Source organism: Leopardus geoffroyi, chromosome C2, assembly GCF_018350155.1.
Source record: "Leopardus geoffroyi isolate Oge1 chromosome C2, O.geoffroyi_Oge1_pat1.0, whole genome shotgun sequence".
Taxonomy (NCBI): domain Eukaryota; kingdom Metazoa; phylum Chordata; class Mammalia; order Carnivora; family Felidae; genus Leopardus; species Leopardus geoffroyi.
Window position 1 is genome coordinate 59567964 of NC_059333.1, and position 72089 is coordinate 59640052.

General features: G+C 39.4%; 2 protein-coding genes and 2 long non-coding RNA genes across 6 annotated transcripts; 3 read left to right on the forward strand and 1 right to left on the reverse strand.

The window, feature by feature from the left end:
* The first annotated feature begins 7209 nt into the window (after positions 1-7209).
* Positions 7210-25149, forward strand: GTPBP8 (GTP binding protein 8 (putative)). Of its 2 annotated transcripts, XM_045502058.1 has the most exons (6): positions 7210-7601; positions 9699-9797; positions 12591-12721; positions 13699-13798; positions 15974-16092; positions 20891-25149. In XM_045502058.1, exons 1-6 carry the CDS (start codon positions 7266-7268, stop codon positions 20961-20963), a joined length of 858 nt encoding a protein of 285 aa, XP_045358014.1. In that variant the 5' UTR covers positions 7210-7265; the 3' UTR covers positions 20964-25149. The 2 variants fall into 2 exon arrangements, with proteins under 2 accessions (XP_045358014.1, XP_045358015.1); XM_045502059.1 differs by lacking the exon at positions 9699-9797 and having other exon boundaries at positions 20891-21066.
* A 746-nt stretch (positions 25150-25895) lies between these two features.
* Positions 25896-40247, reverse strand: NEPRO (nucleolus and neural progenitor protein). Of its 2 annotated transcripts, none has more exons than XM_045502056.1 (9): positions 39887-40247; positions 37640-37794; positions 33788-33867; positions 33272-33403; positions 32561-32638; positions 31536-31897; positions 31330-31391; positions 29015-29268; positions 25896-26525 (listed from the first exon to the last, which is right to left on the reverse strand). In XM_045502056.1, exons 1-9 carry the CDS (start codon positions 39987-39989, stop codon positions 26063-26065), a joined length of 1689 nt encoding a protein of 562 aa, XP_045358012.1. In that variant the 5' UTR covers positions 39990-40247; the 3' UTR covers positions 25896-26062. The 2 variants fall into 2 exon arrangements, with proteins under 2 accessions (XP_045358012.1, XP_045358013.1); XM_045502057.1 differs by lacking the exon at positions 39887-40247 and adding an exon at positions 39654-39867.
* Positions 36881-37600, forward strand: LOC123610880. Its single transcript, XR_006718324.1, has 2 exons — positions 36881-37211; positions 37451-37600. It is a non-coding gene; the product is annotated as an uncharacterized LOC123610880 (long non-coding RNA).
* LOC123610881 lies at positions 39950-44718 on the forward strand. Its single transcript, XR_006718325.1, has 2 exons — positions 39950-40061; positions 44388-44718. It is a non-coding gene; the product is annotated as an uncharacterized LOC123610881 (long non-coding RNA).
* Positions 44719-72089: the final 27371 nt, after the last annotated feature.

Here is a 72089-nt window from a genome sequence, read left to right on the forward strand (position 1 = left end):
TATGGTGGGTAATCCAACTTAATAAGTTCATATTTATTATTTTTTTCCCTATGAAGTTTTAGAGTTTATCAGTATCTAAATCTGTCTATCAAAAAACCAAGACAAATCTCTAAACTCACTCTATTGTCCTTATGGTTTTATATACAACCATCCACACTCATCCTATGCTAATATCATCCAGAGCAGTGCTACTGAAAATGTGGTCCATGAACCAGCACTGGTCCACAAACTGATATCAGTTTGTGATTAAAAAAAAAAAAAAAAAAAAAGCTTCGAGTGATGTAAATCAACTGTATTACCAAGCATATAATTTAGCCTTGCTGACTTTTGTTTTTTTCTTAACAAGATTTTCTCAATAAAAGAAACAGCATATTGATTTACATTCCTGCCTAAGCCCCTTATCTCATCCAGATGGATAACAAACTATTCTTGGATTGACCCTTTAAGTAGCGTTGGTCTAGACTAGAGTTTTAGTTCTGGATTTTAGAATATGTTTTTGGATGTCACTGCTTAGTCAATGAAATTTACTAAGTTTGATTTTCGTTTTCTTCAACACTTTAAAAATGCTACTTAGTCTTTTCTTGCATCCAGTGTTGCTACTCAGAAAGTTCAGGCTGACTTTTGTTGCTTAGTAGTTGACCTGTATTTATCCTCTAGAAACTTTTAAGTTGCTTTTTGACTTTGGTGCTCTGAAGTGTCAATTTTAATATATCTAGGTATAAAGTTTTCTCATCTATTCTGTTGTATGAGCTCTTATTTCTTAAGTTTATTTATTTATTTTGAGAGAGACACAGAGACAGTGCGAGTGGGAGAGGGGCAGAGAGAGAGAGGGAGACAGAGAATCCAAGCAGGCTCCGCACTGTCAGCATGGAGCCCAATGAGGGACTCCAACTTACAAAACCATGAGATCATGGCCTGAGCCGAAACCGAATCAGATGCTTAACCGATTGAGCCAGCCATCCAGGGGCCCCTGTACAGAGCCAGCCACCTAGGGGCCCCTGTATGAACCATTTCAAACCAAGGTTCTTACATCTTCCATTCCAGAAATTTTCAATAATTATTTTTCAAATACTAACATCCCTCCATTTATTTTACAGTGACTCCAATCATACCAATATTAACATTTCCTCTCCTATCCCCAGCAGTTCTTAGCTTTTTTATTTTTTTATCTTATTACTGCTTCCTAATTTTATCTCTTCCTTAAAAGATTCTCCAATGTGATTGTCCACCAAGTTTGCTCTTTAGCTGTATTCATTCTGCTATCCGATAATTAAACCCATCCACTTGTATCTTTACTTCAACAATAATATATTGGTATCCAGTATCTCTAATTGGTTCTTCTTTGAAGTTTTCTGTTTCATATTTCCTATATTCTCCCATATCTCTCAGAGGATATTTACTGCTTTTATTTTAAATTCTTTGTGCACCAGTTCTGTGCACTCTACTACTTCTAGAATGATTTTTTTTTTCCTTCTGTGTTCATAAAGTGAGTCTGTGAGTTCATATGATAGGGGTAAAATCAGTTAGCTACCCTAGCAAATAACAAATATCTGGGGAGAAGAGTAAAAGTCTGGGCCCTGGTTTGTACTGGTTTAGGCAATAGAAGGGTACATCACAGCATGAAGACTATCTAGCATTACATTCTATGCTTAACCACTCCTTCTTTGCCCTCCACCCATGAGACCCTGCCTATCAGGTAACTAACTGCGTGGTATCTCTACCCTAGGTGTTACTGTTTTCTAAAAGTAATCATAAAAAATCTTTTATAATGTATTATCCAACCCATGAAGGGGGTGAGTAAGCAGATTGGAGGGAATGTTCAAGGACCTAGGTGCACTCAACTCCAGCTAAATACACCAGGAAATACCTAGTCAACCTAGGATCTGCTGTTCCTACCAAGTCAACCACCAATGTTTAGTGCAAGCTGCTGTTTAGAGGTCCCACACTTCATTACAGGGAGCTGATGCAACTACCTCCCACAAAGCTCTAGTTTTTCCATGTTCCACTAAAAAGACTAGAGCAGGTTTGTCTCACTTTTCTCGAAAATTTCCAGAGAAATCATTTGTATTTAGAGCAGAACCCGGAATATAACTTACCCTGCGAGTAAACAGTCTCATCGTTAAGTGTAGATGAGAAACTTCTCGTTTTTAAATTGTTTACCTTTTAATCTACGTACGGAAAAGAGTTAACATAGCAGGCTTGTGACTGTAGTCCCCAGAAAGGCTTGTTTACAGATTGGTGCTTGGCCAGTGTCTGGGAACATGATTAGAAAATTTTCCCTAAGTGATAACAGTGGCTCACTATACCTCTGCTGTTTGTACAAACAATAAGGTTTATGCCGTGCACCGGCTTTCCTTCTGAGAATCTGGAATTTCAGTGAGTACAGTCAGTTTCACAGGCACTGTGTGCCTACATGACCAGCCTGTGATACAAATGCTGGAGTCTAGGCTCAAGCAAGCATTCCTGGTAGACATTTCACACAATACTGGAAGAACCAGGTGGATCCTATGCAACTCACTGGGAGAGGACTCATAGAAGTTTGTGGCTCATTTCTTCCAGACTTTACCTTGAGTACCTTTCCCTTGAACAGTTTTGCTTTGTATACTTTCACTATGACGAGTCATAGCCACAAGAACAATCTCATGCTGAGTCCTGGGAGTCCTCCTAGTGAATCACCAAATCTGGGGAGTAGTAGTCTTGAGGACCCCTAACAAAATCTATCTGTAAGTGGATTAAACAGTCTGAATGCATGTCAACATCTCTGCCTCTGGAAAGCCATCTCATCTACCCAGGGTGCCAGAGGACAAACCATTCATTCACAATAAAGCAATGAAGATATAGATTAGAGATATACTATAAGGTAAATTTACCCATTAAAATAACCTTGTCTCTTAGGCAATAAAAATTTAAATGTTAAGGAAGTTATCCGTGAGAACAGGAAAATCCATGTTTTTGTTTTTTTTTTCTGGCAAAAAAAACCCAAAAAAAAACAAAACACCCTGAATAATATAAAAACACAAGTTGAAAACTGTTCAAAAATATTTTAATAGCAGTAATATGGCAGGAAGATCAAACACACAATTACCAATGAGAAAAATTGACTACCTAAAACAATTTTTTTCTATTGAGAAAAACAACCCTGAAGGAAGTGAAGCTCTACACTACCCTTCCTCCAAACCCAAATCATTCTAAGAACTCACCTCCTACACATGAGCACTGTCTGCTATTTAATCTCCACATCACTTTAAAGAAATCTGGTGGTACAGCAGGCACAACCTTAAAAGAAAGCTCAAAAGGCTTCTCTGAAGGAAATACCCTTTCTGAAGTTAGAGATATTCTCTAAAGATACATTAATGAAATATAAAGTGAAACTAAATTATTTGTTGAGTTCCCAAAGAAGAGGATCACAGGAAATACATCTCTGCTGTTTTTTGAGTAATGGCAAAATAATAAATTTCAAGAATAATAATTTATAATCTAGTCAGAAAATTAAAGAAATAAGTCATACATCATGTTGCATGTGTGCACCATAAATTTGGGTCAGCATGTTAAGGGACATCTAATGTACATTTTTTTTTTAAATGAAATGAGCTGTTGCACAGAAAACTTGAGAAAAACATAATTAAATGAATTTTAAATTTATGGCATTCAGGGTGCCTGGGTGGCTCAGTCGGTCGAGTGTTCAACTTCAGCTCGGGTCATGATCTTGTGGTTCATGGGTTCGAGCCCTGCATTGGGCTCTGTGTTGACAACTCGAAGCCTGGAACCTGCTTTGTCTTCCTCTTTCCTCTGTGTCTTCCTCTTTCTCTGCCCCTTTCCTGCTCATGCTTTGTCTCTTTGTCCCTCAAAAATAAAAAAAAATGTAAAAAAAATTTTTTTTAATTTATAGCATTCATTCAGATGGTAGTTATTACAATTTAAGCAACTTAAGTTACAGATAAGTTCTCTCATGTTACTCTCATTCATTTAATGCCTCTTCTTTCTTCCTTCCCCCCAGTATTTTCCTCCTAATACAAGAGTTTGAGTCCCAATTAGGTTGTGCCCATGTTGTTCTTATATTTTATTCCTGGCACCTAGATCAATTCTGGGTATTCTGGGTAAATGCATAGCAGGCACTTAATACATGTTAATTACTGTTGTTAAAGCAAGGGGAGAGTATGGTAGGAAAATGTATTGTGTAAACCGGACACTGAGACCTAATATATTACCTAGATTAACTGTATCTATTACCTAGAATATTGCATCTAGAAGTCAGTTTTCCTAGAATCCCTGCCTTGGCTTCTGTCAGAGCACACAAATCATTTTTAGTCCAAGATAAGAGTTAATCTATGTGTATGACTTGCTGACTCCCCGATGTCATTGATTCTATTTAGGCATACAATGTTTGCCTTCTTGGCATCTTAGATGAATTCCCTAAACTTGACACCTATAGAATTTGAACATAAATTGAGATCACTCTGGAATTAATGGCCAATCATTATAGAGACAGATGTCACTGATGGAACACTTGAGATAACCCTGTCCTAACGATAAGATCTTGCCACTGTTCCACTTCTGTTCCTCTCATCCTCATTAGATGAACATGGCAGAGTAACAGTATGGCATTTAGGCCGGATGGACTGTAGCAATAAAAGCTGATGCTAAGGAATGTATGCAAAGTATGTAATACCTCTTCAAGTCATACTAAATAGTAAAATCTTGTCAACTTTGCGGTAACTATCTCCTAAGCTGTCAAACAGAAGGTAGTTTTTCTCAGGAGGATAACTCAGTTAATTTTTACAGGGTACTTGATTACTGATGTTTACCGAAGATCATAAATACCCACTGAATGAGGAAATATCCTAAGTGGAAGGGAGACTTGAACTCCCTGAAGCCCAGCCATTACATTAGGGAGAGTAACATTTGTTTTTAAGTTTATTTGTTTATTTTGAGAAAGAGGAGGGGGGGGAGCAGAGAAAGAATCCCAAGCAGACTCTGCACTGTTAGCACAGCACCTGACTCAGGGCCCGATCCCAAGAACCATGAGATCATGACCCCAGAGGAGATCAAGAGTCGGATGCTTAACCAACTGAGCCACCCAGGAACCCCAGGAAAATAACACTTTGGCCTGCTGAACCAGCAGCCCTAAAGCTTTACCATGTCTCCTCTTTAATAGGGTCGAAATTTACATAGGACCGTCCAACTATCCCACATTGTAGTCTGATGGCTGTGGATTTACATGAGGAACCACACAGCATTTTATAATACTGTATTCATCAGGAGTCTTGGTTGCAGTCAAATCCATGTCAAATCAGGTCCAGTAAAAGCAAGGAGAGGAACATATTGACTTGTGTGATTGAAGAGCTGAGGGACAGAACATGATATTCAACATAGTTCATCAGGAGTCACGCTGCCTCTCAATATTGTTTTTCTTTGTATGTTTGTGTCATTGTCTCTTAAAGCACTGTGGGTGTCCTCCACATAGCTAGGGAGAATGGCCATCATGAGTGCTGGACTCACATTTCAGCTCTGACTCAATGGCAGAGCCAGCTGCCCATCCAACTTCAACATAATGACTGGTTTGGTTGGGGTCACTTGCACATTACTCACATAGTCATTATTCTCATAATACATACAATATATGGCCAAACCCGATCTCCTGTAATCAGGAGGAGTTCTATTATCGATAGTCCCAACAGAACTACATAGAGTGGGAGCAGATGGTTCCTCTATGTGCAAGGGATGCCGAACAGTGAAAAACAACATAATTCACTTCAAATGTTTATATACAGATTAATTTGATAGGAATAGCTAGAGTCACTGCCAACATCCATCCTCGTTTACTCCATTCTGGCCACATTGGCCTCCTTGCTGTTCTTCAAATAAGCCATACACACTCTTGCCTCTGAGCCTTTGCATTTACATCTGGAATGCTTCTCTCATCTCCATCAGTCTGCACTCAAATATTACCTGTTCAGTGAGGATCACACTAAAATGCAACACCCTGACAACTCTACACACACACACACACACACACACACACACACCCATGTGACTCAGCTTTAGCTATTTCCTAAGTATTTGTTATCTAATATAGTCTTTTACTTATTTATTGTAAATTAATTAGTATTTATCATATTATTATCAAGACAATAACATGAGGACAGAAACTCTTTTTATTTACTCACTGATAATGTCTCCAGCACCTAGTGCAGTGCCTGGCATATAATAAGTGCTCATTACATATTTGATGAATTAACAAATGATGGAATCTAGCAGGGATGCCTTATCATCTATTGGATAACATACACTACAGTATTATACAGGAGGGTAGATAATAGTACAGTATATGAATACAGTCCTCATTTATCGGCCTCCCCTGGCTTCTACAGTTTAGCAAAATACATCCTAACCTCCTTGCTGTGCAACTAGACCAAGGGTGGGATTTCCACAGTTCTCTGGGAGGAGCGATGCCCTTGGATCAATTCAAGTCCTGTCTCACTTCCATGTTCTGTTTGCGCAATCTGCAAGACTAAGTAGCTGCTTGGTTCCCCAATCCATATTCCTTTTCCCCACTGGGATTTAAATCCTATTCTGAATCTAAACCCTGACACCCTGCCTAGCAGGAAGCTAGATCCTTTGGAGAGGATGCTACTTCACCCAGATCACCTGGAAACATGATGTCAGTCAGAATATTACAAGAACACAGAAAGTACTATTGCAACATCCCATCCACCGGACTGAATCCCCTTTAGTACTGATTTGGCGGATTTTCCTGGACTTTGACAGTTCCCTCTTGGACTCTATATATAATTTCCATTACAGCTCTACAAGGGAATTAGTTTTGCCTGGTGATGTGTACATCAACATCAACGCCAATGATCCGTGAGACTACCAGATACCGCGAGGAGTAAATGGGCCCGGAATCCACCAGAGCTTCACACGTTTGCTCCTTCGTTTGACACTCAAGGGCCACACAGCCCAGGTATCTTTTCACCTCTGTAAACCGTTAAACGGCCTCCCCACAGTGATACACAAGTCAAAGGCACAGTAGTCAGCGGGCCTGCGTGTGAAAGTCAACCACCAGCCTCCAATCCCCCGCCCCCACCTGCCTGCCCTGCGCCAGGAAACCCCAGCCCCCTTCTCCCTGGAATCAAAGCTCAGAAGGAAACGGGTGAGTCCAGATGAGACTACAATTCCCATCAGGCGTAGCGGGAGCGGGAACACGCACGCGCAGACCAGACCCTGGCCCTGTTGCCCAGCCGCGGGGCTTCTTGGAGAAGAAAATGGCTATACCGAGGCTGCGGCACGCCGTGAGGACGTTATTTGAGGTGCCAGCGGCGCTGCGGCGCTTGAGCCGAGCATGCAGCACGTTCCACGCCTTCACGGACGTGCTCAGGCTGCCTAAGAGACAAATGACGAAGCTCGTGTTCCCACTGCAGGAACTCGAGCGGCAGCTCACACCAGACTCGAGGTTGGACCTTCACGTGAAGATCTTCGACCCGAGCCTGGAGGACATCTCCAAGGCGGAGGCCGTCTTCACGGCCACGTCCCGGAACCGCATCAGCTACCTCAGCTCCGCGGTGCGTCTCGACCACGCCCCAGACCTCCCCAGCCCTGAGGTGAGAGCCACCGCCGCCCTCTGGTCGTGAAGACTTGGACAGGCATATTGCCCTCACCTGTTCTTGTCACCGAACGGGAGAGAAATGTCTAGCTTCGTGTGGACACATATAGTTATTTTAGCCAAAAAAGCACATATAGTTAATAGTTATTTTGGTAATAAATATAGAAGATTTTAAAAGTTTGTAAAAACCCAAACCAAGCGTACAAAAAAAGTTAACTGGACTTTTATTATCGTTTTCCTTTTTATTTATTTTTTATTTTTTTATTTTTTTTTATTTTTTTCAACGTTTATTTATTTTTGGGACAGAGAGAGACAGAGCATGAACGGGGGAGGGGCAGAGAGAGTGGGAGACACAGAATCGGAAACAGGCTCCAGGCTCTGAGCCATCAGCCCAGAGCCTGACGCGGGGCTCGAACTCACGGACCGCGAGATTGTGACCTGGCTGAAGTCGGACGCTTAACCGACTGCGCCACCCAGGCGCCCCAATCGTTTTCCTTTTTAATTAAAGTGGGGAAAGCATGCCGAGACAAATTAGACAAAGTGAGGAATATGAAAAGTATAATAGTTTCATAAATGTGGTGGTCCTTACCAATATGTAATTTTCACTCAAGCCAAAGTTCCGGCCGTGCAAAAATAAGAATTATATATACATGGCAATGATGTAGGTTTTTTTAAAAACAACTTTAGTGAAGTTGCACGAGTGTGCATTTTAGGCGTGTCTTGCAGATCTCATTATCTATTTGCAGGAACTGCACCACTTCAGTGGAAACTTTCCTTCTAATCAGAACGGTGATGGTAGTTTATGTAGTCAGAACTAAGGACGTAGGTAAATCATTTAATAATTACAAGACAGCATCGTGTTTCCACTTAGGCTCTTAATTACTGGACTTTTTGTGTAATTTGTTTTTTAAAATTCAGTTTTATTTAGACATTATCATTGGATTTAATCTGGGAAAGCTTTTGAAATATATGCAGGACTCAGATCAATTCATGTTGAAGGACTGACCCCAGTCTTGTGAAATATATAGTGCCCCTGTCCCCTGTGCACTAAGTACCACCCACTCATATTGATAAGCAGAAATGCCCTTACAGATTTCCAAAACACCCCCGGGGGGGGGGAGGGTCATACTGCCTTCACTTAGAACCCTGATTGGTATTGTACCCCCTTCATACCATGTTAAGAAGCAGAGTCATGTATATTATAATGGTTAGTATCAGGAACATTTTGTTTCTTTCTACACTATAGAGATCTAAAGGAGAAAAGCTTATTTGGAGCAAGAGAGGTCAAGAGGAAGGAATAACCTTGTAATTACAATGGTATTGCAGTCTATTCTGGGAATTGCAGTGGGGAAATGCAGTTTCAGGCATGTAGTTGTACTGTAGAGTAAGTTTTGTTGAAATGCATCTAGTTTTTAACTTAAAAATTTGTAAATATGGAATGCTTAATGATTGTCACAGACATTCTTGAGTAGTATACTGTCATTAAAGGCACAGGCTCTGGAGATAGATGTCCTGAGTTCAGTTCCAGCTTCACTTTCTAGCTGTATAATTTTGAGCCAATTATTTAGCTTCTCTCTGCCTCAAGTTTTAATCATTTGTAAAATGGGGATAATACTATTACCTCCCTTATAGGGATGTTGTAAAAAGTAGATCAGAAAATTCACGTTATGTGCTTTGAACAGTACCTGGCATTGGAAATCATTCAATACATGGTAGCTGTATGTTAGAATTTGAGGTTTGACTAAATGTAAGCCACCTCGTTTTGTTTTGTTTTGTTTTGAATGTGTATTTATTTTTGAGAGAGAGAGCACAAGCAGAGGAGGGGCAGAGAGAGACAGGGACAGTGGATCTGAAGTGGGCTCTGCAGTGACAGCAGTGAGCCCAATGCGGGGCTCAAACTCACGAACTGCAAGATCATGACCTGAGTCAAAGTCAGACGCTCAAGCAACTGAGCCACACAGGTGCCCCATAGGCCACCTTTTTACATGGCTAGGCAAGACAGTAGTTTGACAGATTTTTGCAGCTAATACAACATATAATAAAAATGTATATATAAACCTAGTATTCAGTTAGCTTCTTTTTTTCCTTGTATAAGGTGTGTTTTATAGGCAGAAGCAATGTTGGAAAATCCTCTCTAATAAAAGCCCTTTTTTCACTGGCGCCAGAGGTTGAAGTCAGAGTCTCCAAAAAACCGGTATGTTGAAGGAAAGGGATGGGGAGGTGGAATTTAAAAGAAACAGTATATTGAAATGTAAAATTGTCTGAACTATCTCTGAAATTGACTAAAATAACTAATAAATGTTGAGAGATACAAGAAACCATACTTGCTAAGTTCCTAGAACAGGTCTTCTTCTTTTTTTTTTTTAAATGCTCATCTATTTATTTTGAGAGAGCACAAGCTGGGGAGGGGCAGAGAGCGAGGGAGAGAGAGAATCCCAAGCAGGCTCCACACTGTCAGCACAGAGCCCAGCGCAGGGCTCACACTCACGAACTATGAGATCATGACCTGAGCTGAAATCAAGAGTCAGGCGCTTAACTAACTGAGCCACCAGGGTGCCCCTAGAAAGGTGATTTCTTTCAAATAAGTAGTAAAGTAAGACATTTCATTAATGCCTGTATATTTCCCTGAAGAAAAAGAAAGTATGTCTGTATTTATTTTAGTAGTCTTGCAAGTTTCTTGAGGAAATCCTTTTGTCCAGATCTTTTCCAAAGAGTTGCCATATAAAGTGTTCTTTTGCCATTCTATATTTACTCCTTTAAGATTGATCGTTTAGTTTTACGCTGATTTTAGAGGAAACTGTTTTGAATTATTTTTTTCCTCCTATAAGCTTTTATATCTTGCAAGCTCCTTTTTCCCTTTCTTCCCCTATTCCCTCTCTCTTTATACATACATATAAATATATATACATACATACACATATACAATTAGACAGACCCAGGTTTACCCAGGGCCGAATTATGTGATTATGTCAGCTAGTCTGCTGTAGTAACTTTCTGTCAGTTTTTAATTTTCTCTACTTCTTTCTCAGTGATGCAGACCTTACCAATATATAAGATACCCTCTCCTTACTTTTTTTTAATTTTTTTTTTAACGTTTATTTATTTTTGAGACAGAGAGAGACAGAGCATGAATGGGGGAGGGTCAGAGAGAGACGGAGACACAGAATCTGAAACAGGCTCCAGGCTCTGAGCGGTCAGCACGAGCCCGACGCGGGGCCCAATGCGGGGCTCGAACTCACGGACCGCGAGATCATGATCTGAGCCGAAGTCGGATGCTTAACTGACTGAGCCACCCAGGCGCCCCAGATACCCTCTCCTTAAAACTCACCCCCAGTTCCCTTCACCTTGTTATATATTCCCACCAACCTTGTGCTCACTGCCTCCCTTTCCTTGCATTGGAACCCTTCCATGAAGCTTCACTAGTCTTCTCTTGCTCCCCGTTTCTTCATATAGTTGATTCCCTGGCTCCATCGCTGATGCCGATGATTGTCATTCATGAAACCTCCTATGCTTACGCCTACTCTTGTTTTACCAGATAACCCAGCTAAATTCTCATTTCTAGGTAGCGTGGTTCCCTTCTCTCTCTTAGAGGACAATGGAACAAATGTATTCTTTTTTTAAAATTTTTGTTAATGTTTATTTATTTTTGACAGAGAGAGAGAGACAGAGCATGAGCGGGGGAGGGGCAGAGAGAGAGGCAGACACAGAATCAGAAGCAGACTCCAGGCTCTGAGCTGTCAGCACAGAGCCCAATGTGGGGCCTGAACTCACAGACCGAGAGATCATGACCTGAGCCGAAGTCGGATGCTCAACTGACTGAGCCACCCAGGTGCCCCTGGAAAAAATGTATTCTTGACATTCCTGATTTGTCATTTTCCTGTGGATAGACACATCAGCTGATGGGAACCTAAGCACTGTTTTATAAAATCTTTCCTCTGGAAGTATTTGTTCCAAGTTCCAAACAATTGACTTTTTAAATTTTATATCTTAACTGTTTGTTTTCTGATTAATAGGGGACACAAAACCATGACTTTTTATCATCTTTACATCATTTTAGTTTAACACATATTTTATAGTGTTGTATATGCTTTTAAAAGATGGTTTAATGAAAGCACAAAAACCATCTAATGAAACGTGCGAAACATCTGATCCTAGGGAAGGAGTAGTCTCGGCGTAATAAACTATCAGGCTTTGCATCTAGGTTTTATGAAAAACTGTATGACTGACAGTAAGTGTTTTTAGTTTAGCCAGTCTATGCCATAAGACAGAGAATCCCAAGCAGGCTGTTGCCACTGACAGCAGAGAGCCCAGTGTAGAACTTGAACTCATGAACCATGAGATCATGACCTGAGCCCAAGTCAGACATCTAACTGACTGAGCCAGCCAGGTGCCCCAATTTATTTCTCTTTAAAGTGGAGATCTGTTATTCATCAGAGAATATTAACTAATACAGTCACACCGTTACAGGGTAACTTTTTATTGAGACAGAGCTAATGAAAAGACTCCAACATAATTTGGCTACATATTCTTAATCCAGAGTTCTTAAATCATATAGATTCTCTTAAAAATGAATTGGAGGGAAGAAGTAGTATCATCGAAGCTTATCTCCAGCCACTTCTTTATCTTCTTTGTCTGTATCATCATCAACCCAGCTAGGATTATATTCATAATACTTAGGCCTTTAATAAATTGAATAAAAATATTTTGAGTCATTAAATATATAAAGGACATATATACCTGTATATATTTGTATATTTTAGTTAAAATACAGTGCAGTATTGGTTTCAGGAGTAGAATTCAGTGGTTCTTCACTTATATATAACACCCAGTGCTCATCACAACAAGTACCCGCATTAATACTCCTTAACCATCTAGCCCATCTCCCACCCACCTCCCTCCATCAACTGTCAGTTCTCTATTGTTAAGACTCTCTGGTAGTTAAGGACATATTTTAACAAAGCTTTTATTTTTCCATTTATTTTATCAGGGGCACACAAAGAAGATGAATTTTTTCAAAGTTGGAAAATATTTTACATTGGTGGACATGCCAGGTTATGGCTATAGAGCTCCTGAAGATTTTGTTGACATGGTAGAGACCTATCTAAAAGAACGAAGGAAGTAAGGAAAAAATTTTCTTGTAAGTTTAATCCAAAAGCACGTTTTCATTAATGGAATATTCTGCACCGTATGACTCTACATTATCAAGTGACTTCTTTTAGACGGTCCATTTTATTCTCATAATATTCTACAGTACAGCATGTAGGGCCAAGGTGTATACTGCTTGCTTAATTTTTTCTTATAGATTAGCTTAATTTTAAATTTCAGTGTTTTCCTAAATTGAGACTATAACTAGTTTTTCAGCAGAGTTCACTAATGTTTTTATATCAAACTCTTAGCTGACTAATTTTGAAAATAAAGATTATTGGTTATTGTGGTATTTACCACATTTAGATAAACTTCAGTGCATTTTAAAAATACTTCTGACACCACATCCTCAGTAAATGTAACTTTCTTTGGTCTCCATGGGTAGTCAAATGGCAGTTTTATATTTCAAGCATTGCACAACATACAGAGAAATTAATGTTAAACTTTTGAATTATAAAAAAGTATAAGTATCTTGCTTGTAGCTTTACATAGAAACTAAGATGAAATATTTACACACAAAAAAATACAAAACATAATGTGTCTGGTTTCTGTTATTTGTTAGTCTTAAAATAATATTTGAAAATTTAGACATTTTTGTGACAACATCGTTAATTGGCTTCATGTCTCTCCCACTAGAGTTCAGGCTTTTAAGGGAAAGGACTCATTCATCTTTGTATCTGGTCTTAGGCAGAGGATCTTAGGTTCAATACATGGTATTAAAATAAATTAATATTTAGTACATTTAGTTAATGAAAGTAACAGCATTGAGAGTTATTGGATTATAGAATGGACTTCCTAGTGAACTGAGAATTCCTTTTGCCTAAAGAAATTTTTAAATTTTGGAATGCAAAATTATTCAAAGGAAAATTTCTTAGGATAGTAAAGGTCAGGGGAGGAATGAATGAGTGTATTTTCTATCGTCATTAATTTTTATTTCTGCATTCTTACAGTTTGATGAGAACATTTTTGTTAGTGGATAGTGTTGTCGGAATTCAAAAAACCGACAGTATTGCCATAGAAATGTGTGAAGAATTTGCATTACCTTATGTGGTAAGTGTTTCTTTCAAATCATGGTTGCAGTTAGAAATACCAGTTTGTGTGCATGTGCAAATGTGTGTGTGTGTGTTTGATGAAAGAGCAGGTCTTGTCTCCGCAAGAGTCCCTTTTGACTAATCTTTTTGATTATCAGCCATTAAGACAAGTTCTGTGGTACTTTTATTCTCTTTTCTCTCCCTCAGCTTTAAGGTTTCGAAATTATAGTCAAAGTAGAGTATTTTCAAGTTGTGCTCTTCCCTTTCATTTTTTTGTGGCAATATAAATATTTGTCTAAAACATGTTAGTAGTTCTTTAACAGCAGTTTGGCAAATAGAACTTATCAAAAATGTAAATGAAATTGCAACTGAAAATTCGCTAAAGTGATTTGCAATTTAAGAACCATTGCAAGAAAATAGGCTCCAGCACACACAAGTAGGATTTTTACATTCTTAAAGAAAACAAAATTTCTTTCAGGAATATCTTATCAAGGCTTTTTCTGTTGTTTGTCCTAGAATAGAATACAGGTTAGTAGGTTGGTATCCACATTATTTTGCTTTGTGAGTTTTGCAGATAAGATAGCACTCTAAAGTTTCTTTCTAAGGAAGAGTGAAGAGTCCATTGACTATAATTTGGTTTCAAAAAAAGTTAGGAAACCACCAAAATGTAACAGTGGAGTTGAATGCAAATCAAACCATGTTACTAATCAGCATTTTTGTATTCTTGGGGTTATGGAATTGGGGTTTGCAAAAGCTCTGTGAAGCATTAGTGATAACTAGTTAGTTATGAGAAGTCAAAGGTCTGATATAGTCCACATAGTAGAAAATACCCAAATAGTGCCAAACTGGTTTTATTAAGTGGTACAGTATTCCTGATTTGGTATCATAGGTACCAGTTAGTGAAATTGTATATTTTTCTCAGTTCAACTTTAAGGAAATAACTATTTTCTTCTTTGGAAAAGAGCTTGTGATAGAGGAATTATGTTTCCTTTTAAATATCAGCATATTTAAAGATAATAATAACAAAATATATAAATAAATACCAGCTTTTTTGCTTTTATGAGGAAAGATTGCCATTTGGAGGGATTCACAAGTAGTTAGAAACCACGCACTTTCTGCTTCTCACTTCTTTTACCATTAACATTTTTTATAACTGAAAAGCATAAATGATGAGTCAGGAAATATAATTTTATAGAAATTCCCCAGGAAAATATGATAGATCAAAGTCGTTTTAATTCATTTTATAATCATTCCTACAACTGTATCAGATACAAGATACAAAGAGCCTGATTTCCTTTTTTTTTTTAATGTTTATTTATGTTTGAGAGAGAGAGACAGAGTGTGAGTGGGGGAGTGGCAGAGAGAGAGGGAGACACAGAATCTGAAGCAAGCTCCAGGCTCCAGGCTGTCAGCACAGAGCCCAAAGCGGGGCTCGAACTCACAAACTGTGAGATGATGACCTGAGCGAAGTTGGACACTTAACCAACTGAGCCACCCAGGCGCCCCAAATAGCCTGATTTCTAGGGGTTTTTCTTAACATTATTACATGTAAGACAGAACCATTTTGTAGGTCAAAAATGATGATGTTGGCATTTTTATGTAGATCAGCCTGATAATGCTCACTGTGTATCTTGGTTAACATGGGATGTATAGTGATCATATGCAACATTTGTCATACATCAACTGCAAATATGACTCAAGAGTCCTTTTCACTGGTCTTGAATCCATCATATTATGGCCCTGTGTAGTTAAAGCACTATTAAATAGAAATACATAGTATATGCTTTATCCATTGTATACATGTTTTTTTTTTTGTTTTTTTTTGTTTGTTTTTTTTAATGTTCATTTACTTATTTTGAGAGAGAATCCCAAGCAGGCTCCGTGCTGTCAACACAGAGCCTGATGCAGGACTCGATCTGACAAACCGTGAGATCATGACCGGAGCTGAAATCAAGAGTTGGACAGTTAACTGACTGAGCCACCCAGGCACCCCAGTATATTGCATATAATCTTATTTAATATTCATGGTAACTCCTTTAGGGGGTGTTGCTTTTATTTTATAGATGAAGAAACAAGAGAGATTAAGAAACTGATAAGGATCTACTAGTTACTAAAAATTTGTAGTGAAAAATGTGCAAAACTGTGTATTAAAAGATACTTTATTTCTAATGCTTAAATATTTGTTTTCTTACAGATGGTATTAACAAAAATTGACAAATCTTCCAAGGGACATCTTTTAAAACAAGTGCTTCAGATCCAGAAATTTGTTGACAGAGAGACACAAGGATGTTTTCCTCAGTTGTTTCCTGTAAGGTAAGAGTTGAATTGTTTTTATTACTTTTATGTACTAACAACCTTTAGTATTAAACAGTGTTTCTTAGATTGAGGTATTACTTAACATAAGAGGAGTTTGGAAGCTATGCATTTAGCCATGATTTATTGGCTCAACCCATCAGCACTTTTGTTTTTTCCTTCCCTCTGGTTTGTCTTCTTCTACAGGCTCTTGCTAGATTTTCCCTAGGTATCTTCATTTTCTTTCTGCCTCAGCCTAGCTCAACCCTAGACTACAGAAGTGAAAACTTTTTACTTCTTAAAATCAGCTAAATAGCAATCACAATATACTACCATGCTTTTCTCGGTTTCAGAGAAAAGCAAATTATCTTTATGGTACAAAGCTCATTCGGGCTGTGAGGGATAAACATTTTTCTTTAAAAGGACCATATGTAAAGAAGAAGTGCTTCATATAAGTTAGAATTAAGCACCGGTAGCAGACAAAATGATGATTTCTTTAGCTGGCAATTTTGAGCTAGTTGATGTCGTTTAGTGATGAAACATGAGTCTATACTTTGAGCATATACCTGGGATGTAGTAGGTAACTTGTACTAGAGCACAGATAAAGTGCCATTCCCGTATGATTTTCTCTCTCTTAACTTCTTTGTGGAAGGCACTATGGTATTTGCTATGAGAAATAATAAGACGAACTAATACTTGGTTGTATATAAAACTGTCCCGTAATCATTCATTCAAAGTCCTGCCAATCCAGATCACATGTAAATTGTTTGTAGTTGTGAACATGCCTGTCAAAATCCTTCATTCATTCATTCCTACAAAATGGTCTTCTCTCTTGACTTTCATTCAAGGGTTTAACCTGTTTATTTGTCTATATCCTATCTACATAATAGAGACTCCTAGGGGCAGGAATGAAATCCTACTTCTTACAGCCCTGAGCATTGTCATAGCAGGACAGCTGTTTATTCTGTTTAATAAGAAGGAAGTGAGACCTCAGCTAAAAAAGCAGCAAAAACATAAGATGGGCAGATTATGGCTTAATAGCAGCATTTATTGGGAAAAAAGTTTTAGTTGACTGTAAGCTGAATTTGAATTGACAGTATAATGGGGCTGGGGAAAAACTGACAATGTTTTCTTGGCCTATATTAATAGAATTATAGTGTCCCAAACAAGGGAATGATCAAGCAGTAGTCCCACACTGCTGTGAGCTATATGCCATCAGATGAGTCAGGTTAGGTTGTGACTTGACATTAAGAGAAACTAGAACTATCTGAAAACAGATGGTCTTGGGGAAGGTTACATCACTACATCACTCATAAGACTTAACTGATCCTCACAATAAACATCTCTATTTCTAGTTAAGGTTGCAAGTCAAAGAAGTGAAGTGAATTGCAGAGAGGTATCTGTTTAAATAGAGCATGGGCTTTGGGGTCAGAGAGCCTTTATTTTGCATGATTCTTCTTATTTCTTGACCATAGATTTTAAAGTAACTTATTTCATTTTCTGAGCCTGTTTTCTCACTAGTGAAAATATGATTATTAGAAGGATTAAATACAATGTATTGTGACAGATATACACACAGCCACATAATAAATGTTAGTTTTGTTTCTTGCCAAAAGTCAGTCAGTAAGTGGCAGGGTTAGGCCAACAACCCAGGTTATCAGATTCCCAGTACTTTTTAGAAACATTCTCTTCTTGAGACCTGTCAGCATTCTCTGCTGCATGACCTTGGAATCACTGCTGCCACAGTACTCACCATAAGTGACCAAGGCTCCGCAGAAGCCATACAACACTCAAAGGCTAAGACTTGAGATGCAGGATCTGGTGACTTTCAAGAACTTCACCATTCACTATACCATAGTGACCACATACAGGAATTTGTCAGACTGTATTCTGTACCTCTCAAAACCCAATTCAGAAAGTAGAGTTGTATACATTTGTTGGTCTTATGTGCATGACCAAGTCCTAGTCCATCCCTCCAGAAAGAAGTTTGGCCTATTCACAAAATAATTATTATGAGAAAGTCCGGTTTTGTTTCCTTCTTTTCTTATATCATCCTTATAAAAGAAAGGTGGGAGTATAGTCCAGCAGGCTTTGGCCTTTAAGGCTGTAGGCAAAAGCTAAATGCTAAACTTCGTGACAGAACTCTGCCCCAGTTGAGTAGAAATGTATAAATGGTGAAAGACCCCTAAAGATTAATGCTGGGATCAGTCTGTTTTTACAACTGGCATGGAAGAAATATGTAAGTAGGTAGAGTGCAATTGCTCTCTATGTAGTGGGATTCCAAGCAAAGAGAATGTACTCCAAGAACAGAATTACAGTAGTTGACAGAAATGTTGCAGATGAGTTCAAGATGCCATAATTAGTGTGTGGACTACCCAGCTTGTATCTCTCCTTTAAACCATATAGCTTCATTTATGACCCAGGAATCATTATGGGCTGTTTTCAAGCAGGCAGTTTTGGTTAAAAAGTCTAAAATGCTGTACTTTATCAAGAACGGAATTAGCAGTGCAGTAGAAAATATTCTCCCTGTTTTATATATAGGTATATACCAATCCTGTACCCATAAAAGTCATAGTGTATCCATAAAGTCCATGTATCCTGAGAAACTGTGTGCTCACTTCTATGCTGACAAATGGATGGATGCATATGGATGGATATAGTAAGACAGGTAGATAATAACAGACATAGTAATGGTGATGATGATTTTTAAAAATAATGAAAAAATGGTCTAAGTTATCAAGGTTATTGCATCTTTGTCACAAAAAGAACAAACTAAAGAGATTGAAACTTTTAATCTGGGAAATAAAAACCAAAATAGAAGATGTTCCAGTGGCATTTTTCACAGAAATAGAACAAACAGTCTTAACATTTGTATGGAATCCCAAATAGCCAAATCAATCTTACAAAAGAAGAACAAAGCTGAAGGTATCATAGTCCCTGATTTCAAACGATGTAATAAATCTATAGTAATCAAAACAGTATGGTACTGGCATAAAAAAAGGCACATAGATCAATGGAACAGAATAGGGAGCCCAGAAATAAACCCACATACATATGGCCACTATGACAAAGGAGCCAAGAATATACAGTGATAACTGGGCATTGTCTTCAATAAATGGTGTTGGCAAAACAGGACAGACATATGCAAAATAATGAATGCAGTAATGAATACAATTCAGCCATAAAAAAGAATGAAATCTTACATCATACACAAAAATTAATTCAACATGGATTAAAGACTTGAATGTAAGGTGTGAAACGATAAAACTCCTAGAAGAAAACATAGGCCCTTAACATCAGACTTGGCAATGATATTTTGGATGTGATACCAAAGGCAAAGGCAACAAAAGCAAAAATACACAAGTGGGACTACACTGAACTATAAAAAGCTTTTGCACAGCGAAGGAAACCATCTTCAAAATGAAAAGGCAACCTACTGAATGAAAGAAAGTATTTGCAAATCATATATCTGATAAGGGGTTAACATCTAAAATACAAAACTCCTACAACTCAATAGCAGAGACAAAAAAAATCTGATAAAAATGGGCAGAGGATCTTAATAGACATTTTTTCCAAAAAAGACACACACATGGCCAAAAGAAAAAGGTGAAAACATGAAAAGATGTTTAGCATCAGTAATCATCAGGGAAATGCAAATCAAAACCACAATGAGATACCACCTCATACCTGTTAGAATGGCTATTATCAAAAAGCTCCCCTGCCCCCAAATAAGGCAAGAAATAACAGCCTTTGGTGAGAATGTGGAGAAAAGGGAACCCTTTGCACTGTTGATGAAATTGGTACAGCCACTATGGAAAACAGTATGAGGTTCCTCAAAAAATTAAAAATAGAACTGCCATATAATCCAACAATACCACTTACAGGTATTTACTTGAAGGATACAAAAACACTAATTTGAAAAGATATCTGCACCCCCATGTTCACTGCAACATTATTTACAATAGTTAAAAAATGGAAAAAACCTAACTGTCCACCTATAGATGAATGGACAAAGAATGGGAAAACACACACACACACACACACACACACACACACACACTGGATACAATTCAACCATAAAAAGAATGAAATCTTGCCATTTGTGACAACATGGGTGGATATTTGGGGCATTATGCTATATGAAATACATCAGGCAGAGAAAGACAAGTTACCATAAGATCTCACTAATATGTAGAATTTGAGAAATAACAAAACAAGATCATAGATACAGAGATTAGTGGTTGTCAGAGGTAAAGGATGGGGGATGGGAGATATGGGTGAAGGGGATCAAAAGGTTCAAATTTCCAGTTATAAAATAAGTTATCAAGATGTAATGTGCAGCATGGTGACCATAGTTATTAATACTGAATTGCATATTTGAAAGTTGATAAGACAGCAGATCTTAAAAGTCCTCATCGCAAGAAAAATTATAATGATGTGACAGGTGGTGACAGATGTTAACTAGACTTACTGTGATTACTTCATGATATATACAAGTATTTAATCATTATGTTATACACCTGAAGCCAATGTTATGTGTCAGTTATACCTCGATTAAAAAAAAAAAAAGCACTTTGTGAAGTAAAAGGCAAAGTAGTAATACATTGAAATTTTTAGAATCCTGAAGGAAATCGATCTGATACTATGGATCATGAGAATACAACAGGCTGGTGGGAGAGAGGAAATGCAGGACAAATTAAGACATTCCGTTTCATACATGGAACTCAGGAGTTTTTAAACAGTTCTTAAGTTGGATGAAGTCAAATCTGTTACTATATCTGAAGTAAAGAAGAAAATGATTTTTCTTTTTTTTTCACAGTTCTGTGACCTATTCTGGAATCCATCTGTTGAGATGCTTTATAGCAAATATAACAGGAAATCTTAAGACTTGATGGCCTGTAGTTTAGCTGAAGATTCAAAATTCTCTATGCCAACTGGAGTTTTGAAGATCAATAATTTCAACATTTTTTATATTAAATATAATTTATTGTCAAATTGGTTTCCATACAACACCCAGTGCTCATGCCAACAGGTGCCCTCCTCAATGCCCATCACCCACTTTCCCCCATCCCCCACCCCCCATCAACCCTCAGTTTTGTTCTCAGTATTTAAGAGTCTCTTATGGTTTGCCTCCTTCCCTCTCTCTAACTTTTTCCCCCCTTCCCCTCCCCCATGGTCTTCTGTTAAGTTTCTCAGGATCCACATATGAGTGAAAACATGGTATCTGTCTTTCTCTGCCTGACTTATTTCACTTAGCATAATACTCTCCAATTCCATCCACGTTGCTACAAATGGCCAGATTTCATTCTTTCTCATTGCCAACTAGTATTCCATTGTATATATAAACCACATCTTCTTTATCCGTTTGTTCATTGATGGACATTTAGGCTCTTTCCATAATTTGGCTATTGTTTAAAGTGCTGCTATAAACATTGGGGTACAAGTGCCCCTGTGCATCAGCACTCCTGTATCCCTCAGGTAAATTCCTAGCAGTGCTATTGCTGGGTCATAGGGTAGATCTATTTTTAATTTTTCAACATTTTTTTTAATGTTTTGTTTTTGAGAGAGAGACAGAGAGACAGAGTGTGAGCAGGGAAAGGGCAGAGAGAGAGGGAGACACAGAATTTGAAGCAGGCTCCAGGCTCTGAGTTGTCAGCACAGAGCCTGACGTGGGGCTCAAACTCTTGAACCGCATGATCATGACCTGAGCTGAAGTTGGACGCTTAAACAACTGAGCCACCCAGGTGCCCTTCAACATTATTTTAAATGTTGTGCGTCTGTAATTTGCAGAAGGATCATTTCAGCTGTAAAACTTGCATCTTCCCAAAGCAAGTATGAATTTGTGCCTGGGGGAAAATGTTTATAAATAATTTAATTATGCTGTTCATTAGAACAAATAGTGTTCTATTTTAACAGTTCCTATTTTAACAGGGCTCCTGTTTTAACAGACTGACAAGAGCACATAGAAGTCCATAATACGGAAACCTATTGACTACTGTGTAGAGAATGGTTTGCCGTGTTTTTATTGGGCTTTTGTCTTTTAAAGACAATGTCTATTGCCTACATTTAAATAATAAAATGGACTAGGTTAAAAGGGGCTACTTTTCTATTAAGCACTATTGGTAGATGGAAGACCATTGCTCCTCTCTATGCTTATAAGTTATCTTTTTTCTTAGACTCTGTATATATTCTTGATAAAATCTCAGTCCATGCTCAAACACCAGTCATTTCAGGCTGGGATCATTCACCTTCAGGTGAACACGGTATTCAGAATCAGAAGACCAGAATTCAAGTTTCAGTTCTAATATTTATTACATTGGGCTTTGGGCACGTTACTTGATTTCTCTGCACTTTATTTATAATTCACAAAGCTATAAAGATTACAATGGTATTATATGTGTAAAGGATATCTTTATGTTTTGTGTATTTGTAAAGTAAACCAACCCAAGAATACAGCAAAATTCAGATTTATCACAGAAAACCTGTTGTCATTGAGGAGATAACATTTTCTCTAGTAAAAGGCAAAAAACAAAACCAGTTTTAAGTGAGAAAACTGATATTTACAAAAGGCAAGAGAAAAAAGTTAATGAGACAGTTTAGAATTGGTACAGTAAGATTCAGAATGGAAAGATAAAGCGTGAACAGAAAAGGTTTTTATGAAGATGCTATGGACCTATTCATGTAAATGGTTTAGCTTTTCAAAGTGAGGCTGAGTATTAAAAGATTACAGCAGTAGTACTAGATAAAAACTTAAGGCTGTAAACAACTGTGACTTTTTTAGGAAATTCAGTATTTTCAGTTTTACAGTTGATAGCACTGGTTTATTCTAAAAGCGGTGTTTTAAGCTAAAAACAAAAACAAAAATAATTTTATGCAAGCATTCACAAAGCAAAACATATGGTGACAATAGAACGATCTTAGAAGTCAACATTTTGCTTGCCAGTGTCACTGTACTGCTTGTCTTAGCCTTTGTTCCTAAAAGCAGAGCCTAAGACAAAAGTTTGCATGCAGTCATTTATTTGGGAAGTGATCCCAGGGAACGGGAGCAATAGAGAAAGCAAACAAGAAAGGAAAATCAATCAAGGATGCAGGAGTTGGACATCACATAAGTACTAGTGCTTGATCTTGATGGACCTTCTTTGGAGCCTTATAAAATGTGCCTCTGAGTTGTCTTTGAAGTGGGAGAAGGTGGCTCCATGCCTCTTCCAACTTGTGGGTGCCCAGTGCCAAGAAGTTCCTTCAGCTTGTCAGAAGGAGCAGAGAGGAGGCGAAGTGTGGTTATCCACTCACTCCTACTGTAAACTGTTGCCACAGCAGTGGCTGAAGGAAGAAGGCCAAGAGGATTTGGCATGGGAGATCTCAGCACAGTGCTATCAGGAACGACCTATTGTAGTGCTACCAGAACAGTAAAATTGATATTCACTCTGATGACACTAACAGTAGTTTCTAACCTAGTTTACTAGAAAGTTGTAGTTTGTATATTTTAGATTTAATTATATTATTATATATATTAGATTTCATTTTCATTAGAATTTTAAATTGTTTGGAAAGATTAACATCTAGAATACTGCATTTCTTACAAATATGTATAAATTATCACATTGTAGACACATGTGGGGCTTTTTTACTATTTCCCCCAGAATTCTAAGGAGCAAGAGAGGGGGAAAGGGAGGAGATGAAGAATCTTACTCCAAAGAAACATTGATGAAGTACAAAAAAGTGTTAGGCCTGTAGTCCAATCCAGGCTTTATAGTGTTATCTCCTTAACTCACTGAACACTGGTTTTTCCGATAAGGGATAATCTCCAAAGTCTCTTTCAACTGTAAAAGTTTATGATTCTTGAACAATAATGCCACTTCAGATGAAGCAATCCAAGCCCAGGGAAACTAACTCATTGGAGTCATAAATGAATAAAAGCAGAAGCAAGACTGGCCCTTAAATCTTAGAATCATAGAAGCTGATGGCTATTTTTAGACTTGTCCTGAATGAGTATTATCCATGTTTTAAGGTACTAAGTAGCTACTACCACTCTGTAGGAATCCAGGAAAAATATATACAATGAAAAGGGACTAGAAATTTATTAAGAACTTTGAATTAAATCAGGATATTTAGCAAGGCTCCAGGAAAGAAGCTAAAGCAGTGTTTAACTGCTTTGCAGGCTGTGTGCATCAAAATCACCTGAGCTCCTTGCTAAAAATGCAGGCTTCTGTCCCCAGCCCCTGGCTGTGTTTATCAGTCTTTCAGAAGGGAATCCACATTTTTAAACCACCCACCAAGTGATTCTCAAAACCCTCAAGTAGGAGAACCACTAGTGTAGACAAGTGGGAAAATGTGCAAAAAAACAATAGGGCTAGATAAGGAGTGGAAAGGAAATAAAATGAAGATGGCCAAGGAAAAGAAGGATGCGGTATATACTAGGGCACTGTTTTATTTTTCTATACATCCATATATAACATAAAACTTAAGGCTACAACCTACTTAACAAATAGAATAGTACTGACCTAATTTTAGTAAACTAGAACACTTGAAAAATACATCAAACCTTGTATCATTGAAAACACGTAAGATTTATCCTGTCTGAGCAATGGTACAAACAGTATACAACTATCAGATGACAGCATCAGCACCAAATTATAAATTTATGTGTGGCCTCACCACTGGGTCTATTTTGTATAAACTAAGCTTTCTTTTTCTTCTTCTTTTTTTTTTTTTTTAATACTTACTTATTTTGAGAGAGAGAGAGAGAACAGGGGAGGGCAGAGAGAGAGGGAGACAGAATCCCAAGCAGGCTTTGCACCCACCATCAGCATGGAGACCCACAAAGAGCTCAAACCCAAAAACTGTGAGATCATGACCTGAGCCAAAATCAAGAATTCGGTGCTTAACCAACTGAGCCACCCAGGCACCCAATAAGCTTTATTTTTCCTTTGACTTCCTCATCTACTTCTATTTTGTTATCTTGTACTTCATGTATAACCATATGCCACCGTACGTCATTTTTGGAGAAAAGTCTATTTGGAATTAATCACTGGCACCCAAATAAATAAACCAAAAAAAAAAAAAACCCCCAGAAACTTTTGGAGATCTTCAAAAGCATTTTAATATGCCTTCCTGTGAGGTATGGTGAAAAGATGAAGTGAAATAATGGTTGTGACCAGTCCCTGATAATACAGTTAGTGGCAAAATTTTTTAGTCCTTTTTGATGATTAATTCTAACATATAATCAAGAGTTATATGCACAACCATTAGAAGCTACAAACCTTGGTGTTCAGAGGGGGACTTACCTAAAATGGAGCCATAAGACCAAAGTGACCTTTTAAGTACTCCTTGATACTTTGCTTTCCATCCCAGCCCATCCCCATATATCTAAGGCACAGAGTAGGTTTTTACCAACCTAATTACTCAGTTCTTAATTCTCTGGTAAATCATAAAATTATTCAGTTTTTAAGGGACCCACCAGCTTTTTTTTTTCTTTTTTAATGTTTATTTTTGAGAGACAGAGCACGAGTGGGGTAGGGGCAGAGAGAAAGGGAGACACAGAATCCAAAGCAGGCTCCAGGCTCTGAGCTGTCAGCACAGAGCATGACGTGGGGCTCAAACTCATGAACCTGTGATACTATGACCTGAGCTGATGCTGGGATGCTTAACTTAACCGACTAAGCCACCCAGGTGCCCCAGGGACCCACCAGCTTTAATTAAGGAATTACATCGGCTTCTCAAGGACAGGATATGATAAATTTTTTCATCTTAACCCCTGGTACAAAGTCAAAGTCAAAATTTGACTATTTAGTAGTCAAGTACTTGTCAATTAAATGACACAGAGCTACTATAAATATTTATTGAACTGACATTACTGCTGTACAGCGTTACACTAAATAAGCTCCTCTCTGAGTCCAAGTAGTATTTCCAAATCTTTCCACTCAGCAAGTTCCACGTAAAACAGAACACTGGACCAGTTTGTTAAGCACTTAAATGTCTCATATATGAGCATTTAAACTCCCATTAAGGCAAAAATATCATCAATGTCATCTGTCTCCTTAATGGTTCCTGATGTATTATGTTTGTTCCTTTGCATCACTGTCCATGAATTAGTTTCATTTTCATTGTTTCCTGTAAGGTTTTCATGAATTTGTTTCTCTTTAGTTTGTATGACAGGATTTGAAACTCTGCTCCTCAAGAGTTGCTTATTGTTGGGGTAGAGATCAGTTCTATGAACTGAACAGTGTGAGCGTTTCCATTTTCTGCTATCTGTAGCATTCTGCATCCCTTGAGGGGACTGTTGAATTTCCTTTGAAAGAGTCAACTGCAACTTTCTCTGCAGTCTCTTCTGTCCCAGTAAAAATCTACTCTGAGATCTTCTTTGTCTCAAACGATGCTTTGAAGTCTTGATTCCTGAGCCACGAAGAAGGCAGTTGCAAATAGATGCTTTTATGCACTTTAGTTTCTTTGGTAAACTTTAAAGGATAAGAGAAAGGAAAAATCTGGGATTAAGACACAAAACATTTTCAAAAACTTTTGTCTTCCTTTTACCAACACCTAACAGAAAAGTACACAATTTATCTCTAAGTCTTGTGCCCATGTACAACCCCAGAATCATCGGAAAAAATAAATAGAAGCTTGAACCCAAATCTGTGTTTTCAGAGCAAAGGTTTCCTCTGACTCAGGTTGTAGACGAATATGTGCCCATTATGTTCCCAAAGTAGCTCCTACAACTGCCTAGCAAGGTAGCTGAATAGTGAGATACCTCCATACTTTAGTGTCAGAGCTTTTCCCTGATAACTACTGTTCATAATGTAATAGGGGTGGAGCTGAGGAAAGGATATTATCACAATTAGGAAAATTTGGATTTTTCATATCTGGATAAACAACTTCATGTTGTAGAAGGAAATAAGGGAAAAGGAGTAAATGTGAAGAGAGAGTTTAAGAATGAAAAGATAGAGCTTCTGGCATAGACCAATTGGGCTACCCTAATTGTGATTATGTACTATCTTCAAGCTTGGGAATTCAGAACTCAAATAGCTGATCATTTTAGGTGTTTTGCTTCTGAATAAGGTATACTGCCACAAGGTGTATCAGTACCTTGCTAACTCCCTCACCACTTGTGATAGATTTCAAAAGATTAGCATGGGTCTGTAATTTCTACCCCGTCACCCTTCCCTTCTCTTTTCTTTTTTTTTAAATTTTATTTATTTATTTATTTATTTTGAGAGAGAGAAAGCGTGAGTAGGGGAGGGGCAGGAAGAGGAGAGAGCAAGAATCCCAAGCAGGCTCTGCACTGGCAGCATGAAGCCCGACACGGGGTTTGAACCCACAAACTGTGAGATCATGACCTGACCTGAGCCGAAGTCAGACGCTTAACCAACTGAGCCATCTAGGTGCCCCCTCTTTTGCTTTTGAAATAAATACATAACTTTGAGAAAGCCCATTATAATGTAGTGAATCATGATCAGTTTCCAAACCCTTTTACTTGTCTTACTATAAGTGGTAATTTTTAAGTGTACCTCCTAATTAAAATGGGAATAGAAAAAATGAAAAAAGAAGAATCAGAGGATCTGAATGGAGTTCTAGATCTCCCAACTGTAACAACCTAATCAAAATCCCCTATTTCCTCATCTACAAAATGAGAGTAATACTGCCTATCTCAGAGAGTTACTGTGTACATTAAATAAATTATAAATTGGACTATAAATATATTATTGAAACAGCAAAACATGGCAGTTTGAAAGAGCGCTATCTTTGTGGGGTATGGAATAATGGTTGAACCAAATAAACACTAGTTTGTTACCCTTCTCATTAACTTTTATTTATTATCATCTCTGTCTCAGGCTGAGTTTTCCACTCTAGAATAGATCCTTTTTAGATGGCTACAGGTCTTTAAGGGACGCTAATGTAGATACCTTTCCAACAATTCCATCCCTTAGGAATACTTAACAACTTCTCTCATAGCTCTTAATCAAAACTTGTTTTTGTTGATCTTTGCAGCCAGTGGTCTGAAATTGTTACCATGGGCATCTATTATTTTTCAATAAAAATATAAAACCTTAGGGGTGCCTGGGTGGCTCAGTCAGTTGAGCATCTGACTTCGGCTCAGGTCATGATCTCGCTGTTTGTGAATTCAAGCTCCACGTTGGGCTCTGTGCTGACAGCTTGGAGCCTGGAGCCTGCTTCGGATTCCGTGTCTCCCTCTCTCTCTGCCCCTCCCCTGCTTGCACTCTGTTTTTCTCTAAATAAACACATACACACACACACATATACATAATATATATAAAATGTATAAAATATGTATATTTATATACATAATATATAAAATATATATATATAAAATATATATAAAATCCTAAAGTGTCTAACTTCATTGTAGTGCTTCAAGTAATACTGATCACAATAAAAGATAATCATCCTTAAGTGGTTCTGTGACTCTAAGGACCACAAGAAGAGGAAATCAATACACGGAGAATCTGGCACCCATGAACGAACATGACCTGACCCTAACCCCAGAGTCTGATGTGTGCCCTTGTAAGAGGCAGACTGCTTCTGCTCTCACATCCTCATCCTGCTATGCTGAAGCTGCAGGCAGACTGGCCGTCTCTCCTACAAGAGCAAGGGCTAGAGCTAGTGCTCCATGAGAATTAAGTCTGTCTTACACAGGAGTATCCCCAGGCTTAACATACCACAGACACTCCTAAGGCTCTCTGAATTAACAGATGGAATGGGGAAGAGTATAAGTGAATAAATCCAATTAACCAAGTTAACTTTCTTCCTCTCAATAATAAAGCTGTGCCCAACAAAAGCAAACAAAACTGCATTTGGAATAGATCCCTCTTTTAGCCCCCCTAGAGCTACTGGACGTACCGTTTTTTTAAAAAAGCTGACTTGAATATATATAGGTTTGCCTAAATGACAACAGCAAAAGTTAAGGATATAATTTTTATTATATACCTACCTATGGCCTTGAGCTTCCACATGTTTAAGCCGGTTACTTTTAAGAAGTTTGTTACCCAGAAAGGAGGCCTGAGCCTTGAGTTTTTTGCTCCTGCACCACAAAATTGCCATTTGGATTTCTTCAGAAAGTTGAGTGAAAGTCTTAGCCCCTCGAAATCTTTGCACAAAACTTTTGGCACAGGGAGTTCCTGATGCTCTCTGAGAAGAATGTTTGGTTGCCTTTAGTTTGGACTGAGAACATTTAACTCTGGTCTCCTGAAATATGGAAAGGTGAAAAAAATATATTGGATTTGTTACTGACTTACAAATATATAACAACAAAGAAAAGTTAACTCACCATGAGAATTATAAAATGTCTTAAGAAGGAAAACTTTTTTTAAGCTCACTGTGCTTTTCTTTGTCTTAAAAAACTTAATTTTTTATCAACTGCTCCTAACACAAGATGTTTTTCCCCTCTGTGCAACAATAGATCTCATCTCTAACTGAATTCAGGTGGGAAACATAGATGGGAAGTATACTATAAATATTCTGACAGATAACCTACTTAACCTATACATAAAAATGAATAAATATTGGTCAAAGTCTATCTAGGAAAAAAAATCACTGAAGAGACATTTTCCTAGATACTACTGGATTACCACAGATTTGTTTTTCACTCATTTCTATACCCTAAGTTACCCTCAACACTGGGTCACAGATGTCACTGGAAATGCATGGAGATACGGATGGCTGCTGAAGATATGTTAAAAATTCTTAAACTGAGCATCATTTCCAATTCAACCATCTTTTGATGTGGCACCTTTGTCTCTTCAACCCCATCTTTCTATATCAAGTGGAGTTTGAATTGTACCAACTTTTATTGTTTATGAAAATATGCCACTTACTAGATTTGCTTTCGTCCTTCATTCAAAACTTACCTTCTTCCAAATTTCTTACTCAAGAAAAACATTAAAAAAGTAATAGAAAATGTAAAAGTAGAGACATAGCAATACTTTGTGTTGGTGATCGATAAAAGAAATTTGACCTTGAAAACAAGCTGAGCATGTTAGTGCTAATTGCTAGAAATGTGGTAGTGATGAGTCATGACTAAGCTGACCAACCAGCCAGCTTCAAAACCAGCTCACCTAGGAACAGCAGGACGGACTGCAGAGAGCTACAGTTCCTGAGACAGCTGACAAAACTATTTGGGGGACTGATGTAATGGTAAAGAACAAAGACTGTGAAACCAAACTGCCTGTGTTCAAATCCCAGCTCTGCCCCGTACTTGCTGTGTGGCCTGAGCAATTTCTTATCCCTTCTATACTTCAATTTTCTCAGCTGAAATATGGAAACAGTAATAATATCACCAGCCTCACAGGGCTTTTGCAAGGTTTATAGGAGTTAATACATGTAAAGCATTTCGAACACTGCCTGGCATAGAGTAAGTGCAGTATATGTGTTAGCTGTTATTACGATGATGATGAAGACACTGATGAAGATGATGATGATGATTCCTCCCTCTGGAACTCATAAATTGGACAGAATATAGATCCAAGCTAGAATCCTTATAAACATTCAAGAAAGTCCTCTGACTTACTAGAAATGATTAAGAATTCTTAAATAGAACGAAGAAATAATCTATGCGAGAAACCAGGAGAAAACAATTTGAGAAGAACAGATGGTAACAGAAGTCAAGTAGTTACCACATGAAAGAGGGTGACACTGACGTCCTTATCTGTTGCTAGGTCCAGAACAGAATTTACAGATACTAAGAGGAATCATGTTAAAACTTGAACCCTGACAGGGAAAGAAAGAGAAGCCTCATGACAAAAGACAAGGATGACAGTAACAATGAAAAAAGTAGCTAATGACATCTAACAACAGTTAAGTGCTTTGAATACTTTACATGAATTAAAACTGCATAATCCCATGAGGTACATACTGTTATTAGAAAACAGAGGTTTGGACAGGTCAAGAAACTTATATAAGGTCATACAGCTAGTACCAACTGAAGCCAGGACTCAAACCATTTCTGTCTGACTACAAAGTACATACTCTTAATATAATCCACACCTGCAGTGGATCCTAAGGGCAATTTAAAATTCTAGTGAAATGCTTAGTAAAATGTTTCTGGATGCATTCTATAAACTGAATTTCCTGGATACACTCAGTCCCTTGGGAGTGCCTGTATTCATTCAGAAACAGGCTGAGAACTAAGATGGCACTAAGCCGAGAGCTGGTGACAAAAGCAGAGGATTCAATCCCTGCCCTTGGTAAGTGGTATCTACTTTATAAAGTAGCAGAATCATAAGCCATAGTAATAGAAGCCAGACAAACCTGAATAGCCTTGTGCTTCAGCTGTTTGCAGAAAGCTCTCAAATCAAATTCTGACGACTTCTCTGTAGAGGTGGAGAGACCACAGATACAAAAACTTAAGCAAACAATTTTCAAATCAATGAATTCTCAAGTATATAATATTTCTTGCCAAATTACTACAAAAGAAATAAAGGGAATTAGATGAGTATGTGCTCAGAAAAAATTACCTTTGAAGATTTTCTTACTCTTTACTGGCTGTCCAAGATCCACATTATTCTGTATATTGATCTTCATTTGCTTAGCTTTTTTGGAAATTCTGTGTACAGTTTCTTTGCTAGACCTTGGTGATTGATTTTTTGTTAAAAACAGTTTATTTAACAATTTAGTTACTCCTTTAGCTGCAAAAGCTGTGGGCATTTTTTTCTTAAAGACCTCAAAATAGGGCTGTCCTAAAAATTCGGCAATATCAGAAGGAAAGGTAAAATCTTTGAAGTAAGGCAGTGGTTGAATCCTAGAGACTTCATGAAGCAATCCAAACAATGGCTCATATAAAGAAGTCAGCCTTTTTAAAACACCTTTATAGAGAACCCTAGAGAAAGAAGAGGTCATGAATTAGCCAGTAATTATAATTTGCAGATTATTTAATAACCACAACAGATTCAAAGCTGAAAATAAATGTCAATCAATCTGCCACTACAGATAAAAAACGCTCTGGGACATATTTGCATAGAGCCAGATTAGTCCAGCCCAAACAGAAAAATCCAAGTACAAAATTTACTTTAAGTACTACATGGAACGATGTCTCAAAGGATATGCAACAAAATGTTAAGTGTGGTGAGATTTTAGGTAAATTTCAGGTTCTTCACTCTTTTTTTTTTTTTGGAATGTCTTAAAATAAGCATGTATTATAATCAGCAAAAATTAAAGCTATTTTCATTATAGAAAAGAATGGTAGGTTTGACATTTTAAAATTATGTTAGTTATTAGTAGTTCTAATGTTGTTACCCCTAAGAATAAGCAGAATAAACAAGATGAAATAGTACTTGAGATACCCAGGTTAAGACATCGAGGACATAACCATCAACACTCTAGTTCCTAATCCATCCCAAATAAACTCTGACCAAGTGAAGAAATGAAACCCCTGCACCATCAGCATCCCACAGGAAAACAAATATGAAAACCACTAATGAGAAACCTAGGTGGAGTTAGATGAAAAACAAATGAAGGATTTCAGAGGTAGGTGCATACATACCATAACCTGCTCGCCAGCCCAACCATCACAAGGTTTAAAATAATGAATTCTTGTAAACCTAGATGTTTCACAGTCAAGCTGAAGAATCAAGTTAAAGTTTGAAAACAAAACCAAAGTAACTGGGTTTTGTAAGTTACATTTATGAAAGAAACAGATTGGAAATAGAATTTTCTTGAAGAAATTAAAGCTTTAAAACATGTTCTGGGGGCACCTACGTGGCTCAGTCAGTGAAGCCTCCGACTTTGGCTCAGATCAGGATCTCAGGATTTGCAGGTTCAAGTCCTGTGTCGGGCTCTGTGCTGTCAGCTCAGAGCCTGGAGTCTACTTCAGATTCTATGTCTCCCTCCCTCTCTCTGCCCCTCCCCCACTCACACTCTTGTCTCTCTCTCAAAAAATAAATGAACATTAAAAACAAATTAAAAAAACAAACAAACATGTTCTGTTTCAGGCATGGAAACTTAAAGTAACATGTACTCTGCAAGAACACTCATTATTTTACTTCTAAGATTAAGAATTTCTATCAGTGCCCTTATGATAAGACATGTTAGAAAGAGACTGGCAGTCTCTGGCAATGGCTGTATCAAGCAATTCCTAGAAAAAGGAGGCCAAGAAGCAAACTTCTACAAACCTCCTAGCTTTCAAAAAAATACTATTAAATATATCCAAACAATTCCAATTCAGGGGAAGGCATTTCAGTTGATTCAAGGATACAGAAATGTCTTGCAGCAACAGTCCAAGAGGCGAAGTAACAACTTGCAGGCTCCCAAAATCTTCATGAGCACCAATTCAACCACTGGTTGGCTAGGGATGACATATGCTTCGGTAGTTACACGATGATTTTCACTTCACAAAAAATGGAAAAGTATGTTCTTTTTATTCTTAAAGTTCATTAATTATAAAGCTCTTACATAGCAGTTTTCAAGTGCAGGTGAGCTTGAAGCTCAATTTGAAGTAGTTCTGCTCAACAGTGACTTACTCAAGTTGATGGACACTGATATTTCAATGTAATCTATTGTGACCCAGATGTCAGTATCCTGCCATCCCTCCACAAGCCAACAGAGGAGAGATTCTCACAAATACCAGGTGCCCGTTACTAAAACAAAATCTGCACAACTGAAGTACAATTGATTATATCCCAACACCAAGCAAAGTCCAAAGAGAGACCGCACTAAAGACAGAGTTCCCAGCCCACCACAAAGCCCATCACAAAGCAGCTGGACCACTTACTTGGAAGAAAACAACTCAGACAGATGTTGAATTGAACCCTCCAAATCCATGTTTTTCAAACGTTTTAAACATTGTTCAACCTGGAAGGGGAAGAGTAGCTCAAATTCATAGAATACGGACATGGCCACTGATGTGACGAGGAAAGCAAAGATATGCAAAAGTTCAAATTATGGAAGGGGCGCCTGGGTGGCTCAGTCAGTTAAGTGGCGGACTTTAGCTCAGGTCATGACCTCACAGCTTGTGAGTTTGAACCCTGCGTCAGGCTCTGTGCTGACAGCTCGGAGCCTGGATGGAGCCTGCTTCAGATTCTGTGTCTCCCTCTCTCTCTACCCCTCCCCCACTTGTACTCTGTCTCTCTCTGTCTCTCAAAAATGAATAAATGTAAAAAAATTTTTTTAAAAATTCGAAGTATGGAAATACACTGAACACCACAGAATACTTTCATTTTAGGTAAAATAATCTGTAGCCCAAAGCAATTGCTCCTGCTCAAAAACTGGAAATTAACCCACCTGAACACATTTCTCAAACCCAGTTATAACTAAGAATTTACTATATGCCAGGATGTGATTGATGCTATAAAGGGCACTCAAATAAGTATGAGATTATTCTCAAGATTATCATTTTTCTGAAGCAACATGATTTCTCACAGTGAGACCATTAAAACAAGATAGTAGATTAATTAACTACTTGATTTCAACAACTTGTAAATGGCCTCAGAGATGAGCAAAGTGATTTACTCACTTTACAACTATATACGGGACACTTTATGCAAGGCATGCTGGGAAATAAAATAGTATATGACACTCCCCCATCTCTAGTTGCTAAAAACCTAGTAGTAAAAATAAGAAGACATACAAAATATTTAAATGCTGAAATAAAAGATGTGCCTTATTTAAAATCGCAGTCCCCTCAGCACTCTACCCTTTCCTGCTTTATTTTTCTCCATGACACTTTCGATGGATGGATTGACTGATGGCCTTTCTCCTCTCAACTACAGTGTAAACTCCATGAGGGCAGTATATTTCATCTATCTTATCCACCACTGTAACTCAGTACTTAGCACAGTGTTAAGAAGGCACTCAGTAGCATTTTTACTTAATAACAAAACAACAAAAAGCTATCCATTTTACAAAATGTGGTAAGAATTCTATGATCTCCAGGAAATACCACACAAAAGGCATGCATGGGATGGCATCCAGACTTTGAAGAGTGTAAAAATCTGGATGGGCACTGACACTGGCAAAGATAATATCTTGCTAATGCTATATATGCTAAAAATTTAAGTATTGATTCTGTTATAACAGCATAGCTTTCAGAATAGTGAAGGCAAAGATCCTCAAATTCTCTGGGGTTAGCTCCTATCTTTTCAGTTTTTAATTCCGGATCCTATACTTTGAGAGAAGTACTGACCAAGATGGGAAAGCACTTGGGAAATACAGTAAGTGAGCTATGGTTCAAAAATAAAAATGGGAAAATCATTTTGAGAATTTAAGCAAGGCAGAACAAGGAGGAACATAACAGTCTTCATATACTCTCTTGTCACACAGAAAGAGGAATTGACTATTTTTTGTGCTTCATTTATGGGAATATTAGAGATAGGGTAATTCTACTACTCTGCTTTCTTCGAAGGGAGAAAAAATAACGTAGATGACAGTACTGAGTAAATAAGGAAATGTTAAGCAGGTCTAAGGCAGCAGTAGGAATGGAGATGGTAGTTGCAGGAGCATGAAACACGTTCCCTACTCTAAGGGACGGCAGGAAAATAAACCATACACAAATAACTGCCACATGCAGACTGTACTCAATACCATAAGAGAACCACAAAGGGGAAGCCCAAATAGCCCACAGTCATAAAAAGAAGAGGTCAACCACACTAATAATCAAAAAATGCAACTTAAAATGAGATTACCACAATATGCCCTCATGTTACTCTTTGGGAAGAAGTTTATCACTGCTGGACAGCTTTAAATGGGACTTACAGGATGGCAAGGCTTTTACCAGGCAGAGATGGAGCGTCTGGGCATGCTAAATATACAGAGCCAGATAAGCAAATGTTCAGGTGAGAGAACAAATGTGGTGAGCACGAGACTTGTGAAGAGTTCAGGTTGTCTGGAATATAAAATATATGAAGGTGAGAGAGAAGCCTGAGCTACAGAAAACTGAAAAGGCCAGATCACGGAGGATCTTACAAGCTAAGCTAAGAGGTTTCATCTTTACTCAGGAGCCAGTAGAGAACCATTAATAAAAATCAAAGCTGTGCTTCATGATGATTAACTCGGCTTTGGCATATAGAATATGTCAGAGTATAGGAAAGACTGGAGTTGAGGAAAGATCAGTTAGGATAGCAAGACAATTAAAAGTTGACATGGTCTAAAAAAAAGAAGATGCAGCCAGAACTAAAATAAGGGTGTAGAAGCATAGAAAATTTTTGACTGACCAACTGACTTATGGGAGAGCTACATAAGAGGAAGAAGCAGAGAAAATGGAACACCAGATTTTTCTGACTGGATAATTATTCACAGCTTGGAAAGCCAGAAGGAAAAGCAGGTTCAATCTGACACTTTCAAGTTGAAATATACTCAAGTTTGCTTTTGGAGTAAAAGACTCATGAGATAAAAAGCTGCCCCAGAGAAGAAAACTTAGGAAAAGACCATGCTCCCAGATCTTTCTTTGAAGAAGAAATCTATCTTTTTTTGCCTTAAGTAATGGGAGCAGAAAATTAACCAGAAAGCACGAATCTGTAAGGTTAGAGAACACGTCTGTGTTCTTCACCCTGTATACTGAGCACCAAGCACAGTACCTGGCACATAGAAAGTTACAAAAAAGGGCACCTGGGTGGCTCAGTCAGTTAAGTGTCAGACTCTTGATTTCAGCTCATGTCATGATGTCAGGGTGGTGAGATGGAGCCCCGTGTCAGGCTCTGTGCTGAGCATGGAGCCTGTTTAAGATCTCTCTCTCCCACTCTCTCTCTGGCCCTCCTCACCCTCTCTAAAAAAAAGGGGGGGGGGGGGCTACACAAAATACCTGCAGAATTAATAAAGTGAATGAATGAATGAGATTATAAAGAACCCAGCTTAGGAGACTCAGCCCTGTAGTGTAGAGGGCCCAATCTAAAAATTATAGGAAACCACTTTCCATAACTTGTTATATAGCCATTTACTCTAATATATTACTGATTAGATTATATGTCCCACAATATATAAACCATGACTTTGTTCTTTTTATGATATTAGGATTTTGATTATGCTCAGGAAGTTGTTCTTTAATCCGGCACTTTGTCTTGCTTAAATCACTGTTATCTGTGAACTAGGCAAAAGCATTCTCAATATAGATTATATATAATGAAGAAAACTTTTCATAAAAATTACCCACTAGAAACAAGACTGGGGAAGAATTAAACATAGTTCCTTTCTAAAGAAGTTGCGTTTTGGGGCGCCTGGGTGGCGCAGTCGGTTAAGCGTCCGACTTCAGCCAGGTCACGATCTCGCGGTCCGTGAGTTCGAGCCCCGCGTCAGGCTCTGGGCTGATGGCTCAGAGCCTGGAGCCTATTTCCGATTCTGTGTCTCCCTCTCTCTCTGCCCCTCCCCCGTTCATGCTCTGTCTCTCGCTGTCCCAAAAATAAATAAACATTGAAAAAAAAAAAATTAAAAAAAAAAAAAAAAGAAGTTGCGTTTTGAAATGCTTTCGGGGTGGGGGGCGGGGATGAAAGCCCACATGCAGCTTTGGACTGAAGATCTATTAAGTCACAAGTAATTTACTAAGTTTCCATACATAACAAAAAGTAAGTGGCAGTATGATCTCATTTTCACCAAGTAAACACGTTGAGTCATAAACACAGGGCTTCCTCCTTACCTGTTTGAGGGCTAAATGGGGCTTGTGGTGGCCCATCCTGTAGTGATTGCTGTAAAGGACTGCACATAGCACATCTGTTTCTGCATCCAGGATTTCGCTCTTCAGTGACAGTGTAACAAGACCACATTCTCGAATTACAGCTGCAACACAAAGGTCTAAACCAGAGACATTTAATAAAACTTAATTTGGGGGTGCCTGGGTGACTCAGTCAGTTAACCATCAACCTCGGCTCAGGACATGATCTCACAGTTGGTGAATTCGAGCCCCGTATCAGGCTCTGTGCTGCTCAGAGCCTGGAGCCTGTTTAGGATTCTGTGTCTCCCTCTCTCTCTGCCCCTCCCCCGCTCATGCTCTGTCTCTCAAGAAGTAAATAAAAGTTAAAAAAATTAAAAAAAAAACTTAATATGTATTTCTACATTAAGTATATTATATAAAAACACTGTGAAGGAACATCTTTCCTTATTAAGGGGATTAAGAACAAATTAATATAACCAGCTTTAGCTATAAGAACATAATTAAGGATTCTAAGTATGTGAGAAGATGGAAATGGTGACAGATACAAAGTCCAAAATCATTAAGAGAACAACTGTTAAACAAGAAAGTATATTTTTGTAACACATTTTTTTATGATTTTTAATAATCTTTCATATGAAGACTTTGCCATCATGTAGTGGACTCTTACACCTACTTACCTTGATGGTGGGTACCCGTTATACACTTCTCTAAATCCCCAGTTATGTACATAAGCAAGGCAGAATGAATAAACTCATACTCCTAAAAGCAGTGGTACTTTAAGGTAAGAATATATTCAGAAAAGAGAAACCACTATGGCAACTGGAAGTTACATTATTTGATGCATGCCCAACTGGACACAGGACGCTCAGCAGAACAAAATAACAGCTTCCTAGTCTGAAAAGCTGTGAAGTAGAAGATGGAGTTCATGTGTTTCTCTGTGGCTCTAAGGGTAGCACTATCATCCTAGATGGAAATAACACAAAGGCAGATTCCTACACAACAGGGAGAACCTAATTTTGTTTTGTCTGAACTATATGGAGCCAGAATGGACTACCATGAGGATGGAGAATGAGTTACTGAATTTCCATGCCTGATAGGAATCCTGTTAAGGAATTTTTGAATAGGGGTGCCTGGATGGCTCAGTGCGTTAAGTGTCAGACTTCAGCTCAGGTCATGGTCTCTGATCTCACCGTTAGTGGGTTCCAGCCCGCATCCGCCTCTGTGCTGACAGCTCAGAGCCTGCAGCCTGCTTCAGATTCTGTGTCTCTCCCTCTCTGCCCCTATCCCACGCATGCTCGCGTGCTCTCTCTCTCTCTCAAAAATAAACAAACATTGAAAAAATTAAGGAACTTTTGAATAGAAGAAGAGGGAAGACTGATCTATAAACTGCCTGGGGATGGATGGGGAAGAGGATGTCATGATTAGATAGGTTGTATTTAATATTAACTATCATTTGAGTGTTTATTTGCCGCATTAGGCACTGTTCCAAATGCTTTATAACAGTAACGCTTCTTCAAAACAGCCCTTTGAGGCAGGTGCTATTCTTTATCCACACTTAAAAATGAGCGGAGGCACAGAAAGATTAAATAACGACACTTCCCAACCTGCCCAGCTCCAGCAAAGCGAAGTGCCTGGATTTTCAAACCCAATCTGGCTCCTAACTATTGGGCCCTCCTGCCTAAAAACAGCAGTACTACTGGTAAAACACCTTCGTTTAAGAGCACTCTCCCCTAATTATATCGTTAGATGCTCCCAAAGCCGGTGGAAGGTAGGGAGGACTAACCCCGTTTTACAGATAAGGAACTAGAGGCCCAGAAGGACTGCAGTCTAAATCCAGCGTGCCCCAGCGCCCTCTTAGAATATCAGGCAACAGACTTCAGGGTGAACGGGGCCGCTGGTGGCCTGTGGGGAGCCCAGGGTTTCCCAGACAATACTTCTCCCTAACGCTAGCCACGTCCACCTCTCTCCGCCCCACTGGCCGCAGGGCTGGGCCTCGGACCTTCATCGCTCCAGCCAGGCCGTGAGGTAGGTACAGTGAATTAAATGGGGGACGCTAAAGTCAGAAGCACCACAGGTTTCTCCGGGTAACTCGGTAGCCACGCACCCCAAGTCAGATCCTGCCCCGAGCCCCTTCCCAGTGTCCCGCAAGTCCCGCCCCCTGCGCACGTGCGCTGGGCCCGGTCAGACACCGCCTCCGGAAACGTCTGTGGCTCGCCGGGCCCCCTCACTCACCCAGCGCCGCATCGGGGTCCTGTACTGTCACTGTGCTGTGGCTCCCCGCCTTCGGGATCTTTACGCGGTTCCACGGCTCCGGGCCCGGCGGCACCGTAGCCATCTTGGGACGCGGGGGAGGTACTGGGAAAGGCGGAGCTGGGCGAGGCCTAACGGAGCCACCGAGGGAGGGGAGGTGAGAGGAGATCTGGGGGAGGAAGAGGGCAAGGGGTGGTGCTGGGGCGGGGCCCAGAGGTGGGGGCGGGGCCCTCACGAATCGTGCACCAAATACAGTGGACTGGGAGAGTCCCTAATTACCAAAACCTGGTGGTGTTTCAGAATCTCTCACTTGGAAGAGTTTGGGGGTGGGTGGAAGCCCCATCCCAGTATTACTAAATAAGAATCTCCGAATGAGGAGAGGAATCTGCATTGTGTTTGGGCTTCCCACGGGATTCTGCGGCACAACCAAGTTTGGAATTACTTCAAGGCGTTTTACAGTTGTAGTAACTGAGGCCACTCATAGACCCCTATCTGCACATCAGACATTGGGGGGAGGAGGAAATGAAATAAAAGAAATGCAAAGTGTGACATTTGAAACACAGAAGACGGGATTTACCTTGTCTGGAAGGTCCTGTCTTCACCAACAGGAAAACTGCCATCACATCAAAGAAACTTAGAGCCCCTCTGACTCTATCAACCCCGTCCTCTATCATTGTTTAAGACAAGATGGTATCGCAAGCTCTGCTGATCCTCTCCTTATTAATAACTTTCTAATAGATTATTTATCTTCAGCCACAATGATGTCACCTTACTTGAATAAGCCCTTCACTGTAGTGTATTACAGAGGCAATTCGTAGATTTTGGAGACAGACCACCAAGGTGCTAATTCTAGCTCTAGTTCTCAGGAGAGTTACGTAACTTCTCCAAACCTTAGTGTCCTTATGGGTAAAATGAAAATAATAGTCTCTACCTCAGTGTTGTAAGGTGCTTTAGAACAGTGTCTGGCATACAGGTACTTACTCCTATCACAATTAATATTGTTATTATTTCTACTGTTTAATGCAAGTAACCTTGCCCTATTGAAACACTTGCCATGCTCTTCCTGTGTGCCTTGGCAAATACTAATTCCTCCACTTGGGTCATCCCCTGAAACACAGTCTCCCTTCCTCAGCTCTGGTGTCATCACCTCTGGGTAGTTCTTCCTGAACATCCCATCCCCACTCCATAACTTGACATAGACTACCATAGTGCCTTGAATTGGCCTCTGTATTAGCTTTCTTTTGCTACTGTATTAAATTACTACAAACTTTGTTGCTTAAAAGACATTATATTTCTGAAGGTCAGAAGGGCAAAATGGATCCCACTGGACTAAAGTTGGCAGGGCTGGATCCTTCTGGAGGTTCTAAGTGAAGAATTCATTTACTTTTTTCAGTTTCTAAAGGCCACTTGCATTCCTCAGCTCATGTCTCCATCCTCCATTTTCCAAGTCAGTAACATAGCATCTTCCAATCTCCCACCACCCTCTCCTACTCTCTCTCATCTTCCTGTCTTCTTAGAAAGACCCTGGTGATTACTTTGGGCCTGCCAAAATAGCCCCATATAATCTTACCATTTCAGAATCTCTAACTTAATCACATCTACAAAATTTGTTTTGCAGTGTAAGGTAACATAGTCACAGATTCTGAGGATTAACATGTGGACATCTTTGGGGAGCTATTACAGCTATCACAGACTCTCATGAATTTACTTCCCAGTGTCTATTAGTGTATTCGTATGTCTTCAGTGGTCTATGAGCTTACTGAAGGCAGCACTACCAGTAAAGTTCACTGATCTTTCTTTATATCTTTTCAGCTCAGTGCATGGCATATAGTAGGATCTCAATAAATTTTAATATTTTTATTGAAGTATAATTGCTATCCAAAGAACCACATATATGTAATGTATACAATTTCACAGTTTTTCAATATTTGCCCGTTGAATAAGAGACTAGAAAATGCTTGAATAGAGTTTTGAAAAGATGATTAGGAATTTCTCAAGCAGATAAGGGAAGAAGGACATCCCTAACAGAAAGGTGTTAAACAACATGGGTTGGAAGAATCAGTGGTCTTGGGTCAGTATTGCTGGAGTTGGTGTGTGCTGAGGGATGAAGCTTGGAGTGGTGGTGTCAGATTCTGGGCAGAACTTGGATTTTACACTGAAGGCTGGTGGTTCCCCACCCTGGATGATCATAATTACCTGAGTAGCTTTTAAAAAATAGAAATTATCTGGTCCCACTTTGGAAATTCTTATTAGGTCTGAGTAGGACTCTAATTTTTGTTTCTTAAAAGTTCCTTGTGATGGTAGTTAGGATTGGGGAGCCCTTGCTGTAGGTGATAAGGAGTCTCTGAGTCTTAGGCAGGACAATTTTGGTTACTTTGCATCAAAGAGCACCCTAAAAGCAGATTTAAAGGAGACGAGGCTGGTCATGAGGAGGTAAAGGAATCTATTGCAAACACTGAGACAAGACATGATGGTGGCCTGAATTCAAACTTTAACACTGAATATGGATAGTAGAACTTATTTAAATGTCTGGTATTTAGATATTTAGATGTCTAGCATGACTTCCAGATTGTTGTTTTGAGTTTGCAATAGCATTAAAAGGTAGAATAGAGTTAGGTGGGTGGCAAGGATAATGAGATAACTTTTGATACACTGAGTTTGAGGTCACCCACGGCCACAAGAATATGACCAATTCACCAATGGAATAAATGAGACTATAGCTCAAAGGGTGACTGCAAAGGGAGGAAGTAGAATTGGTGAATCTAGGATAATATTTTTAGAAGCTTAGAGAAAGGGGGACAGTTTAATTTATAATAGATATGCAGGATCCATCAGAGTATTGTTTTGTTTCTTATTTTAAGGTAGTGTGTCAGTCAGGGTTCCACCATTCACATAGAATCAATAGAATGTATATATATCACACATATATATGTATTACATATATATTTTTAAGGGATTTATTGAAAGAAATTGGCCTGCACAATTGTGGGGTTGGATAATCAAGTTTGAAGTCCATAAGGCCAGCCAATAAGAACAGGCTGGGGGTGCTTGGGTGACTCAGTCAGTTAAGCGCCCGGCTTTGGCTCAGGTCATGGTCTCACAGTTCATGAGTTTGAGCCCTGTGTCAGGCTCTGTAGGCTCTGGTGATAGCTCAGAGCCTGGAACCTGCTTCAGATTCTGTGTCTCCCTCTCCTTCTGCTCCTTCCCCACTCATGCTCTCTCTGTCTCTCAAAAATTAATAAACATTAAAAAAAATAAAAAAGAACAGTCTGGAAACTCAAGCAGAGCTGAAGCTGCAGCCTATAGAGGGGATTTTTTCCTCCTTCCTATTTTCAGGGAAACCTACTAAATTTTCAAGGCCTCTTAAACTGATTGGATTGGGTTTACCCAGATTACCCAGGACAATCCTTTACATAAAGTCAGCTGATTTGTAGCTGACAATCTCATCTACAGAATACCTTGATAGAAAGACCTAGACTAGTGTTTGACTGAGTAACTGGATACTAGAGCCTAGCCCAGTTGATACACAAAACTGACCATCATGGACAGGAAATTATTTGCTCACATACATGCTAAAGGAAAGAGGCCAAAAGAGTTAGAGAAGCTGGCCATACTGTGGATAAAGAGGGGAGAGAATGAACAAAACAAGACCCATTATTCATTCAATAAAATTTTTGAGCATCACTTCTTTGCCAGGCACCATACTAAGTCCCAGAGGAGACAAACAAGGATGGGATCAAGTGTTCAGGTAGAGAATTTGCCTTAAAGATCAAAAAAGCCTTTATTTTCTCACCCTGGAAGAAAAATAAAAATAGGTTTAGATATGAAGATGTTTAGGATGGGGTGGAAGATGAGGGACCCCAGAACAAGAGCATCCATGTCGTCTGTAGATTTCCGATCATTACCAAGAATAGAGGGCAGCAGGGAAATGGAGTTGCAGGTAAGCAGTGGATATTTGAAATCAGAACTTCCTTGAACTGGAGGGTGTGGAAAAGGCCTGGGTTCTGTATATTATACAGGAAGTAAGGTTTTAGTGTCGTGCTTAGAAAATTTATAGTCTGTAAGGAAAGACTGATTTGAACGCCAAAATGGAGAGACATGACTTCTTACTCAGTTTATAGACTCAGGCAAATTCAACAACAGATTCCCTTGGTAGACAAGGAAGCCAGTAAAAAGATGCTCATTGCTGTTACTTACAGTCACAAAATTTTGGAAAACATTTAAATATCCATGTGTCAGTTACCCATTACTGGTTAACAATCAACAACTTAGTGGCTTAAGTTGTTGGACTGGATCTATAAGACCCAAGACGGTCTCACTCAAAATTTTCGCACTCTCCCTAGGATAGCTCAAATAGCTGAAGGTGAATTGGGATGGCTGGGTCTCTCTGCTTTCATGGTATTAGCTGGGCTTACACATATTGTCTGGGACCTTGGTTCTCTTCCATATGGCTTTTCTCTCCATGTGACATTTCATCCTCTAGGACCTATCTCTCCAAATAGACTCTCTCCAGTAAGATAACCTGGACTTCTTTATATGGCAGCTGGATCCACCATGAGCAAAAGCAAATGCCACAAGGCTTTGTTTTTTCTGGGCCCAGAAGTCCCTGAATGCCACTTTTATCACATTCTATTGGCCAAAACAAGTCGTAAGGGCAGCCAGATTCAAGGAATGGGAAAACACACTCCAGCTCTTACTGGAAGAAGCAATAAAGACACATTGCAAAGAGGCATGGACACAGGGAGAAGTGATTCATCCTATGGGGGCCATTTTTAACAATGTACTACAGTCTAATAAACATTTCTTTTGAAAATTGTGGTAAAGTTCTCCTCCAAGATGGCAATGTAGGAAGACCCTGAACTCCCCTTCTCTCCAGAATTACCAAATTACACCTATCTATAGAGCAATTCCTCATGAAGAAGAACCGTTTTGCACAACAAAAGATAGAGATAATAGCAAAACCGAACAGCAAGAGAGACAGACATCAGTAACAAAGGGAACCCCCACCCCAAATACTGCAAACCACAGTGGAGAGGGAAAGTACTGAGGTACTAGGAACAGATTCCTCTGGCCTTGGGCACAGATAAATAAATAAATAAAATCTTGGTTTAAAAGAGCAACTAGCATATAAAAGTGAGCCCTAGAGTTCCACCAAATGGTGGAGGAAGCTGCAGGAATTGAGTCAGAGACTGGAGAATGACAAGGTTTATGTCCCTCCACCTTGAAAGCACAGACTGGAGCAGGGTTGAGTCACTATGCCAACTTTCAGCTTCAGCGAACCCCAGGTCCTTTAATGCACACCAGCCCCAGTCATGCTGGGCACGGAAAGAACTTGTGGTTTAAAAGAGCAACTAGCATAAAAAAGACCCAAGCTCAGAACTCTACCTAATGGTGGTGGCAGTGGGAGGGGAGCTATTGGAACACTCTCTGGATGGGAGGGACTGGTGGGCATAGTGCACTCCTCTCCATCTTAATAATGTAAATGGGAGCAGAGCCTGGGAGCCCTTGCAGGTCTGCCACCTCAGTGAGCACAGGTCCCTACCCTATACCAGTTCTAGGCACCCTAAGTCACAGAGAAGTCGAGGTTTAATAGAACAGTTAACATATAAAAGAACAAGACCTAGAATTCCACCAAAAGTCAAGGGAGTTGCTGAACTCTCTCCAGGTAGGAGGAGCTAGTGGATGGGGTCTATACTCCACCTCCACCATGAAAGCACAGACCAGTGCACAGTCTGGGTGCCGTAACCAGCTTACCCCAAGCCTCTAGCACACAGCAGCCCAGCAATCCCACCAAAGCAGCCACAGAGTGATGCACACCAGGACACGCCTGATTAGCATTCACTACAGCTCCAGTTTTCACACCAAGGTGATACAGCCACAAAGCACCCTGGAACACTCCAGGCCCACACCACTTCAGCTTCAGACACTTTGCTAGGGCACATCGGGCACACAGCACTTTGGAACCTCCTGGCTGTCATCTGTTTCCAATCCAATTGCCCTGCCAGGGAGTCCCCTGCGCAGAGCACCCCAGCAACACCAGGTCCACGTTTGCTTCGGTTTCAGCCACTCCAACAGGGCACCTTCTGCTTGGAGCACCGCAAAACACCCCCACCCACACCAGCCTCAGCTCCAGTCACCTAGCCAGGGCACTTCCTGCGCTAAGCACCCTGAGACATCCCAGCCTGCATGGAGTTCAGCTTCAGCTGCTCTGGCAGGTCGACCTCAGTGTGGAGAGCTTGGGACAACCCAGCTTGCAGCTACTTCAACTTCAGCTGTCCTGCTAGGACACATTTTTCATGGAGAGCCCCAGAGATCACACTGGCCTATGCCCACTCTAGCTTTAGCTGTCCTGCCAGAGCACCCCTCTCCCTGCATGGGATTCCCCCAAGACACCCTGACCTGTACTCTGCCTAGGCTCCAGTTGTCTCTGCAAGGAGCACTGTGTGGAGAGTGCTGGAACACTCAGGCTAATACCCACTTTAACTTCAACTATCCTGCCAAGGTGCCCTCTGTGCTTAGAGCCCCAGGTCCCCCTAGCTTGCACCCACTTTAGTTTCAGCTCTCCTGCCAGGGCACCCTCTGCACAGAGAGCCTAGGGACCTCCTGATCCACATACCACTTCAGCTCCAGTTGCCCTGCCAGGGCACCCTGGCTTGCACCCATTTCAGGTTTAGCTATCCTGCCAAGGTGTCTTCTGCATGCTAGGGGCCTCAGGACACCCCAGTTTACACCCACTTTAGCCTTAGCTGCCTTGTCCAGGCACCTGCTTGGTGGAGACCTCAGAGACCACACCAATCTGCACCCACTTCGGCTTTAGCTGCCCTGACAGGGCACCCTCTTCATGGAGAGCCATGAGGCTCCCAGTCCACACCAGCCACAGCTCCAGCCAGTCAGCAGGTGTCACAAAGAGCCCATAATCTACATAGGAGATGACTGAACACAAGTCCATTCCTTCAAACTTAGAAGTTGCTCTTCCACCTAATTCATAGAAACAAACACAGAAATTCAAGCAAAATGGGGAGATAGAGGAATATGTACCAAAGGAAAGAATAAGACAAAACCTCAGAAAAAGAACTAAATGAAACAGATAAGCAAAATGCCTGATAAAGAATTTTTGCTTATTTATTTCATTTTAGAGAGAGAGAGAGAGAAAAAAAACACAAGCAAAGGAGAGGGGCAGAGAAAGAGAATCTCAAGCAGGCTCCATGCTCAGTGCAGAGCTCAATGCAAGGCTCAATCCTATGACTCTGGGATCATGACCTGAGCCGAAATCAAGAGTCAACCAACTGAGTCACCCAGACAGTCCACAAATAAACAATTTAAACTTACACCTAAAGGAAGTGGAAAAAGAAAAACAAAGTCCAGGATGAGTGGGAAGGAAATAATAAAGATCAGAACAGAAATAAATAACATAGAGACTAAAAACAAACAAAACAACAACAACAACAAAAAAAACCAATAAGACCAAGAGATGGTTCTTTGAAAAGATCAACAAAATTGACAAACTTCTGCTCAGACTCATCAAGATAAAAAGAGAAAAGGAAAAAAATAATAAAATCAGAAATGAAAGACAAGTAACAACTGACACCACAGAAATACAAAGTATTATAAAAGAATAGTACAAAAACAAACATACCAATAAATTGGTCAACCTAGAACAAATGGATGAATTCCTAGAAACACAATCTTCTAAAACTGCACCAGGAAGAAACAGAAAATCTAAACAGACCAACTACTAGTAACAAAACTGAATAGGTTAAAAAAAAAAACACAAAAACAAACAAAAAAAAAACTATCAAAAACAGAAGTCCAGAACCATATGTATTCACAGGTGATTGATAACAAACATTTACAGAAGAGTTACTACCTATTCTACCTATTCTCAAATTATTCCAAAAAAAAAAAAAAAAAAGTAGAAGAGAAAGGAAAACTTTCAAATACTTTCTGCAAGGTCCACATTACCCTGATTCTAAAACCAGGTAAAGACACCACACACACACACACACACACACACACACACACACACACACACAAAGAAACCTACAGGCCAGCGTCCCTGATGAACATAGATACAAAGATCCTCAACAAAATATTAACAAACTGCATTCAACAATACATTTAAAAGATCATTCACCATGATCGAGTGGGATTTAATCCAGGGATGCATAGTGGTTCAACATTCACAAATCAATCAACATGTCACACATCAACAGAACAAAGGATAAAAGTCATACAATCATTTCAATAGATGCAGAAAAAACTTTTGACAAAATTCAATACTCGTTCATGATTTTAAAAAGCTCTCAGCAAAGTGGGTTTAGAGGAACATATCTCAACATAATAAAGGCTGTATATAAAAAATGAATGGTTAACATCTGACTCAATGGTGTAAAACTGAGAAGTTTTCCTCTAAGATCAGGAACAATATAAGGATGTCCACTCCTACCACTTTTGTTCAACATAGTTCTGGAAGTCCTAGCCACAGCAATTAGATAAGGAAATAAAGCATCCATATTGGTAAAGAAAAAGTTAAACTGCCACTATTTGCAGATGACTTGATACTATACAAAGCAAACCTAAGGACTCCACCACAAAACTACTGTAAGTAATAAATGAATTCAATAAATTTGCAGGGTACAAAAATTAATACTCAGAAATTGGTAGTATTTTTAAGCACTAGTAACAAAGTACCAGAAAGAGAAATTAAGAAAGAAATCCCATTCACAATCACACCAACAGGAATAAAATACCTAGGAATAAACTTAACCAAGGAAGTAAAAGAACTGTACTCTGAAGACTATAAATCATTGGTGGAAGTACTTGAAGACAACACAAACAAATGGAAAGATATTCCATGCTCATGGATTGGAAGAACTAATATTGTTAAAATGCCCATACCGCCCAAAGCATTTCAAAGATTCAAAATACTAACAGCATTTTTCACAGAACTAGGACAAATAATACTAATATTTGTATGGAATCACAAAAGGCCCCAAAGAGCCTAAACAATCTTGAGAAAGGAAAACAAAGATGTAGGTATCACAATTCCAGATTTCAAGATGTATTGCAAAGTTGTGGTAATCAAAATAGTATGGTACTGACACAAAAATAGACACATAGATCAATAGAACAGAATAGGGAGCCCAGAAAGACCCATGGTTATATGGCCAATTAATCTATGACAGAGAAGGCAAGAATACACAGTGGGGAAAAGGCAGTCTCTTCAGTAAATGGTGCTGGGAAATTTGGACATCTACACGTCAAAGAATGAAATCTGGACCACTTTCTAGCACCAAATACAAAAATAAAGTAGATTAAAGATCTAAATTTGAGACCTGAAACCATAAGAATGCTAGTAGAGAGCACAGGCCATAATTTCTCTGACAGCAGCCATAGCAACATTTTTCTAGATATGTCTCCTAAGGTAAGAGAAACAAAAGCAAAAATAAACTATTGGGACTGCATCAAAATAAAATGCTTTTGCACAGCAAAAGGAATGATCAACAAAACAAAAAGGCAACCTGAAGATATTTGCAAATGATGTATCTGATAAGGGGTTAATATTCCAAAAAATATAAAGAACTTACACAACTCAACACCAAACAAACAAACAAACAAAAAACCACAAAAAACAGTTGAATTAAAAAATTGGTGGAGGACCTGAATAGACGTTTTCAAAAGAAGACATACAGATGGCCAACAGACACATGAAAAGATGCTCAACATCACTTATCATCAGGGAAATGCAAATGAAAAACCACAATGAGATATTACCATACACTTGTCAGAATGACTTAAATTAAAAAAGACAAAACATAACATAACCAAAACATTGGTGAGGATGTGAAGAAAGGATGTGCACTGTTGATGGGAATGTAAAATGGTGTAGCCAGTATGGGAAACAGTATAGAGGCTCCTCAAAAAATTAAAAATAGAAATATCATATGATCCAAAAATTCCACTATTGGGTATTACCCAAAGAAAATAAACACATAATTCAAAAGATATGCACCCCTATGTTTATTGCAGGATTATTTACAATAGCCAATTTATGGAAGCAACCCAAGTGTCTTTTGATAGGTGAAAGGATAGGATAATGAAGATGTGGTAAAAAATACACATACATAGGGTCACGTGGGTGGCTCATTCAATGTGTCTGACTCTTAATTTTGGCTCAGGCCATGATCTCACAGTTCATGAGTTCCAGCTCTACGTTGGGCTTTGCACTGATGGTATGGAAACTGCTTGGGATTCTCTCTGTCTCTCTGCCCCACTCCCACATCCCCCTCTCTAAATAAATAAATAAATAAATAAATAAATAAATAAATAAATAAATAAACAAACTTTTAAAAATACACATACACGATGGAATATTACACAGCCTTTAAAAAGGATGAGACTGTGACATTTGCAACAATATGGATGGATCTAGAGGGAATTATGCTAAGTGAAATAAGGCAGACTGAGAAAGACAAATACTGTACGATTTCATTCACGTGTGGAATCTAAAAAAACGAATAAATGAACAAAAAGCTGAATCAGACCAATCAATACAGAAAAAAAACTGATGGTCTCTTCAGCAAGTGGTGCTGGGAAAACTGGACAAAAACATGCAGAAAAATAAACCTGGACCACTTTCTTACACCATACACAAAAGTAAACTCAAAATGGATGAAAGACTTAAATGTAAGACTGGAAGCCATCAAAATCCTCAAGGAGAAAGCAAGCAAAAACCTCTTTGACCTTGGCCACAGCAACTTCTTACTCAACACGTCTCCTGAGGCAAGGGAAACAAAAGCAAAAATGAACTATTGGGACCTCATCAAAATAAAAAGCTTCTGCACAGCAAAGGAAACAATCAGCAAAACTAAAAGGCAACCAACGGAATGGGAGAAGATATTTGCAAATGACATATTTGCAAATGCAAGATATTTGCAAATAACATAGTATCCAAAATCTATAAAAAACTTATCAAACTCAACACCCAAAACACAAAGAACCCAGTGAAGAAATGGGCAAAAGGCATGAATAGACACTTCTCCAAAGAAGACATTCAGATGGTCAGCCGACACATGAAAAAATGGTCAACATCACTCATCAGGGAAATACAAATCAAAACCACAATGAGATATCACCTACACCCGTCAGAATGGCTAACATTAACAATTCAGGCAACAACAGATGTTGGCAAGGATGCAGAGAAAGAGGATCTCTTTTGCATTGCTGGTGGGAATGCAAGCTGGTGCAGCCACTCTGGAAAACAATATGGAGGTTCCTCAAAAAATTAAAAATAGAATTATTCTATGGCCCAGCAATTGCACTACTAGGTATTTATCCAAGGGATACAGGTATGCTGTTTCAAAGGGGCACAGGCACCCCAATGTTTATAGCAGCACTATCAACAATAGCCAAAGTATGGAAAGAGCCCAAATGTCCATCGATGGATGAATGGAAAAAATGGATAAAGTATAACTCGGCAATCAAAAAGAATGAAATCTTGCCATTTGCAACTATGTGGATGGAACTAGAGGGTATTATGCTAAGCAAAATTAGTCAGTCAGACAAAGAAAAATATCATATGACTTCACTCATATGAGGACTTTAAGGCACAGAACAGATGAACACAAGGAAAGGGAAGTAAAAATAATATGAAAACAGGGAGGGGGACAAAACAGAAGAGACTCTTAAATATGGAGAACCAACAGAGGGTTACTGGAGGGGTTGTGGGAGGAGGGATGGGCTAAATGGGTAAAAGGCATTAAGGAATCTACTCCTGAAATCATTGTTGCACTATATGCCAACTAATTTGGATATAAATAATAAAAACAAAAGAATAATGATTAGTGAGTGGGGTGCCTGGGTGGCTCAGTGGGTTAAGTGTCCTGACTCTTGGTTTTGGCTCAAGTCATGATCTTACAGTTCGTGAGATCAAGCCCTACATTGGGCTCTGTGCTGACAGTGCAGAGCCTGCTTGGGATTCTCTCTGCCCCTCCCCCATTCTTGCTCTCTCAACATAAATAAATAAACTTAAAAAAAAATAATGATTATCATCCAGAACCAGCTCTACAAAGGTACTTTACTTCAACATACATGATATCCCTGCCATTGTTTCTATAGAGGCCAACTATGGACCCCAGAATTGTTACAGAAATGCTCTTTCCATGATAGAGATTAAATAGCAGGAGCACATCTTTACTCAACTTGTGTCACCCCTCACCCCCTCCAAGTTCCAGCAGCCAGAGTTGGAGCTTGTACCCTGTGGTATCCCCAGAACGAGTTTATCCACCATATGGAAAGTAGGAGCCAGCACTCTCAGCAGTGAGCCCCTGATGTGGTGGGAGACAGGAGGTGGAGGGGAAAGCTGGGTCCTAGGCCTGGGGCAGGGGTTACCATGTGGCATCATCATATGAGACCCAGGATTCTGAGGGAGAGACAGATTGGGATGATGAGGAAAATGCTAGGGACTCATAGAATGGGGAAGAGATGCTTTTCCATTCACTTTTCCTTCATTGAAGTAGTGATCTTGAATATCTTATGGGTATTCCTATGGGTCATTTCCTAAATCTTGTCACCCATAATTGTTCCATCTCTGAAGTCATAAATTCAGACATTTTCCTTTCTCACATCAGCTTCATATCTTTTCAACTTTCTTACTCAGGTCACTCCTTATGAATCTGATCTTAGACCTAATTGAAGTGCCAGTCCTTAACTCTCTCCTTCCCCACAGGTACCCTTTCACCTGCACTCTGATTTGTACACAGCTTAGATTCTTCCAGCCCATCACTCATCAATGTTCTCAATTCCCTCACCTCATTATACTTCCATGATATCCACCTGGCAAATGCCTAACCCTATAATAAGTCTACTCTCTGAAGTTTCTGTGATTGCAGAAAAATAACAAGTCGTCAGACAAGAATTCTGTCAACTTCATACAAACCTACTTGTCCTTCCTACCCATCCTGTCTTCCATCCCTCCAGTTACAATGGATAAAGCAATCCTCCCCTCACTTAAGTCAAGTCCCCCATCTGTGTTTCATGTCCCAAATATTTCTGCCTTCTCAGACACTTTAGGCAATAGATGAACCCCCTACTCTTGAATATCAACAATATACCCTTCTCTATTGGCTCTTTCCCATCAGCATTTAAACATAAATGAGCCTCTTCCATCTTGGAAAGAACAAACTCCTCCCTCCATTTCAGGGTGTTAATACTGGTTATCCTCTCTCTCCTTCCCTTTCACAATGAAAGGAGAGGGAAATTAATTCTATGGTCAAACTCCTTGAAAGTCTAACTCCTTTTTTACCACCTACTCAACCTTCAACCCATGGCAATTTGGTTTCTGACTTCCTACTAAAATTACTTTATCAGTGTGCCAGCAGGAAGGGGTTACTTACAGAGATGTAGGCAGCAAACATGTGATGGTGATGCACTTGGGGAGTAGGGACAGTGGTAAGCCATTATCATTCCTGGGGCTGAAGAAACGGGGAAAGGAACTGTAATAGTGAGAACTAGAACCAGGGAGAACAGGACGCCTGGTGGGAACTGAAGTTAACGTGGGGTGTACCTACTTTCTGAGACCATACACCAAAACAGGGAGGGAATGGGGGGAAATATCTTGTCCTCTTCTGCTTTCTGACCTGCCATTGGACAAGCCCAACTGGAAGCCAGAGGGCAAAGGAGTTCAAGTGATAAAGTCTACAGGCTCAGCCTCTGAAGCACAGAGAAGGGGAGAGAAGGATGGGTAAACAGAATAGCCCACACATTCACACAGCCTCTTTTTCAAAATATCCAGTGTCTTGCTTAGACACTGTAAACTACTGCCTACTGGAAATAATCTCTTCCTGTGGCATCCCTGACATCATATTCTGCCATTTTCCCTTCTTGCTTGGGATGCTGCCACTCAAGTATCCTTTGCTAGTCCCTCTCCCTCTGTCCATTCCTTATATATGGTGTTCTCTACATGGTCCCATTGCTACATTCACAAGTTGAAAACACAAATCCCCATCTGCAGCTCAGATTTCTTTCTTGACTTTTAGACTTCAAGCAGGTCACCAGAGCATGTATTTGTATTTTCTCCCTGATGTTGCCAAAGCACTTCATATTCAATACGTCCCAAACTGAACACACCTTCCCTGAAAACCTGCACCTCTTCTTTGTGTTTCACTGAATGACATTTCTCTCCTTTGGGTCATTGGGTCAATCAGCCATGCCATTCTCTTTGCTGCTGATAGAATGAATTTTATAAAATTAAAAATATGATCATGTTACTCCTTTGCTATCAATGGCATATTAAGTCCATGATAAAGCCTGAGTGTGTTAACATGACATACAAAGTGTGTGTCAAAGATTGCTAGCTGTTCGACAAGATCAATGTTCTCTTCTTATTCCTGGATGCACAGTTGGGCTACTCTTCCAAGCATCTCTTGAATTCAGGGTGACCATGTCACAGAGTTCTAGCCATTGGATGCCATCCCAGACCAGTGCTTTTAAGAAGTAACTATGCCTCTTCCACACTCTCTCTTTCCTTTTCACTAGTTACAGCGAAGCCCTAGAGGATGGCAGAGTCACAAAGTGGAATCATAGCCTGGTGGAAAGTCATTGTACACCAGGAACACCTGCTTGGACTTTTTAGGTGCTAGGGATACATTTCTATTAAAAATTGAAGTGAAAAAAAAAAGTTGAGTAAATAGCCCAAGGTCACATGATTATTTCAATCGAGCCCACGTTGGAATCCAGACTGCCTTATACCAGAAGACAGGTTATTGAATTCTGGTATGTACTGCTTTTCTTATTGTACATTAAGAGTTCTTATTCTATGGCTTATTTGGCTGTCTCCATCCAGCAAAAGCTTTTTCAGAAAAAGGATCATGTGTGCTTGTTAATTTTTGCCTTCCAGTAGTTAGCAGAATATCTGACATGTAAGTGCACACCAAATATCAAATGAGTAGCATGGGTGACTTAAGGAAAAGATAGGTACAGAGAGAAGGAATAAAACGGTGATTCCTCCTCTCTTGTTTTACTGCTTTTAGTCAGGAGAGAGAGGAATATTTTGAGGAGGAAAGCAGAAATCTCATATGTAGGGGATGGAAGTCTATCAAGAACTGACAGTATATGACTTCTTATTAATTCTGACATTTCAAAAGTCACCTGAATGGGTGAAAGTTTATTGCTATGGAACTCATTGCCAGTAATTTATTTTCCTAAGGAAAATTATTCCTTTAGAAGAAATTTCCAAATTTCTGCCATGTAGAATAATTTTATTCCAAATCCTATTCATTCCTTAATTCCTAGTCCAGATGAACCTTGTTTCACCTACCCCACAGGCTGGCACTCATCTCTTCTGACTCTGGTCTTCCATCTCACTTCATCTCTACCTCTCTTATGGTACTGACCACAGTTGGCCTTGTTCTTGAGACACTTGTGCTCAGTTCTGTAAGCACCTCCAGGTAGAGGGTGTCTATCCTCCAACCTCCTGGCATGTAGATGCTCAGTAAATGCCTGCTGAACCAACACTGAATTAATTCATACATAAATAAGCCTTCCCATAAGAACCAAGTGCTAGCCTGGCATGAAGCATTTAATTAATTAATTAACTAATTAATTAATTTACTTACTGTTTAATTTTATTTAAGTCCAAGGTAGTTAACATATAGTGTAATAATAGTTTCAGGAGTAGAATTTAGTGCTAATATTAGTGATTCATCACTAGACATATGACACCCAGGCTCATCCCAACAAGTGCTTTCCTTAAAGCCCATCACCAATTTAGCCCATCTCCCACCCATCTTCCCTCCAGCAACCCTCAGTTTGTTCTCTGTAGTTAAGAGTCTCTTATGGTTTGCCTCCCTCTCTGTTTTTATCTTAGTTTTCCTTCCCTTCCCCTATATTCATCAGTTTTGTTTCTTAAATTCCACATATGAGTGAAATCATATGATATTTGTCTTTCTCTGGCTGACATTTCGCGTAGCATAATACACTGTAGTTCCAACCACGTTGTTGCAAATGGCAACATTTCATTCTTTTTGATTGCCAAGTAATATTCCATTGTATTTATATACCGCATCTTCTTTATCCATTCATCAGTCGATGGACATTTGGGCTCTTTCCATAATTTGGCTATTGTTGATAATGCTGCTATAAACATTGGGGTTCATGTGCCACTTCAAATAAGCATTTTTTGTATCCTTTGGATAAATACCTAGTAGTGCAATTGCTGGGTTGTAGGGTACCTCTACTTTTAATTTTTTGAGGAACCTCCATACTGTTTTCCAGAGTGGCTGCACCAGTTTGCATTCCCCCAGTAGTGCAAAAGGGTTCCCCTTTCTCCACATCCTCACTAACATCTGTTGTTTCCTGAGTTGTTAATGTTAGTCATTCCAGCAGGTGTGAGGTAGTATCTCATTATGGCTTTGATTTGTATTTCCCTGATGATGTGAGATGTTAGCATTTTTCTTTTATTTTCTTTCTTATTTTGTTGATGTTTTTATTTATTTTTAAGACAGAGAGAAAGCATGAGCTGTGGAGGGGTAGAGAGAGAGGGAGATAGGAACCTAAGCAGGCTCTGCACTGACAGCAGAGTCCAATGCAAGGCTTGAACTCACAAGCAATGAGATCATGACCTGAGCTGAAGTCAGACGCCCAGCTGACTGAGCCACCCAGGCACCCCTGTTAGCATCTTTTCATGTGTCTGTTAGCCATCTGGATGTCTTCTTTGAAAAATTGTCTGTTCATATCTTTTGTCCATTTCTTCACTGGATTATCTGGTTTTGGGGGGTGTTGAGTCTTTTTCTTTTAAGTTTATTTGAGAGAGAGAGAGAGAGAGAGGGAGGGAGACTGCATGTGTCCGAGTGTATGTGTGTGGGGGGGAGCAGAGAGAGGGAGAGCAAGAATCCCAAGCAAGCACCACACTCAGCACAGAGCCCAACATGGGGCTCAATCTCACAACCAACCATGAGATCATGACTTGAGCCGACATCAAGGGTCCGATGCTAACTGACTGAGCCACCCAGGCATTCCATGAAGCATTTCTTAATTCAAAAAACAAAAAACAAAAAACATAATAGCTCTGGAAGTCACTAGAACATATTTGAAAGGTCAGCCATACACTTACTATTATGCATAATGTGTTAATATCCCATACACTAGTCTCCAAAAATTTTCCTGATTCAAAATGTATTCTGTCATAGATTTCAATTTAAATTGCATGCTTCTACCTGTCTATAGTTTTTGAGAATTTTGACATTTTTAGGGCTTAAAAAGAAAGTATGTTTTCCTTCAAAATGTAATTTGCACGCAAAAGTCTTTAAAGAGATAGTCTGACACTTGCATTGAGGGATTCTCGGTATAAGACTAACATGATTCACTTGAATTCTCCAGGTGAATTTTCATTTGGATTTTGATCTGAATATACAGGTATAAACCCCAGTTTAAGATTTGGAGTGTGTAAGAATTACAATTTTTCTCAATCAAATGCTGGTTTTCACTTTCTAAAAATGTTTAAAGGTAACTCCTTACAAGAGTAAGGAGTTATTATAACTTATATTATATATATATATATATATATATATATATATATATATATATAATATATGTTATAATAAATTATATTATACATATACATAACTTATAACTTTTATAACTATCTCAAGATACATGAAATAATGGTTGAAGAAAAAAAAGAATTTAGAGAGAAAAATGAGAAACAAGTTCCTAGCAAACAGGAAAAGGGGATGGTATTAAAGCTCCCATTATTGAGAAATCAGACTCTTATAGAGAAGCCTTTCAAACTCCATTTATTTAATATATCTTTCTATTGTGACATGTAGATTCACATTCTAGTGTTACTTAATAGCTTTAGGTATAATCCGTCCCTTTGGACCTTGGCATGGACAACCTTAATAGCGTTTGCTCAGGCATTGAGGCTTTATGGCTAGTTCAATACCCATGTTTTCCATCAGAGGGCAGCAAAAGGCTGTACCCAGATTGCTGTCTCTAAATTGTTCATTCTGGCTTTGGTCAAAAGCCAAGCAGGGGAATTTAATCTACATTCCATTCCTCCAAGGGAATCCTAGCTCTGCAACCTCAGACAGAATGGAGACAAATCATCTTATCCCTCCCTGGCAGAGAGATTCAGATAATCAAGGAAACATCTCACAGGCAAAGTAGATGCACATGATTTCAAGGCTTAGCCCCTTGCTTTGGCCAGGGGTAGCATAACCTAGGTTTATTTCCAAGGACCAGAGTCATCTGATCCTGGGAATGGCTAGACTTAAAAAACAAGTTGATAATCAGATAATTGGATATTTTGGGGTTTTTTTCTACATTAAAGACTAAATGCCCAAGATCTGGCCTGGGAATCATTATTTCTACTTTTTGACAGCCTTGGGGCAAAATTTCCAAGGCAAATTTATAAGGTGTGTAGGGATTTGATTGCTTGTTTTGCTTTCTTCTCTCTTGCCAGTTACCTCCTGAGAGCTGGGCATGGATTAGTAGGATCCCTCCGTTGTGGCGGCTAGCAAGTCTGTGCCTGATTTGGCAGGTTTCTGAGAAGGTAGCAGGGCCTCTAGTGGAACATAACACCCTCCTTCTATGCCAGGGGACAGAGCCAAGCCACATTTCAGTGTCTGCTACTCAACCAAGCTCTGAGCAGAGGCCATCTTTCCTGCCCAAGAAGTTGTTACTGGAATCTTCCAAGTGTTTGCTTTTGCAACTAAACTAGTCAAGAAAATGTTTTTTAAAAACTAAGGTTCACTCAGAAAGGAGATAGGCTTTGTACACCCAGCATTTTCAAGAGACCTCCCCCCAATCTGTTCACCCAGATATACTCACAAACACACATACACACATATACATCTTCAAGAAACAAGAAGTTCTCAGGATAGTCATTCCCTAAAAGCTTTCTTTTTCACATCAGTATATATCACTGTTTATTCTCATAAAATCTACTGTGACAGATGTCACTTAGCAGGAATTTTGTCCCAGAAGTATATAAGAAAACATGAACAGGGCCATAAACAAATGTACTCAAATAGTGACAAGGAACCAAAGTGTGATAAAGCCAGTACATGGAGTCATGTCTAATTCAGGTCAACTGTAGGATATAAATTAAGGATATTAAGATTAGTATTAAAACTCTTCCCCCATAAGCAGATAGGTATCACAAGAACATACTTTCTTAAGTATGCTCAATTAATATTTGTCAAATGAAGAAAATACTTAAGAAATGTACCACATCAGAGACCAATATCTCTGAGTAAGCCCTCTCCAGACAGCCTTTTCTCCACCTCGAGCATTAAAGCAGACTATGATTTCGTCAGTTGAACACTAGGTAGAAGTAGTTGTCTTGGGTCAAGGGCCCATGTGGTGTCTCTCATTAATATTCAGAGAGGCAAGCTGCTCACCCCAGAGGAGCATGTGGGCACACATGTGGACTGAGTAAATAGAAGATTCCCATCTCATTCTCTCTCTGGGGTAGGATTGCCAGATTTAGCAAATAAAAACACAGAGTGCTCAGCTAAATTTGAATTTCAGATAAGTGAATTTATCATGAGACATATTTATACTGTAATAATACTCATTATTTATCTGAAATTCAAAATTAACTGGACATCCTATATTTTACCTGGCACTCCTACTCTGGAGCATATACTTTTGGAGCAGAAGGGTGAGGGAATTGTCTGACTTTTAAAATTTGTGATCTTTCTTCCTTTCTGGGCACATAGGTTGCATCGTTTTAATTTCAATGTATGAATGCTATCATCATATGGTGCTAACAGTAGATTCCATTTAATCCCCTTAAGTGTGTCATCCAAAATTGCAGTGCTTAAAAATTTCCTCTGGCCTCAGAATTTGGAGAACCACTTGTACACAGCCTTAATCAGTCTTCTTTGATCTGAATGAAGGGTCTACCTTGTAACCCTCTTGATCTCCCATACTTTGGGAAATACTTTCTGGGCAGATACCTTATTTTAGAAGGTTGAAACTAGGCCTAGGAAGTACTGTTTCCTAAGGAATTTCCAGCTAATTGTCAACTTCCTAATAATGGAGTGGATCTAACACCCAATTCTGGGGGTGGGGCAGGGATTCATAATGCAAGAATGTGGGGGAAAGTACTGAATTAAGTGAGGATAATATGAAATCAGCTTTTCTGATATAAATAAGGCTTAGAAAAAGTGACCCTCAGACTTCTGTTCGCAAACATCCAGTATTAGTCCTGGTTCAGAGCCCATCATTCTTGAAAACCCATACCTAACTGTAATTCTAAACAAGTGAGTAGTTCACTCACAGTCTCAAAGGGACCAGGTCCACCTTTACCCTGAGCTCAGCCCTTGTACTTAATGGGTCAGCTTAACAGGAAGGTTCAGAAGATAACCCTGGACACCTTAGGTGGGGGTGGGGAGATAGTGGCAGGAAGTGGCATGGGGCAAAGGAATCTAGCTAGTAGTGAGGGAGGGGACACAAATGAACACTTTTCCATAAGAAAATCTTTGTTCAAATGATCTCAAAGCTTTTAGAATTTTATCCAGAAAATGCTCTTTTATCAGTTGTAAACATTACCACCTTTAATTGAACTCTACTATAAATTGAGTAAAATGAAACCAACCAAATGAATAAAAATAAAACTCTTGCTTTTCTAGAAACCTCCATTATATTATATTATATGGCATTTAAGAACTTTCACAAATTAACACTATTCTATCTTCCCAACCTCATCTCTTGCCACTTCTTTCTGTGACTGCCATACTCTACCCCAGGGTTTCTGAGACAGCACTGTTGACATTTTGAATGGGATAATTCTTGGTTATAAAGGGCTGTCTTGTGCATTATAGAACATTTAGCATCAATCCTGGCTTTTACCTACTAGATGCCAGTAGCACTCCACCCCAAGGTCATGATGATCAAAAAATATCCAAAGACATTGCCAAATGTTTCCTGGGGCATAAAATCACTACCATTGAGAACCACCAGGGATCACCACCTCGCCTCCATTGAGAACCCACAGCTCTAGCCCATGAGACAACATGCCCTTTTATGAACATGTTTTCACACACTGTCCCCCACCATATATACACTCACACATACCTTTCTTCCTATTCCTTTCGCCTGAAACACCCTACTTTTCCCTTTTTCATTGACAAACTTATTCTTGAAGGCCTAAATCAAAATGTAAATATGTATATTGTTTTCCTTTACAATCCATGCCAACTTAATTTCCTTTCCCTCCTCTGGCTGCCAGAGACACTGCACACATCTTTGCTAGTACTTATAGTATTTACCATATGAAGATGTTATTCCCTCCTCCCTAAGAGACTGTGAGTTCCTCAAGAGCAAGGTCTGCGTATCTACACTACCCAGCATGGTCTTATATGTGTGTGTTTGTGTGTGTACACACATGCGTGCACTAACAAAAATATAAAGCACTCAAACAAATGTTTTTGTTGAAGCATCAGCCAAAGTCCTAAGTTATGCCGTTTACTCTCTACTTCCTAAAGGAATATGTAGATTTTCATACTCACCAAGTAGATTAAATTAGACTAGATAGCTTTAGCAAATCTGGATTATTCACTATTTTCCAAACATGCATGGTACTTTCCCATCTTTACACAGTTGTTGAGATTGTTTTCCCTCACCTGGAAAGTTCTATTCTCATTTCTCTCTGTCAAAATTGGCTTGGAGTCCTTTAGGAACAGCTGTCTCTGGGAGGAGAAAGGACGTCTTCCTCTGAGAGAGAAGGAGAGAAACGGGGAGGAGTGAAGCACTTACCTCACTGAGGTAAAGAGGAGAGTGGAGGGACCTCACCTCCAGACATTCTCCTCTGCTAGGGCAAGATAGTAGAGCGTGTGCCAAGGCCTGCCCAGTGTGCAGACCTGCGGTTCCACAAGGGTAATCCTCAGACAGATGTTTCAGGGAAATGACAAGAGATGATTCAAAGGATGGCAAAGCAGTAGTGAGGTTTCAGGGTTCCTTTCAGATGGATACATCTTTTCCTGGAAAACTCCTACCTCTACCTCAAGACCCAGCTCAAAATGGCCCCTTCTCTGACTCAGCCAGGTGGAAACTGAACTCATGGAGTTATTCCCTCCCCAACCCCACTCACAATCCTTATGAAGGTATTTGCCTTGTTGTAGCTCAGGTTTTATGTTTAGTCATTTGTCTCTCCAGTTAGTTCTGGAGCTTCTTAAAGGTCATAATTCATCTCTATATTCCCAGCACCTGGCACCATGGCCAGCACATATTAAGTGCTCAAAAAATGAGGAGGGAAGAAAAGAAGTAAAGAAGGAGGGAAGGAAGAAAGGAAGGAAGGAAGGAAGGAGGAAAGGACGGAAGAAAGGAAGGAGGAAAGGACGGAAGGAAGGAAGGAACATATGAATGAATGAAATTCCCTCCCTGATGGAGGCTGACCTGTGCTCGGTGTACTAAGCAGAGCAGAGAAAGACCTGGGGAGAGGCTAGTTGTCTCTGGCTACACAAGAACAGTGGAAAAGGGCACATGTGGACACACATGAAGTAAAGCAAACAAGAATAATAGCCATGAAATAAATGCGAAACTCAAATGGTTTTCTCAAAAGCCATATGCAGTCCTGAAGAGCAGGGGAAAGAGTGGGAGAATGGCAAACTGAGTGGAAAAAGTAACAGGCCCAGGAGATAATTTACAATCGGGAATGGTATGACTTCCTAAATAATAGAGTGTGTGGTCCCGAAAGCAGGGCAGCGCGGACGCACTTACTGTAAAAAACCACTCGTGACTCTTTTTTTTTTTTTTTTTTTTTTGGTCAAAAATAAAGTCTGTTTTGAATCTATCTTTCTAGCAGCACATCACCTTGCTTTAAAAAGCAGTCGCTCCCTGAAACCATCTTTCAGCTGGGATTCCATTCAAGTGAATACGTGGTGCACTGGTGCCGCTGCTTCCTGAACCCTTACCGCGTGCTCAGCGTGTCTGTCTTGATCCCTCACAATGTTCTTGCTAGGCGGGGCGCTCCGTCTGTTTCTCTCTCAAGGAGCGGTTAGGTGGTAACCCAAGATCAGGCGCTAGCACACAGGACCAACATGGAAGACCAAGTCCTTCTGACCACAAAGCTCCTATTCTTTCCACTGTGTTAAGCACATGCTCCATCAGATGTAATCAGTAAAGGGTAGTGATGGGGACATGCGGAGAATCAAAGCTTCACGGGCACAGTGTTCAGCGAGGTGCACAGGGCCCCGCCCTCGGACGGCCCCTGCTTCCCTTCATGGTCTGCTGTTGCTGCCGTGAGATTCTTAATACTTTTTTTTTTTAACAAGGGGCCCTGCATTTTCACTTTTGTTCTGGACCCTGCAAATGATGTAGGCAGCCCTGAACAGAATCATAGAATGTTTGGGCTGGAAGGATTTGAGAGGTCATGAGTTCCACCTCCATGCATTTTAAAGATGAGGAAACTGAGGCACAGAGAGGAGAAATGGCCTGCCTTCAGTCGTACAGCTAATTGCTGGAGAGCAGCAGCAGAACCCACGTCCCCCTATTCTTTCGCCCTCACCACACTGTCCCCTGGAGAACCTTTAACATTAGAGAAGGAAGGTTTCCCCCTTCCCTATGGGAGCTTATCTCCAGCCAAAATGTCATTTGTGGCTGAGCTGGGTCAACTCATTTCACTCCTGGGCAAATGGCCCTGGGCATTTCATGAAACCAAATGCACACAAACCTAAATGTGATTTTGACAAAACCACAATGTCTACACTGTGGTAAAAGAAACCTTTAGCAGAGTCTCTCTCCTAACGCCCCTCTGCCCTGCCCCAGCCTCCCTGACGTGCTTTTCTTAGCAGAGGGAGGCTACCTCAGCCAGGTCAGGCTGGGGTCATTGCCAGGGCAGCCAGGGGGAAGCCAGGCTCAAGGCCAAGGCTGGGGCTTCCACCAAAGCTGACCCAGAGAAGAGAAAGCATTTTGGCATTGCCAGTCTTCCTCTGGGGTCCGAGGCATAGATACCTGCTTCTCCTAAGTTGGTAACACATTAACCCCAGTCAGCAGAGCCTGTCAGAGCTGCGCTCGGGTTAAGACAGAAGGTTTGTATTCACTTCTTCCATGCCCACACATTTGGAATTTAAAGTAATGAAGACGTAGCTCTCTGATTTCCAGAAAACATATATTTTCCTCAGACACATGAGAGAGCTGGTGCTGAGAAGCATTTGACTGTATTGAAGGTCACATGTGTGCCCCCCAGCCCGGGGGAGAAGAGGTACGGTGCACACAGATCACCAAGGAAACCTGGTTATGTCCTAAAAGAGCTTTTCTCAGTTTCCTGGTATTGTGGAAAGGTTTTGCCAGTAGGCAGTCTGAACGGTTTCCATTTTCAGTCAGAATAAAAAGCATGTCCTAATACTGCTACGATGTGGTCACAACTTGGTGAGATGGTACCCACCAGATGACCCCTGTCCTTGGGTTATGGACGACACATACGAATCACCATGTAATGTAGAAGCTCCACAAAGGCAGGGGGTTCTTCCTTCTTGTTCACGATGAGTCCAAACACCTGAACAGGGCCTGGGGCATAGTAAGTGCTCATTAAATACTTGCTGTGTGAATGAATGCTACTTGTGGCTTTGAAGGATTAGTAAAATATTGGCATAGGGGTGCTTGGGTGACTCAGTTGATTAAGGATCTGACTCTTGGTTTTGGCTCAGGTCATGATCTCACAGCTTCATGTGTTCAAGCCCCACATTGGGCTCTGTGCTAGCAGCGCAGAGCCTGCTTGGGATTCCCTCTCTCCCTCTCTTGCTGCCCCTCCCCCACTCACTCATGCTGTCTCTGTCTCTCAAAATAAACTTAGAAATATTTTTAAATTTTTTAATGTTTATTTTTGAGAGAGAGGGAGATAGAGCATGAGCAGGGGAGGGGCAGAGAGAGAGGGAGACACAGAATCTGAAGCAGGCTCCAGGCTCTGAGCTGTGAGCACAGCCTGACGTGGAGGTCGAAGTCACAAACCGCAAGATCATGACTTGAGCTGAAGTTGGATGCTTAACCTACTGAGCCACCCAGGTGCCCCTAAACTTAAAAAGTTTTTTTTTTTTAAATTGGCATAAATTAATGACTAGTGTAGTGTCATAGACTTTTATTCTAACATGATGACTACAAAGGGGTATTTCATGAACTCTGAGGAGGTCAGATGGGCCCATGGTGTCTTGTGTGCATTTGATCCAAATGATGACAAGTAAAGGTAGGGAAAATATTAGAGGTTACCATTTTTTTTCTCCATTACTCTCCTAGGGCTCTATGTATTTCTGCTAATTTTAGTAACTCTAACACACACACATACACATATATATGTAAGGTATATTTATAAATTTATTAATAAGAGATGCATCCTTTTTATTTGCTTATCTGTTTATATAGATATGTGTGTGTGTGTGTGTGTACACAGAGGGGGAGAATAAGTCTGTCTTTTTTCCGATATTATGACTCATGACTCCTAAAGACTCCATGTCTGCTTCCACAAAACAAGAACACTTTTTTTGGAACCATCAGACCACTGTCCCAATCTGAAAATCAACATTAACACAACACCAACTCCCAATCCACTGACCGCATTCAAACTTCTCCAACTGTCTGAATGTCTCTTTTTTTCACATTCCTCTCCAAGAACACCCATTGGCTTATTGTGCTCCTTCATTCTGGAACGGATTCTGTGTCCTCGATAGTCTTAAAGAGACAGACTTCTCATTCACTAGGATGACCCTCAACTTCGATCAGTCAGATGTTTCCTTACACTCAAGCCATGCGTTCTTGGCAGAAAAATTGGAGAAGAGATGCTATGCTCTTCTCAATGCATATATTAGGAGGCTACACTGTAGCCTGTCCCACACTGGTGATGTTAACCTTGATCATCTGGCCAAATTTATGTCTGTCAAGTTCTCCACTGCAAAATCACCACTATTCGTTGTATTCGATTAGTATTTTGTGGAGAGATAGTCCAGTATTACACCAATATGCTGTCCATCAAACTTGCACTTATAATAGTTGGCACTGTACTGTGAGGAAGAGCTACTTCTTTTCCTTCATTTGCTTATTTATATATTCATTTATATCAGCATGAACGTATGGATTCTTATTTTATTCATTGAATTTCAATCCAGTGTTTTTATCTTTTTTAAAATTTTTATTTTTTTAATTTACATCCAAGTTAGTTAACATACAGTGCAGCAATGATTTCAGGAATAGATTCCTCAGTACCGCTTACCCATTTAGCACACCCCCCTCCCACAAACCCTCCAGTAACCCTCTGTTTGTTCTCCATATTTAAGAGTCTCTTCTGTTTTGTCCCCCTCCCTGTTTTCATATTATTTTTGCTTCCTTTTTCTTGTGTTCATCTGTTTTGTGACTTAAAGTCCTCATCTGAGTGAAGTCATATGATATTTGTCTTTGTCTGACTAATTTTGCTTAGCATAATACCCTGTAGTTCCATCCATAGTTGCAATTGGCAAGATTTCATTCTTTTTGATTGCCAAGTTATATATATATATATATATATATATATATATATATATATATATATACACCACATCTTCTTTATCCATTCATCCATATTCATCCATACATGGACATTTGGGCTTCTTCCATACTTTGGCTATTGTTTATAATGCTGCTATAAACACTGGGGTGCATGTGCCCCTTCGAAACAGCTTACCTGTATCCCTTGGATAAATACCTAGTAGTGCAATTGCTGGGTTGTAGGATAATTCTATTTTTAATTTTTCAAGGAAGCTCCATACTGTTTTCCAGTGTGGCTGCACCAGTTTGCATTCCCACCAGCAGTGCCAAAGAGATCCTCTTTCTTCGCATCCGCGCCAATATCTGTTGTTGCCTGAGTTCTTAATGTTAGCCATTCTGACAGGTGTGAGGTGGTATCTCATTGTGGTTTTGATTTGTATTTCCCTGCTGATAAGTGATGTTGAGCATTTTTTCAAGTGTCATCTGGCCATCTGGATGTCTTCTTTGGAGAAGTGTCTATTCATGTCTTTTGCCCATTTCTTCACTGGATTCTTTATTTTTTGGGTGTTGAGTTTGATAAGTTCTTTATAGATTTTGGATACTAACCCTTTATCTGATATGTCATTTGCAAATATCTTCTCCCATTCCGTCAGTTGCCTTTTAGTTTTGCTGATTGTTTCCTTCTCTGTGCAGAAGCTTTTTATTTTGATGAGGTCCCAATAGTTCATTTTTGCTTTTGTTTCCCTTGCCTCCGGAGACGTGTTGAGTAAGAAGTTGCTGTGGCCGAGGTCAAAGACGTTTTTGCCTGCTCTCTTCTCAAGGATTTTAATGGTTTCCAGTCTTATATTTAGGTCTTTCATCCATTTTGAGTTTATTTTTATGTATGGTGTAAGAAAGTATTCCAGGTTTATTTTCCTGCATGTTGCTGTCCAGGTTTCCCAGCACCACTTGCTAAAAAGACTGTCTTTATTTCATTGGATATTCTTTCCTGCTTTGTCAAAGATTAGTTGGCCATATGTTTATGGGTCCATTTCTGGGTTCTATTCTGTTCCATTGATCTGAGTGTTGGTTTTGTGCCAGTACCATACTGTCTAGATGATTACAGCTTTGTAATACAGCTTAAAGTCCAGGATTGTGATGCCTCCTGCTTTGGTTTTCTTTTTCAAGATTGCTTTGGTTATTTAGGGTCTTTTCTGGTTCCATACAAATTTGAGATTGTTTGTTCTAGCTCTGTGAAGAATGCTGGTGTTATTTTTATAGGTATTGCATTGAATATGTAAATTGCTTTGGGTAGTATTGACATTTTAACAATATTCTTCCCATCCAGGAGCATGGAATACTTTTCCATTTTTTGGTGTCTTCTTCAATTTCTTTCATAAGCTTTCTGTAGTTTTCAATGTATAGATTTTTCACCTCTTTGGTTAGATTTATTCCCAGGTATTTCACGGTTTTTGATGCAATTACAAATGGGATCAAGTCCTTGATTTCTCTTTCTCTTGCTTCATTGTTGAGAAATGAACAACAAATCATTCAACCGATTTCTGTGCATTGATTTTATATCCTGCTACTTTGCTGAATTCATGAATCAGTTCTGGAACCCAGTTCTTTTGGGTTTTCCATATAGAGTATCATGTCATCTGTGAAGAGTGAAAGTTTGACCTCCTCCTGGCCGACTTGGATGCGTTTTATTTCTTTGTGTTGTCTGATTGCTGAGGCTAAGACTTCCAATACTATGTTGAATAACAGTGGTGAGAGTGGACATCCCTGTCTTGTTCCTGACCTTAGGGGGAAAGCTCTCAGTTTTTCCCCATTGAGGATGATATTAGCTTTGGATCTTACATATATGGCTTTTATGATCTCGAGGTATGATCCTACTATCCCTACTTTCTTGAGGGTTTTTATCAAGAAAGGATGCTGTATTTTGTCAAATGCTTTCTCTGCATCTATTGAGAGGATCATGTGGTTCTTGTCCTTTCTTTTAGCGATGTGATGAATCACATTGATTGTTTTGCGGATATTGAACCAGCCCTTCATCCCAGGTATAAATCCCACTTGGTCGTGGTGAATAATTTTTTTAATGTATTGTTGGGTCCAGTTGGCTAATATCTTGCTGAGGATTTTTGCATCCATGTTCATCAGAGAAATTGGTCTATAGTTCTCCTTTTTAGTGGGGTCTCTGGTTTTGGAATAAAGGTAATTCTGGCTTCATAGAAAGAGTTTGGAAGTTTTCCTTCCATTTCTATTTTTTGGAACAGCTTCAAGTGTTCCTTAAATGTTTGGAAGAATTCCCCTGGAAAGCCATCTGGCCCTGGACTCTTGTTTTTTGGGAGATTTTTGATTACTAATTCGATTTCTTTACTGGTTATGGGTCTGTTCAAATGTTCTATTTCTTCCTGTTTCAGTTTTGGTAGTTTGTGTGTTTCTAGGAATTTGTCCATATCTTCCAGATTGCCCATTTTATTGGCATATAATTGCTCATAATATTCTCTTATTATTGTTTTTATTTCTGCTGTGTTGGTTGTGATCTCTCCTCTTTCATTCTTGATTTTATTTATTTGGGTCCTTTCCTTTTTCTTTTTGATTGAACTGGCTAGTGGTTTATCAATTTTCTTAATTCTTTCAAAGAACCAGCTTCTGGTTTCATTGATCTGTTCTACTGTTTTTTGTTGTTGTTTTGTTTTGTTTTTGATTTTGGTGTTTTTTGTTGTTGTTGTTTGGTTTGGTTTGGTTTGGTTTGGTTTTGATAGTATTGATTTCTGCTCTAATCTTTATCATTTCCTGCCTTCTGCTGGTTTGCAGTTTTATTTGCTGTTCTGTTTCCAGCTCTTTAAAGTGTAAGGTTAGGTTGTGTATCTGAGACCTTTCTTCCTTCTTTTGGAAGAACTGGATTGCTATATACTTTCCCCTTATGACCTCCTTTGCTGCGTCCCAGAGGTTTTGGGCTGTGGTGTTACCATTTTCATTGGCTTCCATGTACTTTTTAATTTCCTCTTTAATTTCTTGTTTAGCCCATTCATTCTTTAGTAGGATGTTCTTTAGTCTCCAAGTATTTGTTACCTTTCCAAATTTTTTCTTGCGGTTGATTTCGAGTTTCATAGCATGTTGTCTGAAAATATGCATGGTATGATCTTGGTCTTGTAGTACTTGTTGAGGGCTTATTTGTGTCCCAGTATGTGATCTATTCTGGAGAACATTCCATGTGCACTAGAGAAGAATGTATATTTTGCTGCTTTAGGATGAAAGGTTCTGAATATATCTGTTAATTCCATCTGGTCCAGTGTGTCATTCAAAGCCATTGTTTTCTTGTTGATTTTCTTATTAGATGATCTGTCCTTTGCTGTAAGTGGGATGTCGAAGTCCCCTACTATTATTGTATTATTATCAATGAGTTTCTCTATGTTTGTGATTAATTGGTTTACATATTTGGGTGCTCTCACATTTGGAGCATAAATGTTTACAATTGTTAGGTCCTCTTCGTGGATAGTCCCCTTAATTATGATATAATGCCCTTCTTCATGTGTTGTTACAGTCTTTATTTTAAAGTCTAGATTGTTTGATGTAAGTATGGCTACTCCAGCTTTCTTTTGTCGACAATTAACATGATAGATGGTTCTCCATCCCCTTGCTCTCAATCTGAAGGTGTCTTTAGGTCTAAAGTGGGTCTCTTGTAAACATCATATAAATGGATCTTATTTTATTATCCATTTTGTTACCCTATGTCTTTTGATTGGAGCATTTAGTCCATTGATGTGTAAAGTGAGTACTGAAAGATATGAATTTATTGCCATTATGTTTCTTCTAGAGTTGGGGGGTCTGGTGGTGTTCTCTGGTCCTTTCTAGTCTTTGTTGCTATGTATGTATGTATGTGTATGTATGTATGTATGTATGTATGTATTTATCTATTGTCTTTTCTCCCCTCAGAGAATCCCTCTTAAAATTTCACACAGGGCTGGTTTAGTGGGCAGGAATTCCTGTAATTTTTGTTTGTCTGGGAAACTTTTAATCTCTCCTTCTATATTGAAAGACAGCCTTCCTGGATAAAGAATTCTTGGCTGCATATTTTTCTGATTCAGCACATTGAATATATCCTGCCACTCCTTTCTGGTCTGCCAAGTTTCTGTGGATAGGTCTGCTGCAAACCTGATCTGTCTTCCCTTGTAGGTTAAGGACTTTTTTTTTCCTTGCTGCTTTCATCATTCTTTCCTTGCCTGAGTATTTTGTAAATTTGACTATGATATGCCTTGTTGATGGTCAGTTTTTATTGAATCTGATAGGGGTCCTGGATTTTGATGTCTGTGTCTTTCCCCAGGTTAGAAAAGTTTTCCGCTATGATTTGCTTACATAACACTTCTACCCCTTTTTCTCTCTCTTCATCTTCTGGGACTCCTGTGATTCTGATGTTCCTTTTTAATGAGTCACTGATTTCTCTAATTCTTAAACCGTGCTCTTTTGCCTTAGTCTCCCTCTTTTTATCTGCTTCATTATTCTCCATAAATTTGTGCTCTATATTTCTGATTCGCTGTTCTGCCTCATCCATCCTTGTGGCCATGGCATCCATTCAAGATTGCAGCTCAGTTATAGCATTTTTTATTTCATCCTAACTAGCTTTTACTTCTTTTATCTCCACAGAAAAGGATTCTAATCTATTTTCAACTCCAGCTAGTATTCTTATTATCGTGATTCTAAATTTCAGTTTAGACATCTTGCTTGTATCTGTGTTGGTTAAGTCCCTGGCTGTTGTTTTTTCCTGCTGTTTCTTTTGGGGTGAATTCCTTCATTTCGTCATTTTAAAGGAAGAAAAGGAATTAATTAATGAGGTAAAAAACATTAAAATTTAAAAAATTGAAATTAAAATATTAAAAACAACACACACACACACAAAATCAAATAAATGATGCTAGATCCTAGGTGTGTTTTGGTCTGGGTGTTGAAAGGTCTTGATTGATTAGGGATAAAGAGTGAAAAAGAAAAGAAGAAAAAAGGAAAACATTTGAAAATTTGAAAAAATGAGTACAATGAAATAGAATAAAATGAATGATGGAAGTAAAATAGAATTTGAAGTTTACACAAAAGTAAAAAATATGGTAGAAAAAAATTAAAGAAAAATATTTTTAATAAAAATTGAAAATAAAAATAATTTTTTTCCCTTTCTGTATTCAAGAAAAAGAAAAGAAACGAAAAAGAAAAAACAAAGAAAATTGAATAGATGGACCAGCAAACAAACTGCAGTACAATTGAAATTACATCATTTTCCCCCTAGAAGTCAAACTATGAAGCACTTTATAGTCTGTAAACTTAGCAGGCAGAAAACCTTGTGGTGTTCCTGAAGAGCGAGATTGGCCCAATTGGGCAGGGCTTAGTGTAACAGCTCCATTCTCCACTAGATGGCATTGCTTTGCTTACTGGGGGGTATTGTGGTGCTTGTAGGTGTGTATGCACATGCGTGGGAGGGGTGAAAATGGTGTTACCCAGCTACTCAGTCTCTAGTATTGGAACTCTGTTCTCTCCAACCAGCAATTGCACACCCTTCCTTTGTCTCTGGCTTCTGTCCACTCCCACTTTTACACTGTCTGTGACCAAACCTCAGGCAGCACCTCCCTCCTGAGTTTTATCTCAGATGAGGCTGTTTCTCCAGACCCCTTACTTCTGAGGGACTGTGGCTTTGACCCATTCTGCCCCTCTGAGGGAGGGTCTCACTGAGCAATGGCTGGGTACCAGCTGCACCTAC

Bases quoted from the DNA above. Each gene is read 5' to 3' on its own strand.
- NEPRO (XM_045502056.1), bottom strand. From the start codon at position 39,989: ATGGCTACGGTGCCGCCGGGCCCGGAGCCGTGGAACCGCGTAAAGATC. The intron at 33,404-33,787 runs GTAAGTGGTCCA...TTTTTTGTGAAG, and splicing joins TCTGAGTTGTTTTCTTCCAA to TGAAAATCATCGTGTAACTA. The intron at 31,898-32,560 runs GTATGTATGCAC...TTCTTTCTCTAG, and splicing joins GGGCTGGCGAGCAGGTTATG to GGTTCTCTATAAAGGTGTTT.
- GTPBP8 (XM_045502058.1), top strand. From the start codon at position 7,266: ATGGCTATACCGAGGCTGCGGCACGCCGTGAGGACGTTATTTGAGGTG. The intron at 12,722-13,698 runs GTAAGGAAAAAA...GCATTCTTACAG, and splicing joins TATCTAAAAGAACGAAGGAA to TTTGATGAGAACATTTTTGT. The intron at 13,799-15,973 runs GTAAGTGTTTCT...GTTTTCTTACAG, and splicing joins AATTTGCATTACCTTATGTG to ATGGTATTAACAAAAATTGA.